This window comes from Panthera leo, chromosome E2, assembly GCF_018350215.1.
Source record: "Panthera leo isolate Ple1 chromosome E2, P.leo_Ple1_pat1.1, whole genome shotgun sequence".
NCBI classification, from domain to species: Eukaryota; Metazoa; Chordata; class Mammalia; order Carnivora; family Felidae; genus Panthera; species Panthera leo.
In genome coordinates, this window is record NC_056693.1 from 39,361,916 (window position 1) to 39,434,004 (window position 72,089).

The following is a 72,089-nucleotide window of genomic DNA, read 5'->3' on the forward strand; positions in this document are numbered from 1 at the left end:
ACAACTCTATCAATTCTTGATTAAGATTACCATGGATGCATGTACAATTTGGTCCCACCACTGAGATATCAACAGATCAATTAAATTAAAGATACATGTGGACAGAAAAAAAATTGCATCTATGTGTTTATGAGTGTGAGCTGGGCCTGAAATCTATTTAAGACAGATCCATCCAGGACTTGGACTTCTGAAAATACCAGTATAATCAGAAGCTATTTTTCTACAAATCTTTGTAAAGAAGCAAACAAGCAAGTAAAATTCAGGTAAATACCAAGAAGAACATGTGCTCTATCATGAAATAAAAGCAAGCCCAGACTGGGAAACTAACTCTAACTGGGGAATTCAGAGGATTCACACAAATTTCTGGAATCTCTGCAAAATCATTAGGTTAAAGTGACCAACATTAAGGAGATATTTCTATGATGCTCAATTTTCACATAAAGATGGAAATATTTCCTCTCTGGCTACGTGATAGAAATGGTCAACCTATTCCAGAGGTAACTGAATTTGGTGGTTTTGAAATCCCTAGGCAGGTCTATGGTTTGCTTAGGAAATTAGGAGCCCCATCCTTAACGGCAGTTGAGGTGACATAAAGGCCTGGAGGAAGGTACCTCTTCAGAGAAGACAAGAGAAAACAGCAAGAATCACCGTTGGTGGATTCTACATCTAGCCCTTCTACTCACCTAACAAGTACAAGTAATTTCATGTTCTTATCCCTCAGTTTCATTGCTTAAGAAATGGGAATAAAGCTCACTTCACATGTAGAATTATAAAGATTAAATATATTCTGAGCCAAAATATTGTTTTAGGAATTTAAACAATAAATAATATTATTTTCTCTATTTATTAATTTATTTAACAAATAGTTTTTGGATTCTTACTATGTTCAGGGCAAATTTAATGGTAATAATCAGATACAAAAGTCCCTACCCATGAGGATATTACATTCAAATAGAAAACATTTAGACAATAATCAACAATTAATTAAACCAATGAAATGTAATGGGGAAACATAAAGGCAAGTGAAATAAAAATTTACAAATGAAAATGGGGTATTTTTGATAAAGCTGATCATGATTGTACCTTGAACACAAAAATGGATAAAATGTAAGATTGAGTCATGTAGTTGTCCAGAGGAAGAATATAACAGGTAGATAAAGCACTAAAGCAATAGTCTTGAGATAGAAGCCACTTTGGGGTCTCCAAGAATAGCTAGCACCTTAGGCTGGAGTGTGACAGGGTATAAATGAGAAGAAAGGGGGTGAGAAGATATCTGAGCATTTGACTGAAGTAATTCAGATGAGAGATAACTGGCCTTCAACTCAGAGAGCGGAAGATATGAAAAGAAACTTATTCACATTTTGAACACATTTTCTGAAGTTCAAAGACAAAAGTTGCTTATGGATTTGATTAATATACGAGAAAAATACAGGAATAAAAGTTACTCAATAGGTATTTGGGTTTAGTCAGGTTATGAGTTATTTAATAGGCGACTTTTTACCTGATCTCACAAAGCAATATACGGGGTTAATTTTTATAGTGTCTAAGGACTTCTGGGGAATTAAAATGTTTGCTAGGCATTAGATGATGTTATGTAAACACTAAATGCATAGTTTCCCACAGTGCTTCATAATTAAAACAAATAATAATACAATTAATACAAGTTAATTATAAAATAATTAGTATAAGAAAAAATCAATAACCATAAACCTACCACCCCAATACAACCAGTATTAAGAGATGGATAGATGTATAGATAGATAGATAGATAGATAGATAGATAGATAGATACTCTGCAATTGCAAATATACCTTAACATTTTCAGGCATTTGCTTTGAGTAGCATTTAAATGCATATAGACACAGATATATATGTTTAAGATCAGAATAATGAAATTTATCGCATGATTCATCTATACATCCCTCTAGTCATCCATATTGCTTAACAAACTTATTTAAATTAATTAACAATATGGCAATTTTTATTGACAGTGAATTCACAGATAGGACTTCTGAAACATCCAGATGAACTGACAGTTTATAACTCTAATTGTCTTCTTTGCTTATCATCTCCATATATACAAACCACTAAAGTGATCTGCAGGACAGAAAGACCTTAATGAGGACATAGAGTAACCGATAAAGAGAAACCATCCTGAATCTAGCAAAAGATTAGGAAAAAAATTCTATCATAGCCATTTCTTTTTCTTGCTCCCATTGATTTGACTTGAGAAATTCATTGTAACATGAAAATTTTAAAAACCCTGCAGATCTTGAGGGAGGAATTTCATTAAATGCTAATGTTCAAGTAATAGCACATACAAATAGAATACATGCATCTGTGAAATATTAAATATCAATGCAATGTATAGTTATTCCAAAGTCATTCATTTTATATAAGATGTTAGGTCTTGATCCTCCTTCCAATTTAACTTTGCTACTCTATTCCTGATAGAATTTTTTTTTTCAAGTAGTGACTATGCATGTAGGTATAACAGCAGTGTAGATTTTAGCTTCATACTGCATGCATTACCCACATCAGGGTCACAATTAGTTAAAAAGAAAACACTATAAAATTTGATATTTTAGTGTTTTGGTTAAGTATCCTTTTTGGTTGTGTTATATGTGTATGTGTAATTAACCATTACAAAGAAAGAGAGGGAAAGCTGGATTTTTTTAAGTTTTAATTAAGGCAAAATTAACATCACTGAGCATGGAGAGTCAAAGTTGATCAAACCCAATCCTCTGTTGTATATTAAAGAACTAGAAAGTCACTGGACAGTTTTGAATACTGGGTTTAAAGCCTAGCTTCATTTTGTGACATTTGACAACTTAGTTAAATGCAGAAAATTGAAGTTCCTTTACCAGTAACATGAAGCAACTAATTAGCTCAAGGACATTAAGATAAAAATATTAATTGTTTAAATACCTTGAATTAACTTAGCAAGCATTATGTAAAATAAAGCATCAATGAATTCAAACAGAGGCAAGGCTTCCTGAAGGAGGGAACATAAGCTACAACCTTAAGGATGATTAGGAGGTGGCTTGGTTGATAAAAAGGATTGGGGAAGAAGACGGCATTCTAGGCATGCACAGAGGAATAAATGTACCGGAGTATGATGCTTTAGGATGTACTATTTTTTTAGGAGGACAACACAGAGAGTTCAGGTTACTAAAGAGATTATAGTCATAAGTAGGAGCCTTGCTTAGAAAGGTGACTGACTCAGAGTGGACCTTATATCAGACATATTGGATTAATAAGCCAACACCATACAGCCATGTAATAAAAAAGACAAAACTGCATGATTAGATGACCTTATTTATCTTAAAGTGTACTGATTGCTAGTAATACTCTTGGTCCTGATATCAGAACCTTAATATTAGAAATTAATGGAAAAGGATCTTGATACTGGCTTTTTTTTTTTTCTGTTAATATACTAAGGTTTCTTGAAAAGGTTTCTTAATGCCTATAGATCTAAGTGATATGCAAGTGTACCTTTACATCACTTCTTCTGAGCGGATGTTATCCCCTCCTCTCTGTGAATCTAAATTATTCTTTCTTAGACTAGGTAAAACAATTATTTACTCTATGAACATTTTACTCAGTTTTCTTCATCAAGATTTTACTTTCTTTACTTCTTAATTTTACTTTACTTTCTCATTTTCTCTGTTTTAACACTAACAGAGGCTAGAGTCTAAAGGGAGGAATAGATTCCCTCAACATTATTTCCATCTAAAGATCCCTTGTTTACACAGGCATATTTCAGGTGCTGTATTAATGCATTCAAGCCAATTTATTGATTTTCTTTCTCATTAAGAAAATTCCAAAATAAAAGGAAAGAGAATAGTAAAATAATTAAATATATGAAAATCTGAATAATGATTCTAGGGATTCTTATTATCTAAACTGCTTCTTCTAATACATGATGATGAAATTTTACTGTAATGAAATGAAACACATCATCCATAAACCAATATTGTTCAATTTAAAGACTCTACAAAGGGTCTAGAAAGAGCTATATTCCCCCATTTTTAATGAATTCAAATCAGTCAAAACTTATTCCATAAATAATTTTGCCTGTGTTTGTAAATTTGTAAAGACAAAAATTTAGCAAATTGCCAAGTGTTGAGTCTTCAGTCACTCATTTATTCATTAATTTATTCCATGCTTCAGAGGCAGCAGAGGATAAAGAAGGAGAACTGGACTTTGACCAAACTGAGGGATTTTGCATCACATATTTAGAACTCACACTTTTGTTTCTGTATAGTGGGAAATTTGAGATATTATAACAAGAAATTGGTCTGGTCATTTGTGGTTTTTCAGTCAGCTTGCTCTTGCTCAAGGAGGGAAAGTGGATTAAGGGACTGGGAGGTGGTGTCAAACAGGGAAACTGATAAAATGGATACAGATTAAGAGAACATTAGATTTGTGTGATGGTAAAACAATGAAGTCTTAAAATAAGGTAATGACAGAATGGTTAGAAATGAGAGGTAGGATACAAAACACTTATCTAGTAGAACTGTGTAATTTGGAGCTATGGCACGAGACAGGAAGGACAAGCATTGTGATGTCTTTCAAATAACAGGTGGTAGTATTTACAGACCAAGGGAACCATACCATTTATTTATTCTATAAGGCTGTGAGGGAGGATTTAGTTGTAGGGTAAAATATCTTGATTATTAATGAATAATGATTTGAACATCGTGAATTCTTAGGCTATGGAAGAAAGATGATCACTGAAGAATGGAACAAAGGTTAGAATATATGGGGTGGGAAGGTGGTCAGGAGACAATGTCATCACACCCTTGCTGACATTTTCTTCTTTAAACTGCAAAATAACTTCATTGCAGTGATGGCTTTGTAAATTCAATCACACTTGAATGTGGGTTGAATTTCAAGGATGGTGTCACCCAGTTTGGTGGTATCAATCCTTTAGGAAATGCAAGCAGAGAATCTTGATGCAAATTTGTAAGAACTAAAAACTTCTAAGACAGGAAGGAGAAACCAGAGGAGAATGATAATTTGAATAGACTAAGATTCTGCCCATTTCTAATGTGAACTTCATTTTCATACCATACACTTATGTAGGTAGTCTCAAGTTCTCAAGAAACCATCCATACACAAACCGTGTGTGTGTGTGTGTGCGCACACACTCACCATCTTTGAAGGAGTAGCTAATATGGTCCCATATTCCCACTGTAACCAAAAGCAGAAATAGCACACCAGCCCAAAAAGTTAGAGAGTACTGTATTCTACCTCATTCCAGCCTACTATGTAGATCAGCAAAGCAGCAACATGATAGGGTAGAACCACTACTAATCCTAGAAACAGTAAGCACTTTCATTACTTGATTGAGTTGTGATTGTTTCCACAGTCCAAATTCTTCACCTCCCTGATAGACAATGATGGAATGGAAATCGGCCATAGTGGTTTCTTTTAATTTCATCTTATTTAAGCACCTTGACAGGTGAAACCAGCTATGGACTCAGGTAAGGCCAAGGCAAGCAGCTTTACACAGAGGCAGTAGTAACACAAAAAATATATCAAGAGGCTGAGGAAAAATTTCATGGTAAAAACCAAGATCAGTTCCTGAGTATGTGATCCATCATAGTCTAACATTGAGACAATGGACTGGATTTAAGTTTTGTTTACTAGCGTTATACAAAGCTATATGCAACTATCATCAGGGTTGGCATCATGGAGATGGACATGTCAGATATTAGGGATTTAATTAGCAAGTGTTTGGAGATCCAAATAAGAGGGTCACTTGGTAACTGATTATTTGATGTCTAATTTTGTAAATGGTCTCCTTTGTCTTCAATACTCTACTTAGTCTCTTATAATTCAGAGAAAAAAAATCAAGTAGTTTGAAAAGTATACTACATTTTTAGTTTAAAATGGCAGGGAGGGGGTTATATCCTATTCAACTTACCATTTGGGAGTTAAGTTGATTTCCTTAAATTGTCTGAACGCTGATTTCTTTATTTGTAAACTAAGGGTAATAAAACCCAGCCTGTCTCTTTCTTGGCATTGTTTTGGAGACATGGAGGGAAAATACTATACAAGTATGACATCGATGCTATTGTTGGATTATTTATCCTGTTTGTCTTCTAAATTTGAATGCCTGAGCTGTTTTTTAAGGTGCAGTGAGGACACTTTTGGCAAGTCCAAAATTCTATAGGCATTTCAGTGTTAGTCCCTAAATACAGTGGGGCTTTTATTTTTCTTTTACAAGTGTTAAAACCAGTATTAATCATAAAATCATTTGAAGACTTTAAGGTTTTCAGAGTCACTGAATAAAAATAAGACTATACATACATTTAATGTATGCTTGGGTCATTATCCAACCCAACATTAAATGGGGTTATTAAAAAGGTACATTTATGCATATGTCTGAGTGAACGTATGCATGTATGAATGTGTGAATATGGATGTATGCTAGTTTTTAGTATACAGAGGTTGTCCCTTTTAAAGTCAGTAATAATAATGAGATTGACTTATCATATAAACATGTGCCTATTCAAATTAATACTGCTCTTTTAACACATATATAGAGGGGGTTAGGATGAAATATTTGTTAAGAATATTTAAAACTGTGGAATAAATAAGTGGAATTACTCACATGGCATAAAACTTTTGACAGAGGTCAATCGCTATTGTGATTAACTGGTAACTGGATTGGCTCAGAGTATGAAAATAAACATTTCTAGTTGGATTACATATGCCATAAGCATAAGGCCATTTTGAACTAAATGTATTCCAATACCTACATCAGTTAAATATTGCATGAGTATCATTCAAGGTGCTAGTTCAGCAGGAAGCCTGGGGAGAGGAAATGACTTCCTTAGGTAAAATGATGAGCTCATTTAATCAGCTTCCAAATTCTTGACAGGGATTAATCTTCCATTAGGAAGGTAGGAAAGTCCTCCAAAGAAAACACATGGAGTGTTGTCTGCCATTTTAGCAGTGAGGGTTTCTTTTTTATTGCAGCCATCAAATGGCTTCTATGTTAGCACTTTATACATTCATAGTTATTTGCAGCTTAATCAAAATTAAATTCTATTCTTATGAGTAATAATAAATATCATTTATTGAGCACAAATTATATGTTAGGCACTATGCTAAGCACCTTGGATGCCTAACCACATGCTAACATAAACTGAGTATCAGGTACTATTTATATACTAATCTTAACACTGTCTTGGTAAAGTTTATAATGCTAACATGTGGCAGTCCTGGAAGTTGAAACCTTTCAGTTCACTCCAGAGGTAATTAGATAATGACTAATGAGGTAGTCATTTTTCTTACTCCCCTTATTCTTTGTAATAATAGAGCCTAATGAAGAAAACTCCAGAATTTAACTAAAAAAAACATTGGATTTGTAACCTGATATTACCATTTTTCCATGAACTTGATCCCTAATATTATCAACTCAAGTCAGCTTGTAGGATGATACTACAGGAGTGAGAAATTCTTGTATCTGTATCATGCATGTTTTTACATATCGTACAACCAGTGCTAACACATCCTCATGTTTATATTATGCAAATCACTTAATTTCTGTAATAACATTTTCTCATTTGTAAAATCGGCATTAAAAACTTGTCTTGTAGGTGTGATGATATAGCAGATAATAAATATAAAAGTACTTAACATAATGCCAGGCACATAGTGCTTACTAATAAAACATTAGATTACTCACCATTTTCTACAAACAATAAACAAAGGCTAATCTAAAATTTATCCATGCATAGACTGGGAGTGAATAAACCATGGTTTCTCAACCTCAGATTAATATAATATGATCTCTAGCAAGTAATAAAGAAATAATCATAGAGTCTGAAGAGATAATCCTAGGGCATGTGGTCAGAGTCAAGGTGTTGCCATGGCACAGACCTTTGGCCTAGATGTAATGGTAATTCAGTTTAGAAGGAAAGGAAAACTATGAACAGACTTATGTAACGAGTGTTAACATGTCACCCAGTATTCAAGTCAGAGCTCTTGGCTAAAGACTTCTTTTCCTGGGACCCATTGAGACTACAAAGTAGAGCAGGGCTCATGTGGGTACAATAAATGGAAGAAAGATTCCTAATAAATTTCAATAATAATTTTCTTGAATAGTACTTGAGAAAGGTATCACATAAGTAACATCTACAAAGAAGTATTTTTAACACATGTTTCATTTGCACTTAGTCAATAAAAGAGTTCCATCATGATCACTTAAATTCCTCTAATCCCTATACCATAAGACTAAACACACACACACACACACACACACACACACACCACACATGCACATGCACACACACACCTGTTTTTGTAACTATATAGAAATTTAGGTGAAATCTATGAAATTCAAGTTATTAAAGTGAGACTTGTGCATCATAGAATAAATTTTCCTAATGAAACATTCTCTTTTAGATCTATTACCCCTCTTCAGTATTTTGCCAGAGTTTTATATCAGAGGGCATGGTTCCAAACCCTATATAAGGGAGAGCCTTGGAAAAACAAATGCCCTCTCAAAAACTGGGGAGATGGATATTAATTTGTGATTAAGTGGGCTTATCCAATGTCATATCTCACAGCAATCCAGTAGGCATAATTCACTAACAGCCCCTAGGAGGAAGTTGGAGGCATAAGAAGCCGTGGGTTAGGGGGTCATAACACAGGGACCAAGTCATTTACTTTTGGACTAAGTAAGTGAGCTAAAGATTCTTGCTATATTTAAAAGACCTTGATGATAACCTGGTATGTGTTGGCAAAGAGGGTGCCATATTACACCTGCTCAGGCCTGAGACAGCAACAATAGGCACTGCCAGGGTAGATGAGACCAGTGAAAATGCTGGCTCTTCACTGGATGGAGAATAAATCCTCCAGGTTCAGTTAAATGCTCTTTGATGTCAACCCAAGACTAGTTTAGATCCCTGTGTTATGCTATACAACACCTAAAGCCCAACTTCTGTGTTCCAACATATTTACTCAATAATTCAGTTACCAGTCTTTCCATTAATTATTTCATTTCTTTGATCAGAATTTATTAAATATCTACTTTATGTCAGAAGCCATCTAAGCATGTTGCTCTGTTTACACTCAATGGTGAAAGAAATATGTATACTTTTTACCTCTTACCATGAAGCTTGTGGATCTAAAGGAACATTTCATCCATGAGTCTGCAAAGGCCAGAGACTACACAGTTTTCATACATAAGTCACCAGTGTCAACCCCGTTGTCTGATATGTGGCAAAAGATTTTTATTTGATGATAGAATTTAACTAGATGATCCTGTAGGCTTGCCCAAGCTCTACTATTCTAAAATGATGAGGATAATGGTAATGATAATAATGACAATGATAATTTTTTTAATTTCATTTATTTTGAGAGAGGGAGGGAGAGAGAGAGAGAGAGAGAGAGAGAGAGAGAGAGTAGGGGATGGACAGAGACAGAGAATCCCAAGCAGGAGCCATGCTGTCAGTGCAGAGCCAGATGCGGGGTTTAATGCCACAAACCATGAGATCATGACCTGAGCCGAAACCAAGAGTTGGACACTTAACTGACTGAGCCACCCAGGTGCCCCATCAATGACAATGATAATTTGATGACAATAATGAATATATTTTATTGTTCCCTAAATAATAGGTTCTCTGCTAATTACTTCACATAAATTAGCTCATGCAATATAAACATATGAGTCAGATATTATTCATCTTCATATCTTACATATGAGAAAAGTGAGTCCGAAGTGAATGTGGACAAAATCTTGAAAAGAGATCACTGCAAATCCAAGATGTCTGACTCTACACCTATGAAACGATACTTGCTCCTTTCTGCAGAAACATCTACCAGTGATAGATAAATATTACTGTGGGTAACAGTAGCACTGGAGCAAAAACACATTCTTATAAATACAAATTTTAAAGACAGAAAAAAATGCCTGCTAAATACAATTTGGGATTTCTCTTCCATCCATCACATTCAATGAAGATAAAAATACAGGCAACTTTTTACAGTCTCCCTTGCCATTTAACTTACCTCTCCATTACTTTGGCAAAAGCATCTCCATGGCAACTAGTCTCTTCCAATTGTGTTTACACTAATGTTTCCATTTTAACTACTGACTTTGAGAGTACTCACTAACTCTGGCTTAACTGTAAGTTAGAAGGACACGCTTGTAAATGGTTAAAAAGTACTAACAAAAAGACATCAAGTAGAGCTAGAATAATTCACAGAGAAACAGCAGTAGTAGCAACAGTAGCAATAATAACAGAGGCTGCCACTCTTTATTAAATTTCTATGGCATATCAAGATATCTGGGGGGAGACCCCTATTTATGTTACTTCATTTCCTCAAATAGTCCTGTGAGATAGATATTACAGATGAGGAAACTGAGGCACGTGAGGTTAAATAACTTCCCCAAGGTTCATTACTAGCTGATACAGCATATGTACCCAAGTTTGTCAGAGTCTATAGACCAGTCAATGAAAAAAAAAAAAATCTTAATGGTCTTTGCAGTTCAATTTTAAAGACACCAACAACTGCCTTGATGCTAGTTAATCTCTGGCAAATAATTTCCATGTCAACTGATTTGTAATGACTTTTCCAGAAGCAGAGCTTGACTGAGATTTTTGTGAAAGTATTTATTAAGGGTAAAAAGATACTAATGGGATACTCGAAATTCATTCTCTTCTTTCTTTTCTCCCTCTCTCTCTCTCCCTTTCTCTCCCCCCATCCCCCGTCCCACACACACACAAAACTTTAAACCCAAAACTAAATTCTAGGAGACAAAAGTCTGCATCACTCAATTAAGATCAAGGGTCCACCTCTCGTTCCATGAAATCTGGCCAAAAGGACAGGATGATATAGTAAACACACTGTTGTCAGTACTTCATACAAGGGTTAATTTTCAATAAAGATGAACAAACATTTGAAAAAACATTCTTCACATTTAGCTTCAAGTAAGTATATGTAATACATAACAGATTATAATTATTGCCATAGTAGATATATAAACTCTGTTAACAGCTTTAACGTAGTTTGCATTATTTAACCACCTGACTAGCCCTATGAGATGGCTGTTATTTTTCTCATTTTACAAACAAGTAAAGAACTGAAAGAGCTAAATAATGTGCCTGAAGTCACAGAGGTGCAGCAGTAAAGTAGCATTTCAAGTGCTTTTTGCCACGCCATGCATCCTCACATCCCGGCTGCCTTAACAGATCCAGTATTTCCAGGGGAACTTCTGTGGGAGTGTGAGAGTGTGTGTTCCTCTTATGATTCTCCCCATCCTTCCTCCTACATTAAAACAGGGTCAAGAAGGCCAGCTCTGGCCACAGCAGGCTCCTTTTAAGGAGCAGCAGCAGGGTTCCCCGGAAACCATTCATCTTCCCTCCCATACTGGGAGACCATCCAGAGCCTGCCATTCTCACTGCCAGACTGTTTAGATAAATATCTCACAGATAATCTTTTTTTTTTCTTTCTCCCTGCTCTCTTCTTTTCTACTTGCACCTCCCCTCCGCATCCTCTTCCTTCTGCAATTTCCGAGGAATTAATCTTAGATAAGGGTAAGATTTTTTAGATAGGAAGAATTTCCAAGGATTCATTTAATGTCTAAGCAGCTCTCAGAAATTCAATTTTACTACCTCATATGGAGCACCTAGGATGGGCCAAACTCCAGAGTAAGATTTGAAGATTAAAAGGAAATGGGTGCTTTCGTGTTGAGCAACATTAAGGACCTATTAAAAAATAAACCTTTGTAAAGAACAAAATGTTTTTTTTTTAAATACTGAGGGCTTACCATGTTCCTGTTATTGTAGTTTCTTTGTAAACATTCTTATCTAACCCATGTAAGAATTCTGTTAGATACGGACTATCATTGCTGTTTTACTAATGAAATATCAAAGTTATGGTAATATGGCTAAACAGGAATCCCATGTGGGATCTAAACATGTACTTTTCTGACTCTTTTCATTACCCTCTCTTATCTATTCTACAGTTCGGTAAAATATAATAAAATATTGAACTGAAGCGTATAGTAAAACTCAGTAAAATGCCACATATAAAATGTATAAAATGTCGTATAAAATGTCCCACCTGAATGCAGAATTATGAATTCTGCTTTGTATTGTGCTCTTCGCAACAGGATTGCCAGGAGTTAGGATCCTAGGCAAGACTTCAATAAAAGTCACAGGTCACATGCTTTCATCTATTTATGGAAAGCTACAGTTCAATACTCTGAGGAGCTAGAAAACAGGTATCTAGAGTCACGGAAAAAATTAAGGGGGAGGAAGAGAAAGAAGATGCCAAGAACAATTTAGATGAACAGGGAAGGTCACTGCTAGTATTCTTAGAGAATGGGAAATGAGAAAGTGGAATGAGAAAGCAGGCTGGCAGTCCAGCACATCAGAAGGTGCTACAGTAGACGGTTTAAGAGCCTAAACTCTGAGCAGGAACTATCTCAGTGCAACTCCTCAGTCTGCATCTTGCTCCCTGTCTGGCTCTCACTAACATATTTACCACTTACAGCTTCAGTTTCCTCATCTTTACTTTTATTGTGAGTGATCAAACGCAAAGTACAGTGACTAGTATTAGATACGCATCCAAAACATAGTACCTGAATTTCATGGAATAAATCTGCAAATTTATCGCATTGCTTGTCTTTATTTCACTTAGATTTGAGTCCTACCTGCCTCCATCTTTGAAGGTGCCAGACTTTGATGTCCTGTAGGTGCCAGCATCCCTAGAGAATGAAACAGAGACTTTAATTTCTAGAAGGAGGAAGTAAGGGTACAAATACAAGATATTCGTACATGACTTTCCCATTTTCATCCCAATAAATGTGCCCAGAAGTAAATTAGTGCAGTCACTAGGGAAATGGGATCCTTTCCCTTGACCTTCACCTTTTCATAGAACTGCTTTCCTGACACTGGTGATCAAGAAGGGATAGGAGGGACCCCATTTTTAGCAAGTCCTTTGGAAGAATGGAAGTTGTTACAGAGTAAGCCCGTGGGATAAAGCCAATCTGAGTTTACCACAGCAGCCACAGATGGATGTTGATGGAATTGGCAATTAGATTGTCCCAGCATCTAATATGAAAAAGGGGCATATTTCTGGCTCTCCTAAAGACGTCATGGTATGCTACCCATGGCACAGTCTCTCCTCTGTCCCCCTGGCAGTAAATTGCAGTGGAATTAATAGCTAAGCTTGCTGGAGTTGGTTTCCTGATAGGGCTATTTTAAATGATGGCAGTAAGCTGTATGTTACAACTTCCACATGATGACCCCTTCCTTCCCATACATGCTCCAGAGGTGGTTGATGAAGAAGGCCCAGTGTGATGATGAAGCTCTGAAGGTCTCCTTAAAGGTATAGCATTGCCTAAGGGCAGAGTTCTCAGCAAGGTCTGGGCCCCCTGGGTAGTGGTGGGAAATGTAGAATGAAAGAATAAATAATTAAGTAAGATTTTAAAAGATTTATAGAGAGAAAATCTAAAGTTTGAATTACTTATTAGAGGTAAAGTAGGTATTTTCACTATTTCAACAAGTGTTATCAGGGTTGGAACACTGGCTCAGACTATGAATACATTGGTTATAATGTTTTATGTCTGTTCTTTTGGCTGAAGTTATGTCAACTGATTGTGGATGTCCTGGTTATCTCCTGCCGAGTCAGCTCTGACAGGCAGTGATAAATATCTTTGATTAATAAAACATTAGGAATCAAATTAAATATTACTGAATGCATGTAGTGTCTTTGGTCGACAAGATCTTTCAATATATGCAGCCTTTTCATGAGTGGAAAATAGTAACAACTTACAGTAAAAGTTAAGGTTTACTGGGCACCTACTGGGTGACAGGCACTGTTTTAAGGGCTCACAAGTATTATCTTTTTAATTCTTTCAACAAGCCTGTAAAACAGGTTCAGCTTCTATTTCCATTTTACAGATGAGAAAAGTTTAGTACTTTGGCCAGTGATTTTTACAGTCCTCTTATCCATTATAATATATTTTTAAAATATAATAATGATGATGATGATGATAATAATAATAATAATAATAATAATATTTCCAGTACTGTAGTAGGCTGAATAATGGCCCCCCAAAGATACCAGGTCCTAATCTCTGGAAGCTGTAAATATTCTGAGATTAGAAGATTATCCTTGATTATCTTGAAGTTTCCTAAATCCAATCACAAGTCACTTCATGTGAGAGGCAGGGAGGGATTATACAGACAGATGAAGACAAGAAAACGTGAAAATGGAGGAGAAGACTGGAGGGATAGAGCCACAAGCAAAGAAATGCCATCAGCCACCATCAGCTAGAAGAGGCAAAGAACAGATTCTCCCTTAGAGCCTCCAGAGGAAGTATGGCCCTGCCTATATCTGACATCTTGATTTCACCCCAGGGAAAGTAAACTTCCAGCCTTCAGAACTGTGAGAAAATAAATTTCTGTTGTTTTAAGCCACTAATTTTGTGACAATTTGTTATGGCAGCCACAGGAAACTAATACAAGTTGTGAAAGATAATTAATAGAGAACTTATCAAACTTCTATTTTACTTAAAGTTTAGTGAAGATATTTGGGCTAGAGCCATTCAGTGGTAACTCACAGAAATAGAGGTCAGATTTGTTGACTCCTAGCCCAACATTTTCAGCTCAGATGGAGTATCTCCTAACTTCCAACTAGCATATCCTCTTGATTAATTGTATCAAACCCTTCTCTCCTGGGAGCTCTTCCTGGTTCAGAGAAGTTTTAGTTTGTAGAACGGGGTTTCTTTGTTGCTACGTCTCAATCAAGATCTTCACACAGAATATCTTGTTTAGATACCTATGCGACTTTTGAAAGAGATGTAATTCTTCTATGTTGAAAAATGTGCATAATTACTGCCAACATTTTTATATTAAAAGGTAATATATACACAAAGGGCTATCCCCAAGTAAAACACATTTGATTTTTTCATTTTACTGACTTCCTTATGAAATTACTACTATTCTTGGGAGAGATAAAACACTAAGTTTTTCTGCGGGACCCTGTTTCCTGACTTAAATGATTCTTTCTATTTAAGTGCATCAGAGATCCATGGAAAGGCAACATGTTGCACAAGAAAGAAAAGAGGGTTTCAAGTAGAAAAATTCTTCTTTGAATCACAGGATATGCTGCCTACAGGATTACATGAGATAAAACCTATATTCTTTGATCTTTGGTTTCTTCATCTCTAAACCAGAGATAATTGCGTTTGCCTGATCTTTTCCAAGAAGGCTTTGCGGGCGTGGGGATAGGGGGCTGAAAGGATAATGGGTCCACCTGTACTTTGTTAAACTGGCGAAATCTAAATATGAAGGATTGTAACTGAGATTATTAAGTCCACAGTTTTAAGGATATATCTTATTTGTGTTAAACCTCTATGTGTCAAAACAGGAAACATGAAATTATTAAGCCATTTAAGAGGCATTTATCAGGGCACCTGAGTGGCTCAGTCAGTTAAGCGTCTGACTTTGGCTGCTCTTGAGTTCAAGCCCCGCACTGGTTCTCTGTTGACAGCACAGAGCCTGGAATCTGCTTCAGTTTCCGGGCCTCCCTCTTTCTCTGCCCCTCCCCAACTCATGCACGCTCTCTCTCTCTCTCTCTCTCTCTCTCTCTCAAAAATAAACATTTAAAAAAATTTTTAAAAATGCATTTAGGGGAACCTGGGTGGCTCACTCGGTTGAGCATCCGACTTCGGCTCAGGTCATGATCTCACGGTCTGTGAGTTCAAGTCCCGGGTCGGGCTCTGTGCTGACAGCTCAGAGCCTGGAGCCTGCTTTGGATTCTGTCTCTCTCACTCTCTGCCCCTCCCCCGCTCATGCTCTGTCTCTTTCTCTGCCAAAAATAAATAAACATTAAAAAAATTCATTTATAGATACTACGTTAGGATTGTAAAGATAATCTTCCAGATCTTAGGGATAAATCTACATTGTATACCATTAAAATAGAATAACTATCTTTGTCACCATCCCCTCCCCTTTTAAAAAGTAATACATTGATCTCTCACTCATTCTTTGTGACCGCATTTAATTGTTGTCTCTTTGGTGACAGCTTCCACAATCCATCAAGGTAGATTATGTTTTGGGGGCTTTGTTTATCTGTTCCATATCCAACAGTGTTTATCCCATTTTCTGTACTAGCACTTCCAACTAGTCTCTTTTTCAAGGCAACTTCTCTTGCTAGTTCCCTGAACCTTTGCCCTGCACAGTTTATTTAAACCAGCCTGTAGCATCCATCTACTAATCAAGCAACCAGAATGTCAATGGGTGACAAGCCATTTTCAGTAATGGCATCCAGAGATGTCCATAAAAGCCAAACTCTAACATCATCTTCCTGCTCATTTGCTCTGCTGAAGAACATTCAGAGCTGACTCCTGACTCAATTAATTTCCTTAAATATCTCTTTACCTCATCTTACTTGGTACTACTTTCCCAATTTGGTCTGGTTCCTCTCCGTAACTATAATTTGAATTCTACCTCTAACCAAGCTGACTTCTAGCTCAAAAGTAAATACTCCTGGCAAGCATACTTGGACCCAGGATCTCACAATAGGACACTTAGAGAGTTCTTTGTAGAAAACTCATGGTTTGGCCCGAATATTAAACTAGAGAGTGTGCATATGATCTCATCTCCCTATAACCTTTATCCCTTTGAGCAAGACCTCTGATATATGTAGTACATGATCACTGAACACATGATGAGATTAAATCTTAGGAATAGAAAAGTACTATACTCTGACGATCTCATTAATATCTATTTATTTACTATAAAGACCTGCATTAATCTCACTTCAATAAAACTGTAATGAGCACCACCTGTATGCTAGAAAATAGAGCTATAGTTCTCATTCTGGAGATGCTTACAGTAAAGTCTTAGAGACAGAGGAGTGCATAGACTGCTACAATACAGCCCACTGTGAAGGTGTTTAGATGGGGAAAATGCCAGATACTAAGGACGTAGAGGAAGACAATGTATACAAGGCAAGGAAGAGTACAAGGATAGATTCTAAAAGGAAATAGCTTATGAAAGAAGACTGGGACTTTGCCAGGTGAAGAGAAGGGGAAAGAGCAATCCTCAGTAATGCTCTCTTTTCTCTTTATTTCCAACATTTTTCAGGCATATTGAACATCCTGCAGTGTTTTAAACTATTTGTGCATAATCTCCTCACTTCTCTCCACCTTCTTTTAGCCCTATGTGTCTTCATTTGTAAAATCCACTCTGTAGTTAGTCAGATAGCGTAAGTAATAACAGCAACCATATCTCAATGTTTCCAGTTATAAAATCAAATAAATTTTACACTAGGCCTATAATGAAAGCTAAGGGTTATATTGGAAACTGTGTAAAGTGTGATCTTTGGGCTTGTTTCCCCCACCATTAGTTTTATTCAAAAGATACAATTGGGTGTTTTTGTGTGAAAATTGGTAAGATGATACCATTCAGTGACTACAAAAGCTCCGTTCTTTGGAATTTAAACCCACATTCCAACTAATGTGTGACATTACATTACATGGTATGTTCTTATGAATGAAGGTAGTGTGTTTTAACAGTCTTATTTAAGGCTTCAAAATACAAGTCATGTTAGCACCGAATAACAGAATTATTTAAAAGAACTAAAGGTTGTCATCAATAGACATTGAAATGGGTCAAAGGTCGAAGGTGACTACTGGGTTCATCTGTATGCAAATGCTTTCCTAGAAGTATGATTCTTCACCTTTGATTTTTAGTAAGACCAGGTGGAGGAGCTTCTAGTCTATGCAGTATTATCCACTAGCATCTTAATTATAACACATCTAGAGGAATATTGCAGACTTCAAATTAGAGGTTATATAAACAATAGCAAAAGGAAACACAAATTTTTGCAGGGTCTTTCAGCCTATTCGGTGTTAGTAATTTGCTTAAAGAAAAAAAATGCATTTTCTGCCAAGTGCTTCACCTTGCTCATCCTATTTATGACCTTGGGAACGAAGTATCATCATTGCAGTATAAAGATGAAGACTTTGATTTAGTTAGGTAATGCAATGTACCAGATCAACTGCTTAGAACTCATATAAGCCAGGTTAAAACCCATACTGTCTGGCCTCAGATATCAAACTTTATTTCCCCCATTTCCCCCAGGCATCTGTCTATAAATGGTAGAAAGAAATTAAAGCAGAAAGAGGAAAATAGCCAAATGAACCGATCTACATATGACGGGTCTTGAGGAACTCCAAGGGCCAAAAAGTCAGACTAAGCTTACAATTTCCTCTTAGAGTTGAAGAAATGCAGAGCAGAAACTCTCTTGCCCCCTGAGAACATGCCCTGCTTTGGAAAATGGCTATCACCAAACACAAAAGAAAAGTGATTGCATCACCAACAATTCAATCAAGTGAAACTAAGGTTGTGAAACAAAACACTCTGAATCTGGAGGTGGTGGTAAGGGGCACAGAAATGTTGGGCCTTGAACTTTGTTGAGTCTATTCTCATCACATCGGTCTTGATTTCTATGGGACAGTCATTCTCCGTCTCTTCCTGAGCAGGACTTTTGTCCTCACTTTCTGACAGGTTACTCCCAAAACCAAAGCTAAAGATGGCGGCGTAGGAGGACGCGGGGCTCACAGCGCGTCCTGCCGATCACTTAGATTCCACCTACACCTGCCTAAAGAACCCAGAAAACCGCCAGAGGATTAGCAGAAGGGAGTCTCCGGAGTCAAGCGCAGACTAGAGGCCCACGGAAGAGGGTAGGAAGGGCGGCGAGGCGGTGCGCGCTCCACGGACTGGCGGGAGGGAGCAGGGCGGAGGGGCGGCTCGCCGGCCAAGCAGAGCCCCCGAGTCTGGCTGGCAAAAGCGGAGGGGCCGGACAGACTGTGTTCCGACAGCAAGCGCGACTTAGCGTCTGGGAGGTCAAAAGTTAACAGCTCTGCTCGGAAAGCGGGAAGGCTGGAGGACAAAGGGAGGGAGAGCTGCTGAGCCCCCGGACGGCAGAGCTCAGCTTGGCGGGGAACAAAGGCGCCAGCGCCATCTTCCCCCACCCATCCCCCAGCCAAAATCCCAAAGGGAACCAGTTCCTGCCAGGGAACTTGCTCGCTCCGCGCAAACACCCAACTCTGTGCTTCTGCGGAGCCAAACCTCCGGCAGCGGATCTGACTCCCTCCCGCTGCCACAGGGCTCCTCCTGAAGTGGATCACCTAAGGAGAAGCGAGCTAAGCCTGCCCCTCCAGCCCCCGTGCACCTTGCCTACCCACCCCAGCTAATACGCCAGATCCCCAGCAACACAAGCCTGGCAGTGTGCAAGTAGCCCAGACGGGACACACCACCCCACAGTGAATCCCGCCCCTAGGAGAGGGGAAGAGAAGGCACACACCAGTCTGACTGTGGCCCCAGCAGTGGGCTGGGGGCAGACATCGGGTCGGACTGCGGCCCCGCCCACTAACTCCAGTTATACACCACAGCACAGGGGAAGTGCACTGCAGGTCCTCACCACGCCAGGGACTCTCCAAAATGACCAAACGGAAGAATTCCCCTCAGAAGAATCTCCAGGAAATAACAACAGCTAATGAACTGATCAAAAAGGATTTAAATAATATAACAGAAAGTGAATTTAGAATAATAGTCATAAAATTAATCGCTGGGCTTGAAAACAGTATACAGGACAGCAGAGAATCTCTTGCCACAAAGATCGAGGGACTAAGGAACAGTCACGAGGAGTTGAAAAACGCTTTAAACGAATTGCAAAACAAAATGGAATCCACGATGGCTCGGCTTGAAGAGGCAGAGGAGAGAATAGGTGAACTAGAAGATAAAGTTATGGAGAAAGAGGAAGCTGAAAGAAAGAGAGATAAAAAAATCCAGGAGTATGAGGGGAAAATTAGAGAACTAAGTGATACACTAAAAAAAAATAATATACGCATAATTGGTATCCCAGAGGAGGAAGAGAGAGGGAAGGGTGCTGAAGGGGTACTTGAACAAATTATAGCTGAGAACTTCCCTGAACTGGGGAAGGAAAAAGGCATTGAAATCCAAGAGGCACAGAGAACTCCCTTCAGACGTAACTTGAATCGATCTTCTGCACGACATATCATAGTGAAACTGGCAAAATACAAGGATAAAGAGAAAATTCTGAAAGCAGCAAGGGATAAACGTGCCCTCACATATAAAGGGAGACCTATAAGACTCGTGACTGATCTCTCCTTTGAAACTTGGCAGGCCAGAAAGGCTTGGCACGATATCTACAGTGTGCTAAACAGAAAAAATATGCAGCCGAGAATCCTTTATCCAGCAAGTCTGTCATTTAGAATAGAAGGAGAGATAAAGGTCTTCCCAAACAAACAAAAACTGAAGGAATTTGTCACCACGAAACCAGCCCTACAAGAGATCCTAAGGGGGATCCTGTGAGACAAAGTACCAGAGACATCACTACAAGCATAAAACATACAGACATCACAATGACTCTAAACCCATATCTTTCTATAATAACACTGAATGTAAATGGATTAAATGCGCCAACTAAAAGACATAGGGTATCAGAATGGATAAAAAAACAAGACCCATCTATTTGCTGTCTACAAGAGACTCATTTTAGATCTGAGGACACCTTTAGATTGAGAGTGAGGGGATGGAGAACTATCTATCATGCTCCTGGAAGCCAAAAGAAAGCTGGAGTAGCCATACTTATATCAGACAAACTAGACTTTAAATTAAAGGCTGTAACAAGAGATGAAGAAGGGCATTATATAATAATCACAGGGTCTATCCACCAGGAAGAGCTAACCATTATAAATGTCTATGCGCCAAATACCCGAGCCCCCAGATATATAAAACAATTACTCATAAACATAAGCAACCTTATTGATAAGAATGTGGTCATTGCAGGGGACTTTAACACCCCACTTACAGAAATGGATAGATCATCTAGACACACAGTCAATAAAGAAACAAGGGCCCTGAATGATACATTGGATCAGATGGACTTGACAGATATATTTAGAACTCTGCATCCCAAAGCAACAGAATATACTTTCTTCTCGAGTGCACATGGAACACTCTCCAAGATAGATCATATACTGGGTCACAAAACAGCCCTTCATAAGTTTACAAGAATTGAAATTATACCATGCATACTTTCAGACCACAATGCTATGAAGCTTGAAATCAACCACAGGAAAAAGTCTGGAAAACCTCCAAAAGCATGGAGGTTAAAGAACACCCTACTAACGAATGAGTGGGTCAACCAGGCAATTAGAGAAGAAATTAAAACATATATGGAAACAAACGAAAATGAAAATACAACAATCCAAACGCTTTGGGACGCAGCGAAGGCAGTCCTGAGAGGAAAATACATTGCAATCCAGGCCTATCTCAAGAAACAAGAAAAATCCCAAATACAAAATCTAACAGCACACCTAAAGGAAATAGAAGCAGAACAGCAAAGGCAGCCTAAACCCAGCAGAAGAAGAGAAATCATAAAGATCAGAGCAGAAATAAACAATATAGAATCTAAAAAAACTGTAGAGCAGATCAACGAAACCAAGAGTTGGTTTTTTGAAAAAATAAACAAAATTGACAAACCTCTAGCCAGGCTTCTCAAAAAGAAAAGGGAGATGACCCAAATAGATAAAATCATGAATGAAAATGGAATGATTACAACCAATCCCTCAGAGATACAAACAATTATCAGGGAATACTATGAAAAATTATATGCCAGCAAATTGGACAACCTGGAAGAAATGGACAAATTTCTAAACACCCACACTCTTCCAAAACTCAATCAGGAGGAAATAGAAAGCTTGAACAGACCCATAACCAGCGAAGAAATTGAATCGGTTATCAAAAATCTCCCAACAAATAAGAGTCCAGGACCAGATGGCTTCCCAGGGGAGTTCTACCAGACATTTAAAGCAGAGATAATACCTATCCTTCTCAAGCTATTCCAAGAAATAGAAAGGGAAGGAAAACTTCCAGACTCATTCTATGAAGCCAGTATTACTTTGATTCCTAAACCAGACAGAGACCCAGTAAAAAAAGAGAACTACAGGCCAATATCCCTGATGAATATGGATGCAAAAATTCTTAATAAGATACTAGCAAATCGAATTCAACAGCATATAAAAAGAATTATTCACCATGATCAAGTGGGATTCATTCCTGGGATGCAGGGCTGGTTCAACATTCGCAAATCGATCAACGTGATACATCACATTAACAAAAAAAAAAGAGAAGAACCATATGATCCTGTCAATCGATGCAGAAAAGGCCTTTGACAAAATCCAGCACCCTTTCTTAATAAAAACCCTTGAGAAAGTCGGGATAGAAGGAACATACTTAAAGATCATAAAGGCCATTTATGAAAAGCCCACAGCTAACATCATCCTCAACGGGGAAAAACTGAGAGCTTTTTCCCTGAGATCAGGAACACGACAGGGATGCCCACTGTCACCGCTGCTGTTTAATATAGTGCTGGAAGTTCTAGCATCAGCAATCAGACAACAAAAGGAAATCAAAGGCATCAAAATTGGCAAAGATGAAGTCAAGCTTCCGCTTTTTGCAGATGACATGATATTATACATGGAAAATCCGATAGACTCCACCAAAAGTCTGCTAGAACTGATACATGAATTCAGCAAAGTTGCAGGATACAAAATCAATGTGCAGAAATCAGTTGCATTCTTATACACTAACAATGAAGCAACAGAAAGACAAATGAAGAAACTGATCCCATTCACAATTGCACCAAGAAGCATAAAATACCTAGGAATAAATCTAACCAAAGATGTAAAAGATCTGTACGCTGAAAACTATAGAAAGCTTATGCAGGTAATTGAAGAAGATATAAAGAAATGGAAAGACATTCCCTGCTCATGGATTGGAAGAATAAATATTGTCAAAATGTCAATACTACCCAAAGCTACCTACACATTCAGTGCAATCCCAATCAAAATTGCACCAGCATTCTTCTCGAAACTAGAACAAGCAATCCTAAAATTCATATGGAACCACAAAAGGCCCCGAATAGCCAAAGTAATTTTGAAGAAGAAGACCAAAGCAGGAGGCATCACAATCCCAGACTTTAGCCTCTACTACAAAGCTGTCATCATCAAGACAGCATGGTATTGGCATAAAAACAGACACACAGACCAATGGAATAGAATAGAAACCCCGGAACTAGACCCACAAACGTATGGCCAACTCATCTTTGACAAAGCAGGAAAGAACATCCAATGGAAAAAAGACAGTCTCTTTAACAAATGGTGCTGGGAGAACTGGACAGCAACATGCAGAAGGTTGAAACTAGACCACTTTCTCACACCATTCACAAAAATAAACTCAAAATGGATAAAGGACCTGAATGTGAGACAGGAAACCATCAAAACCTTAGAGAAGAAAGCAGGAAAAGACCTCTCTGACCTCAGCCGTAGCAATCTCTTACTCGGCACATCCCCAAAGGCAAGGGAATTAAAAGCAAAAGTGAATTACTGGGACCTTATGAAGATAAAAAGCTTCTGCACAGCAAAGGAAACAACCAACAAAACTAAAAGGCAACCAACGGAATGGGAAAAGATATTTGCAAATGACACATCGGACAAAGGGCTAGTATCCAAAATCTATAAAGAGCTCATCAAACTTCACACCCGAAAAACAAATAACCCAGTGAAGAAATGGGCAGAAAACATGAATAGACACTTCTCTAAAGAAGACATCCGGATGGCCAACAGGCACATGAAAAAATGTTCAACGTCGCTCCTTATCAGGGAAATACAAATCAAAACCACACTCAGATACCACCTCACGCCAGTCAGAGTGGCCAAAATGAAGAAATCAGGAGACTATAGATGCTGGAGAGGATGTGGAGAAACAGGAACCCTCTTGCACTGTTGGTGGGAATGCAAATTGGTGCAGCCGCTCTGGAAAGCAGTGTGGAGGTTCCTCAGAAAATTAAAAATAGACCTACCCTATGACCCAGCAATAGCACTGCTAGGAATTTATCCAAGGGATACAGGAGTACTGATGCATAGGGGCACCTGTACCCCAATGTTTATAGCGGCACTCTCAACAATAGCCAAATTATGGAAAGAGCCTAAATGTCCATCAACTGATGAATGGATAAAGAAATTGTGGTTTATATACACAATGGAATACTACGTGGCAATGAGAAAAAATGAAATATGGCCTTTTGTAGCAACATGGATGGAACTGGAGAGTGTGATGCTAAGTGAAATAAGCCATACAGAGAAAGACAGATACCATATGGTTTCACTCTTATGTGGATCCTGAGAAACATAACAGAAACCCATGGGGGAGGGGAAGGAAAAAAAAAAAAAAAAAAGAGGTTAGAGTGGGAGAGAGCCAAAGCATTAGAGACTGTTAAAAACTGAGAACAAACTGAGGGTTGATGGGGGGTGGGAGGGAGGGCAGGGTGGGTGATGGGTATTGAGGAGGGCACCTTTTGGGATGAGCACTGGGTGTTGTATGGAAACCAATTTGACAGTAAATTTCATATATTAAAAAATTAAAAAAAAAAAAAAAAAAAAAAAACAAAGCTAAAGAATATCAGCCTCGGGGTGCCTGGGTGGCTCAGTCGGTTGAGCGGCCGACTTCGGCTCAGGTCACGATCTCGCAGTCCGTGAGTTCGAGCCCCACGTTGGGCTCTGTGCTGACAGCTCAGAGCCTGGAGCCTGTTTCAGATTCTGTGTCTCCCTCTCTCTCTGACCCTCCCCCGTTCATGCTCTGTCTCTCAAAAATAAATAAACGTTAAAAAAAAAATTTAAAAAAAAAGAATATCAGCCTCTCTTTTTGTCCAGACCCCAAGGCAAGGCTAATCAGTCAACTGTGATTTCCATTCTTTTGGGACCATTTTGATGATTTAAAGTGCTCAGACTAGGAAACAAAAATGAAACAACAGTCACAATTACTAACTTTATGGTTTTCGAAGCCTTGTGCTAAACTCAATTTAACTAATTGGGCATTGTTAGTATTATTTCCATTTCCTACATTAGGAAACTAAACATCTAAACTAAAGGTATAAAGTTGGTCATTGGCTTCGGTTCAGAATCTATTTTCTTTCATTGCAAATGCCATACTATATACTGGGAGAAGTCATTCTCTGTGAGTCTATTTTTCTACATAATCGAAACCAAACCCCTACCTTGTACTATTGTTACAAGAAATAGATTAACATGAAAAAGTAAATAAAACACACTAAGATTCAATGATAGCATTCTTCTCAAAATTTTTCTACCAGACTCCTTGGTAACAATACATTTTATCATATACTAGAGTATTCAGTATATGTTAAATACTTAAGAAACATTTGATATGTGAAGAAATAATTGATCAAATGAATAAATTAAAAACAAAAACAAAGAATAAATGGATGAATGGATTCAAATTTCTTGATAGTCTTCTTTCTCACTTGAGTTCTTCCAGATGTGTAATCCTTTCAGTCTTCTAGAGACCAGACAAGAGAAGATTTGGAAGGAAAGGTCTACCAGACATTCTCCTCCTCCCTGGGTGAAAAACTGTAATAGGAGTTCTTAATCTTTCAATCATTTGCCCTTTCTCATGTTTGTAATTGATGCTGGCTCCCTGGATCCATCCGGTAACAGAGAAAAAAGCAAACAGTGATAGAGAAGCTTATTTCTACCACTATAAACATAAATTCATTGTTAAGGTAACATATAACAATATCTTTCCATGAATTAATCACCAGGTATATATTGAGTCACTACTCATATGCCAGGAAGCTCTTTCAAATAAAAAGATGAAAAAACACAGTTGGAATTGGAAAAATGAAATTTCTAACATTTTTTTCATTGTAAATTTTTTGAGAAATTAAAAATCTAAATGTGTAGCAACAGATGGACACATTAAATTGTAGTACATTTATATCATTAATTACCATGCATCTGTAAAGAGATTGAGATATTTCTATATGCTGATGTGGACAGCCTTGCAAAGCATAGGGCTAAATGGGAAGAGAAAGAATGTGTTATCAATATGAACATAAGGATTTCTCTATAGAGAATACACACTTATAATATGATTTTATGTCCATTTGCCATAACACGGTCCCAAATATTATGCAAAACACAACCCCATTAATGTAAAACAAAGGTAAATGCCATAGTATCTATATATATGTGCATGAAAAGGAAAGTGATGGGATACATACTAAGCTGTTGAAGGTGGCTTCCCCTGGAGGGAAGTAGATTTTAAGGAATTAGCTGAGGTTTCATATCATGTGCTACATATTTATGACGTTTATGATTAAACAAACAAATAAAAGTGTTAGAGCTTACTCTAGGATTTCACATTTTATGGGGATGATATGGTCTATGGGCATAAAATCATTTTATAGGTATATATTCTGTATAAAAAATCCTATGTTCATATTCATAACACAGTCTTATTTGTGAATTTTGTTTGTAAAATAAAAACAGTTATGATAACAAGTAAATTAATTCGGCGCATCACTTGAATATCAAAGCAGGGTCTTTAACTTGCTAATGGGAATGTCAAAAATGATCAAGTCCCCATTCTTTCATTTTACATGCATGAAAAATTAGGCACAGATAAGGAATGCTACCTGACAAAATCACACAGCAAATTGCTAGCAGAGCCTAGGGAAATATATGGATTAGAATTCACATTTAGATTGATTATTTGGGGCTTCTTTTGATTCTAAAATCAAAGAGAGTAAATAGAATTTGATGTACAATATATTAACAGACTTGGTTATCTTAGTGGCTCCAGGGTATGTTTATTTTACAATACAAAGTAGGCAGAGGTGATATTTAACAATTAAATAACACTGAAGTATGATTATATTTTGCTTTCAGCATTAGGCTGTTGAATACCACTCCTCCCATTTTCCTTTGATCTCAGTCTTGCAATTTGAAAGCCAGAGGAGTGATAAATGGCCGCGAAATGCAGACAAAGATCCCTTTTGTTTGTCCCACAGAATAGGAAGATGGTCAAATTGATCAGTCATCAAGGTATAATGATCTGAAATAAATACCAGCCTCTTTGATGTGGCTTAGGATGCCAGCATCAGGGAAAGAGATCATTCTCCTGACTATCACATAATTGAACGATTATGTTGGTTTGTGAATGGGCTTCCTTAATTGGTAACTGGTAATTTGGCATCCTGACATGAGTATACGGGAAACATGATCCTTCACCCTGCACAAGGGAGAGAAGATTGAACTGAGAGGAATGAATGGGAAGAGAGCCTTTCAAATTAGAAATAATTGGAGCAGGGAGCAGGTGACTGAAAAAGGCACAGAAATTACTCCACCTTCTCTCAAAGAAATGACACTGAGTCATATGTGTGAGCCCATAGCAGGTGTGTATTTGTTTTTAGAAACCATCAAGCAAAGACTACAGCCTTGGGGATGTTCCATTTATAAGAAGGATGCAATCTAAAAGGTTTAACCATCTTGATATTGGGGAAGTCTTAATAGGAAAACACAAGGCCACATGAATTAATAGGTGAAGCGCATCTGAAAAGGTCAGGAAATATGAGACATGTTAAAAATTAATATATTGGAAGAATATAGATGTTAAAGCTAGCAAATATTGTTTGCGAAACCTGCCATTGTTATGTACTTACTGTGCTACCCTGGACATATCAATTAACTTTCTATAATTCATTTTCTTCCTCCTCAAAAAGATAACAATGGGATCACAATTGTCCTTTTTGTGATGATTGAAAGAGTTTTTGAAAGTGGTACTTTCTAGGAAAAAGTCTAAGTGGCCAATGGGTCTTCCCCTTCCATATTGTCCTTTAGGTCATAAGAAGGTAAAGTTTATGGCGTCAACATTTTACCAAACCATAGAGGTCAATTGGTAATCCCCATTTACTCATTAACACCTTTCTGAGGAATCTCTCCTTTTTTCACACGTGATAAGCTTTGTTTGAGATTTATAATATTTCTTTTAATTTGGATATGCAAAACCTCCAAGGCTATGATCATTTCAGTCTATTGCAGTTTTTACATACAGTCTCAGACCCTTCTCTCTAGTCCCAGTATCTTCTCACTAGTATTTGAACATTTCCAATTTTGGGTATTTTATTTGCAATTCACATACAAACTAATATTAAAAATTTCCAACCATCACCCAAATTTTCTTCCAGGATATTCTTGATTTACTTACACATGTGTTCTTTGATTAATGAACTCAAAATTATTTCTCAAGCACTTCCTAAGAGCCAAGAACTGGGCAAGGCACAAAACCAGATACATCTCCTACCTTCATTAATCTTAACTATCGAGATGAAAATATAAATAAATACAGAAATGACCATGACAGGAAGAATGTGTTAAGATATATGAAATAAAGTTATTAGATACCAAGAACACATTTGATAGGGAGAACTCCAGGGATGATCAGGGGTGACTTCCTTGAGTAAAGGATGTGTGCTGTGTAATGTCTATGTGCATATGGGTGTGATGATGATGGCAATGATGGTGATGGTGATGATGATGATGATGATGATGGTGATGAAGATGATGTTACCCCAGGCAGATGGCTAAGCTTGTGCAAAGGTTCTATAACTGAGGGTAATATGGTATATTCAAGTGAAAGATGGATCAGCATGCTTAGAAAGCAAACTGCTAAAGGGATTATGGTAGGAGATGAAGTTGGAGACATGAAACATATTAACCTCTCTAAGACTCATTTTCTTCCTCAACCTCAGGTGACTTTGGCAGGGACCCTTAGACCATTTCTTTTCCCTTATCCCCTAAATTCTGTCAGCAGAATGTATAATGTGTCTATGATAACTATCATTTTCACTATTACTTTTAGTTAAAATTGCAAGTTCTACACAAGAGCATGGGCCATTTCAATCTTGCCTATATCTTCTGGCAGAAGAACAAAATAAATTTGCATTAGATGAAAGTATCAATTATCTGCAACTAATGTCTTCCTCCTCTTCCTTTATAGGTACCCATTGCCAGTGGTTCTCAAACCATGGGGTTCTTCATATTATGCCTTTAAAGTGACTCAATATTCAGATATGCAAGCCTTTTACTCTCAAACCATGGGGTTCTTCATATTATGTCTTTAAAGTGCCTCAATATTCAGATATGCAAGCCTTTTACTCTCAAATTATATGTATAAACTCAGGCTTAGGCCTAAGAATATGAGTGTTTAATAAGGAGATTCTCTGTTTACAAACTAATATTTGAGAACTAGTACACTATGTACATTAATAGTCTTTCACTTTTTGAATGAGAGTTTAACCTTTGATTAACTTCCTCTGCTCCTGTGGAGATTGGATAAAGGTAGATTGTAAAGTGTGCTGTTAAGCAGCATTGCTTATGGTACAAACAACTCCTGATTAATAGATTATGTCTGGATTGAGGCTTCTGTGGATGGATGGATGATAAAAATTTGATGTGGAACCATAGCCTTGAAATGTAATAAGAAGAAGACTCATAATTGGCATGTCTCATGTATGGATCCTGGCAGCTATCCTCTGGAGTGGTAGAGAGATACTGCTAATGTTGGGATAAGGATACTAAACTAGGCTGGATCACACACATGCAAGACATGAGTTTTCTTTTATTACCTAAGCTGTCACCTGGTGGAGATAAGGGGAACCGGCAAAAAATAGTTCTTATCACCTGGTGGAGGTAAGAGGCGCTGGCCAGCAAGTGCTTGGGCTCCTGCAAGGACCTACTGACCATCTAGTACCTCCAGCCCTGTACCTCCAGGGCTACATCCTTCTGAGTAGCTGGAACTAGATGTGGCCTGTAATAGCTCTGCAAATCTTAATATTTATGTGAAGGTAAGAAGACTAGCCCCTGGTGGGTACTGTCTCTGGCATAAATATGCATGCTTTCTCAAACCGTGTAATCCCCTACCTTTCTATTTTGTTCATAGAGTCTCTTCCTCTTAGGAACAGCTCCACACCCTTCTCCACCAGAGAACTACAGCTCATCTTTCGAGGTTCAACAAACACTTCTTTAATTTTTTGTTCATTCTCAAGGAGGAAGAATGTGTTGTCTTCTCTGTGCTCATGTGGTACCATGTCCACATTCTTCTTTCAGCACTTCACTATCTGAGTTGCTGTCATCTTTCAAGTGCCTGCGTCTCCTCTTGGGGGCACAGTGTGTCTATGCATTTTGCATTTCCACTGTTTTACACAATTCTTCGAGCAGGAAAAAAAATACGATCAGCTGTTTGTTAAACTCCACTAAATCGCACGGTTAGAGCTTGGTATCTTGGGATCGAGTATAAATTATACTACTTCTTCAAGATTTAGGCAATAGCTAAATTTTACCTTAAGGGATTCTATTCCTAAAATTCTTTATGTGCCTCCCTCCTGGGATTTAGTTTCTGTCCTTTAACGACTCATATTACTACAATTGTTGTGCGGTTGTATTATGATGGCTATACTTAAAGAAATTATTGTATGCCTAGGTTTGTCCCCTCAGAATACCACACACTTGAGAGAAGCAGCCTTATCTTACTCTTTACATGGTGTAAAATAGCAAATTGAAGTGTGAATGCAAAAGAAACATGCAATGGAAAGTTTGTTAAAATACTTTCAACTGTACCTTTATAATTTAATGATTTAGGATTACAGCTAGATAGGAATCTGCTTATGTAGGTTGTTAACATGGGTCTGATTTTGCTAACTTAAAAGAAACATATTTTGCTTTGTTCTATAATCATTATTTCCATTTAAGCAGGAGTTTGTGGCTCACGAACCACTTTCGTATGCATTATGTCATCTGATCCAGATACCAGTATCTTATAAATATGGAGAAGGCATGGAATAAAGAAAGAGTGATGATTTACAGCCACACAAAGCTGTGTTCAACTCTGACTCCAGCACTTGGACAAAGTTTAAATTCTCTCATGCAGTCTGGTATATAAAATGAAGATATTGAAGCCTGCTATTATTTATAATATTGTAAAGTTCTGTCAGTGATTATCTTCTTTTGAAAAGTAAGCAAAGAGGAAAATATTTCAGCTTAGCTACAGTTGCAATTACTTGGATGAAAGGGAAAAGTGCTAATCAATTACTGCTGAGTACAGGAATATGAGTCCCTAGTGTTAAACAATGTCATTATTCTGAGCAACATCAAGAGGTTTTAACAAATAGGAATTAGATTTCTATGCACATTTTTGGAGATCCTAAGTAGACACATTAATGGCATCATTTTCTGAGGTAACAATTTTGGAATAGAGGGTAGGATGAAGGGTAGAATCATCCTTCAATTGAGAAGGATCAGAACTGGCACTATAAGACCCAGCAAAAGGAACTGGGAAGAAGCATTAATTATAATGATACTTTAAGATATAACTAGACTCCCCAGATTTCCCTTTTAACATCAGCTGGAAATGAGAGCTTAGTACTCACCATTCAGGCCTCACTCCATTTACAAAACTAAATGTGCTTAGCAAATTAGAGTATCATGTCTACAGTCTAGGAATGAGAGATTAGCCCCAATGGTAGATGCTATTTCTATTTTCTATGTCCAATTCACCATGAACAAAATCTTCCATTCTAATTTCAGAGTCCACTGTGAGAAAAAAATAATGAGGAAGAACACCTAGTTTGATTCTCATGTGGACAGGCAATGAGAAATTTTAATACCTGTGCCCTCTACCACTCTGCCCCTAAAGCATCTGTAATTTAAGAAGATAGGCAGATAAGTATGGAGGCAGGTAGACATGTTAGATACATAGGTAGGTGGATGGAAACAGGACAGATAGACAGATAGTTATAAAGAGGAGGCCATAGATATTTAATTTCCTTATATCATGGCCTCAGTTGTTCATGGAATAGTAACCTCCACTCCACTCACACACACATACACACTGGACAGCTTTAGTTTGCTTGTTTTATCTCTATTACTACTCTGCCCCACCGGCCATATGCTTCCTACTTCAGTGGATGTATCATTGCTGTATGTCCATTTATTTACTTATAAATTTGAATATAGTTCCATATTTATTAACTTTTTAACAATTTAATAAATATGGGACAAGTAAGAGGAAGATAATTTCATCAGACTTTAGTTCACCATCTTGAAACAATTATGCTATTTCCATAATCAATACATTTGTGATTAATGATATAAGAGGTAATCTCTGCTTATCACCTTTTATAGATTTCTCTGTAGAAATTGAAGATTTGTTTTCATTATTCACTTTACTATTTGTAGGTTAATTTATTCCCTTTGAGGTTCCCACAAAAACATGAAAGGTGAACTCCCCTGGTAGCTTTTCAGCTGAGAAGCACACAATACCCATCATAAATATTGAACTTATCAATTATCACTTACTGTTCTCATTTTAATTTATATAACTAGTTTTTTATTCAGATCTGAGTGAATCTAAAGATTAAGATTTGATTAAATGTACTAAACAAACATGTAAGATATTCCTCCAGCTCTTTAGTGTTTAGAAAAAGAAAAAAAAAAGTATGTCTCACAAAATGATACAGAAGCCATGTTAATGAGTATATTTGTACTATCTATTACTTGCATTAATTATAGCTATTCTCTTTTCCTTTTTAACTTCAAAGTACTTTGTATCAGTGACAATTAATTGGAAAGACCATCACGATTCTTCCTGACACAGATCTGGAAAGATTTGATTTTAGTTTTACCTCTTCATTCAAATTCAAGGCAGTAATTTACATGTCTCATGATATCTAGTGGCTTTGGAAAAGTATGTTCAGTTTTTATACCATCTTGTATGTACACAGAGCATACAACTAGTTTCAAATGAAACTAGTTTCAAATGAAAAAGAAAAAAGAAAAAAGAAAAAAGAATGGAGAAAAAAGAACCCACACTTCGTGACATACTTCTGAAATAGTGACAGGCAAACAACTACCAACATTACCTCATTTATAAAAGATGCCAGGTTTTCTGTGATATTTCTCCAACTAGAGTATTTGAAAAAGTGTTGCATCAAATTCTATGTAATGAATGGAGGTGGGCATATATAACTGTCTCTTTACCAATGTGAGCATTTAGCCCAGTTTCAATTTTGCTACAGAAAGTTTTTCATAAAGTTCTCCCTTACTTTTTGTTCTACATGGACAAGATTTTAGGTTTATTATTGCTTTTGTTTTTATTACTGTTGTTATTTTCTTTCCTCTTGGATAAATATCTTTGAATATAAATACTGAACAAGAGCAAAACATTTTTAAAATTTCTATAGACGCTGGGGTGCCTGCGTGGCTCAGTCGGCTGGACATCCGGCCTCAGCTCAGGTCATGATCTCACAGTTCATGATTTTGAGCTCTGCGTTGGGCTCTGTGCTGACAGCTCAAAGCCTGGAGCCCACTTTGGATTCTGTTTCCCTCTCTCTGCCCCTCCCCTGCTCACACTCTGTCTCTCTCTCTCAAAAATAAGTAAACATTAAAATTTTTTTTTTTTTAATTTCTATATATGCCGACAAGCTTTGGTCTCAAAATACTGCGCCAATTTTTATTTCCACTAAAATTTTATGAAACTATCCTGAATCCCACACTGCTTCCACCACTGGATATTAATAATATTTATTTTTTATTTATTTTTAAAATAATGTTTCCTATAAAAGTTTTTGATTGTACCTATAGTCAATAACGATGGATTCTAAATTTAAAAAAAGATGTTAGGAAGGCAGACCTCATGTTAAGTATGTTTACTGAACTAAAATAAATTTTAAAATAAAAAAGGACACACAACCAATACAACAGTTGATATATTATGCATTTCTTTAATTACTATTGAAATTCAACCTCTCAAATGCCTTAGTTTTTAGCATGTTCTTGACACTGTGAACTGTCTATGTGATGTTTTCTATTTTTGTTGGTAAGTTGATTATTTTTCTTTTGATTTTTTTTGTCCTTTAAAACTATATTAAGTAGTCAACCAATGTTATAGATATGTGTAGTGCTCCCAGGGGAGGTGAATCTCTTATATATTAGTATTTGCTAGCCAGAATCAATTCCTCTCTACTTCTTATACAATAAAATCTCTTCTTTGTAATCTTCCATTTGTCTTTGTGATCTATTTTTTTTTTTACTATCTTATTTTAGGTTTTAGATGTGTCTTTTGTTAACACCCTTACTGAATCTTGTGATATTTATAAACTTGCTGTTAAATTCTACCTGGAATAAACCTAGGATAACATTGGTTTGCAAGAAATCTTTGCTGAATGAATCAACTCAAACTGGTCATCCTCTACTCAAGAGTCAGCCAACATTCTTTCACAGGTAGTACTCAGCTCCTACCTAGGATGCACACCTCTGATATATTTCTCTATCTTTGATGTCTCGAGGAGTATTAGCAGAGTGTCTGGAAGAAATCAGTTGTTCTACTATAGATTATTCTGAGCTGTTTCAGTGAAGGAATTGTCAGGCCACAAATGTGCTTCTCAGAGGATAAGTGGAAAGTAGTCTTCATCAGATGATGATAACAAATGATGGTGGTTTTCTATTCTCACATCCGTAAAGAAAAGTCTATATCAAGTGTTCAGCATAGGACATGGTAAATTGTATTGTCACAAATTTATTAAAGGAAAAAAATTTTATTCATTGAGAATCATTGTTATAGTTTTTGCTAGGATAGATTACTTTTCCATATATATCTAATCCTCCTGCCCCTAACTGCATTTGATAAAGTCCCCCTTTCATCTCAAATGATATGGCCTTGACTGTGTGACTAGTTTGACCAAAAGGGTACTGGCAAAAGTGATGCAAGCAGAGGCCTCATATGTGTTTGTACAGTTTGACTTGGCTTTTGCACATCAATGACCCACCATGAGAAAAGTATGGCATAGGCATCTGCTGGCCCTGGATTCTGAGCCCCAGAACAAAAGCTCATGGAGCAGATCTGAACCCAATCCAGATCCTAAAACCACACTTAACTCCATCTGCATGCTGAAGCAAATCCACCCAGCTGAGATGCAGACAAGCTCAGCCAAATCACAGTTGACCTATAATTCCCTGACTGTAAGAACGAATGTTGATTGTCATAAGCCACTGAGTTTTGGGATCATTTGTTATGTCAATTGGACAGTAGCTAAAAGGTATATTACTGGTGCTCAGCGGTATCCATAATAATAATAATAATAACAGATTGCCCAGGGCTTACTATAACTTGTCTCGTGTGATCTTCCCATAATTATAGAACATTTTATCATCCCTAGACACAGAGAGTTTAAATAACATGTTCAAATACAAAAATAATAGGTGATGTACTTAGGATTGGAACCCAGGCTGTCTGAACTCAGTATCTGTGTTATTTATGACTATACCAGACAGCCCCTCTAAGTGACCAAAACATGACTTCCTAAGAAGATAACATGAGATGTTTTAAGTGCTTTGCAGGCATATCTGATATTCTTTGTGAATACTGGGATTCTGACCTAATCTGACATTAATACAGGTGAAGCAATAACTTCCAATCTCAGTTACTTGGAAGAATCTCTCAGAAGTGGTAGTAGGAGAAGAGGAGTAAGGATATTCAGGGTCCAACCTGGACATTCTGAAGCAAAAGCTCTATGGGTAAAGACTATGAATATTTATTTGCAATACACTCCTAGAGGCAATCTGGAAGGAGCTAGGCTTGCTTCTTTCCAAGGGGCCCTTAGGCTAGGAATGATAACCTTTATTAAGAAAAAAGTCTATTTATATTTTCTTTCCAAAATCCCAGGTTATTTGAATGTCTGTTTTTACCCGGAAAGACTGTCATGCCCAGTATAGTGAACCAGCATGGATTCATCAAGAGAAACTCCACATTCCCCATCTTGCTGAGCAGTATGACGTCATGAAAAAATTATGACACAAGGAATCAAAATGTTGGTTTCCAAACCCAGCTCTGCTTTACTAGGTGTGTGACTTTGAACCTGCCAGTTAAATTCACTTTCCTTATTTAAAATAAACAAAACCCACCATAATAGTCCTTATTGAGTAGGGTTTTTGAGATATTCACTGAGATAACATGTCTAGAACATCTTGTCCAATGACACAACTTAATGAGTGCTAACTAGGGACTATGTTACCTTCTTATATGAATCAAGTTGTGCAGAAGGTTTGTGACAGCAAGAAAACAAAGAACTCTGTTTTAAATGCTCAGTTTTTAAGAGTTCTATGAACAGTGGATGCTAGGTGAGTGCTTTCCCCCCAAATCACAATTTGAGGCAGAGTATACATAAACACAAGACTGTGTTTTAGGATAGCATTGCCTTCATGCCTTTGTTAGGTTAAAAAGAGAAACCACATGCCTGACTGGTTCTGATCCCAAAGCCTTGACAGGATTCCAGATTTCCAAAACATGGCATTGTCTCCAGGTGGTAAATCTCATCTGGAATTTCTCCTTATTTTCTAACTTCACTTAGAAATATGTTAATGGAAGACAATTATGTCCATTCATTTATATGTTGTGTATGCCTGCCTATGCCTAATTTAAAAGAATACTTTTTGATATTTAAAATAGGTTTTTTTGGTTGTTTGTTTTTGTTTTAGTAAGTTTGAAAGATAAATATATATATGGTATTAAACAAGAAAAAAAAAATACAGCTGTTTGTACAAAACCATATTTTTTCACATCTCAATCTATCCTGCCTGTTTCCAGATAGGCAAACCAATTTTTCAGCTCTATACACATACTGGGATATTGAAGCTTATCAGTGTTAAGTAATAAGCTCAAGGAATTATAGGAAACAAAGAAGAATGGCACAGGGCTCATTCCATTAAAACTTGCTGAATCATTTTTTTACACCATACACAAAAATAAACTCAAATGGTAAAGGCATATATTTGAATCCTGAAATTATAAAAAAGAACATAGACAGTAATTTCCTTGACATTAGACATAGATACATTTTTCCAAATATGTCTCCTCTGGAAAAGGGGAGAACACCAAAATGAAACCTATTGCGACTATACCAGATAAAATGCTTTTGCACAGGGAAGAAAGCCAAGAATAAAAGAAAAGGAACCTTTTGAATGGGAAAAGATATTTGCAAATGATTTATGCAATAAAAGATTAATATCCATAACTTCATAGCCAAGAAACATATTAAATAATCTGATTAATAAACAGAACTGAACAGAACTTTTTCGAAAGAAGATATACAGATGGCCAACAGACATCTGGATATTGGAAAGATGCTCAATATCACTTATCATCAGTGAAATGTAAATCAAAACCACCATGTGATATCACTTTATACCTGCCAGAATGGCTAGAACCGAAAAAAGGAAAAACAAAAACAAAAAATAACAAGTGTTGGAGAGGATGTGGGAAAAATAGGAACTCTCATGCACTATTGGTGGACATGCAAATTGGTGCAGCCACTGTAGAAAGCAGTATGGAGGTTCCTCAAAAAATTAAAAATAGGATTACCACATGATCCAGTAACTTAATTACTGGGCATTTACCTCCTAAAAAAACCCACTAATTTGAAACTGCATATGTACCTCTGTGTTTATTGCAGCATTATTTATTTTAGCCAAGATATGAAAGCAACCCAAATTCCCATTCATAAATGAATGGATAAAGAATATGTGATATATAATATGTATATAAAATGGATCATATATATATATATATGTATATAAAATGGATCATTATTCAGCCATGAAAAACAATGGAATGTTGCCATTTGTAAGAACATGGATGGACCAAGAAGATATAATACTAAGTGAAATAAATCAATTGGAGAAAGACAAATACCATATGATTTCACTCATATGTGAAATCTAAGAAACAAAACAAACAGGGGTGCCTGGGTTGCTCAGTTGGTTTAAGCATCTGACTCTTGGTTTCAGCTTAGGTCTTGGTTTGTGAGTTCAAGCCCTGAATTGGGCTCCATGCTGACATTACAGAGCCTGCTTGGGATTCTCTCTCTTTCCCTCTCTCTTTGCCCTTCCCCCATTCTCTCTCTTTCTCTGTTTCTCTTTTTCTCTTTCTCTCTCTCTCTCAAAATAAATAAAATTTAAAAAAAAGAAATAAAACTTCGGGGAAAAAGGGAGATAAGGAAAATAACAACAACAACAACAAACCAAAAACCAAACCAGATCAAAAGCACCCCATATTATTAAATACAAACTCTGGTGGTTGCAAGAGAGGTGGATGGTAGAATGGAAAAAATAAAGGGGATTAAGAGTACACCTATCCTGGGTTGCCAGGGTAGCTCAGTTGGTTAAGCATCCAACTTCGGCACAGGTCACTATCTAATGGTTTGTGAGTTCAAGCCCCGGATCGGGCTCTGTGCTGACAGCTGACAGCACAGAGCCCGCTTGGGATTCTCATTCTCTCCCTGTCTCTTTGCCCTTCCCCCACTCTGTCTCTCTTTCTCTTTCTCTCACTCTCTCTCTCTCTCTCTCTAAACATAAATTAAACTTAGAAACAAAAGTACACCTATCCTGATGAGTCTGGAACAATATAGAGAATTGTTGAATTATACTGTACATCTGAAACTAATACAATCCTCTGTTAATTGTACTTCAGTTAAAGAAAAAGTTGCTGATATTTGGGGGGACGGTGTCCTTTTGGAAATTAGCATGACTATCAAGGTGCCAAACTTCAGCATCTGGTTTATCTTCTAAGTTATCACCACCACACGCCTCAGTTCCTAGGACACTATTCAGTTGTATTATTTGCAAGTAGACCAGCATTTAAACAACAAAGACTAACTAAAAACAAAACAAAACAAAGCAAAGCAAAACCCAAATCCTCTGATTTCAGTGTGTCCACAATTTTGCAAACAGCTATATTGTTAGTCTACCCATCATCCTTTTGTTATGAAGTACAGAATCTCATGACACCATACACAGGAACCCACTAATGCCTGTGAATGGACACAGGGGTGAGAATTGGCCAGTTCTTATTTCTCCTTTTTTCTTTTCTTCATCTTTTTCTTTTGTTTTCTTTTCTACCCCCCTCTTTTTTTGTCTTTCTTTTGAGTGACTGCTGGTCTCTCCAGGCCCCTGGACACTGGAGAGAGCCAGGACAAGTTATGAGCTCTAAGCCTTCAGACACACAGTCTTATCCCTCCTCTCCCATGGACAGGCAAAGGGCATGGCTGAGAACATCATGGAGATGTACATATAGACACAAAGGAAAACAGGACCCCAGCATGCCACCCACCTCAACAGAATGCTATATTGCTACTTCTCAGGAAATACCTCAGCAAAGCATCCTGGAATAAACCCTCTGAAGCAGGAATAGAGAAATCATGCTCTGTAATCAGTAAAAAGAAATGAGTGAGAAGCCAAGGCTGATTACTAGGAAGTGAAATTTGTAATGAACACACTACCAGAGGAAGATACTATATCAGAGAACGAGGTGGTGAACTCAAAAAAGTAGGCTCAGGAGCATGTCAAAGTGCAATGATCAGTAAGTGGCAGAGTTTGGAACCATATCCTTAACTACTATGATCATATGTGCTGTACAGTTTTATGATATTTAGCTACTTGGCTGTATGGGTAGGATGTCTACATGGAGGTAGGAATACATTTTTATTTCATAATCTTAATGTATATAACATTATTAATCCTAATGGAAGACATGCAAACATGGGAGGAGGTACATGAGAAATACTTTGTCTTCTCCATAATTTGGAAAGAAAAATAAAATGCTGAAGTAAAGTTTGTACACATTTTTATGTTTGGTGTCTAAATGTCCTTACTTTAGCAAATAGGATATCCTAAGTAGATGATGCAAGCAAGGAAGAGCTCTTTCCCTGAAAGAATTTGAACAGCATAGCTATACTATATCAAATTTAGTAAAAGGGAAAGGTGGCTTTCATCAGGGACTTGGCTTTGGCTTTGGCCATAATGTGCTGGGAAGCATCTAACTCTTAGAGTCCTGTGTGTGTGTGTGTGTGTGTGTGTGTGTGTGTGTGTGAGAGAGAGAGACAGACAGAGAGACAGAGAGAGTGCACGTGCGCACACGTGTGTGTGTGTATGTGTTCCCATTTTGGACCTGCTGATTTCCTTTTCTATTTCCAACAATTACTCACTGCCACCACTGCTAGGACCTGGTTTCCTTACCAGAAACAACAACAAAAGGCTCATTTGGTGATTTCTGAGATCATAAGCTTGATATACACTAGGCCCTATTCTTGGCAAAAAGACCCAGAGCTATATGAAAATAAGACTCAAATCTCCTATAGAATTGTTTTTTCTTTGAGATGTCACTACTTCAGCTCTGGCTTCAAAATATTTCTGTTCCTTCATGTAATCACGTTGAATAATCATTTTGAAAAGTGTTTTCTTTGCACGCCTACTGTTCTGTGTCCCTCATTTTTGTCTGCACCTAATTTGAAGGCAAACTGAAGTCAGGAATATAGAGAATCATCCTCCAGCCATCCATTAATTGATGTCTGGGAGTAAGGTAATGCTATCTAATGAGACTGAATCAAGTGATCAGCACAAAATACTGATTTTCAAATACATTTTATCTAACCATTTGAGCTGCCTTGAAAATTGGCATAATTACATACTCTGAGCCTCTAAGATATGGTAATTCTTGATTCAGATATTTCATTTCACAGGAGAGGGAATAAGAAGGCAAGGTTTGATGTGAGTGACTTCAGTACCCATTGACGTGAACAGAGTACCCTTTTCAAACACATATGAAAGAAATGTAAATTATTAAATTACCTGAAGTGATTCTGAACAAGTAGACCCACCCTAACATCTCCTACTACAAATAAAGCCTTTATCTCTTTTTTTCTTTTACAGAAAAAGAACCACATAATCAAAAGAATTATGAATATTCAGAACAAAAATGAGATTGGAAAATTTATGGTGCTCATATAACGAGAGGAAAGAAATTACACTTTTAATTCATTGGGTCACATCATATTCATTTCAGATTCCCTGGTTGGGCACTTTGTCCTCAAGACAGGATTCATTATGAAGTAAAAGCAATTTTAAAAATACATTTTACTGAATTATGGCAAGAAAAACACCATAAAATGACTTCAGTTAAAAACTAAAGTAATGTGTGTGCAGGCATGTGCATGTATGTGTACCCATGTTCACACATTTTGCAAATATGGTTAGATGTAAGAATAAGCATAGATGAGAGGCAGACTCAATGTTTCCAGAAAGCAAACCGAGTTGTATGTGACTCTATAATTTCAGTGAGGACAAATCATATCTCAAAAATGAACATTAACATCTGCCTACTATGTTCCAGCAATTGGATAGTGCTATAAAGCTGACTATGCCAGTTTCTGCCCAGAGGAACTTAACAAGTAGAAGATACAGACATGTAAAGAGATTGATTCAATATACTGTAAAAAATACCATGATCTATTTGCCTCATATAGACTGCTATATGCTGGGAGTGTATGTAAGTGTAGGGTCACCACTTTCCAATCTGCTTTCATTTCATCATTTTCTGATATTTTTCCATTTGTCCCCTCATAGTAATTAGTTTTCTATGATGTGAAAAGCTGGGCACATTGCCTCCCCAACATTTCTTTCGGAAAAAAACAAATCTGGTTATGGAATTTTCTGAAACTATGCAGACATTGCTGATAAGTCACAAGAAAACAAATTACAATTTCTGAGAAAAATAACTTTTCTTGTTGCCTTTCAATATTAGAAAATGGTTTTGTGTAAGGTATTTGATACAGAGATATATAAATCAAGCCATTGATTTTTATCCTTACAAACAACAATATTTATGTGATAACATGAAGAGGAAGAAAGCTGATTGCTCATGGAAAAAATATCATAAAGTCACAAAAAATTACTATGAGAGAGAGTTATTCTTCCTATTTTAGCCACTTCCCAGAAGAGAGTATTATGCATAATTATATATATATATATATATACACACACACACACTCATATATACATACATATACATATATATAATGTACTTAAAATACTTGTAACATCATTTTAGAAATCTAAAGAAAAAATGTATTAAATTTTCAAAATAAGGCAATTTTTTCTCAATATTACATAAACAGATGTAAGTTGCAAGACATGTATAGTACTTCAGAGTGTTCAAATCAGGCAAACTAGAGTTCAAAAAAAATTTGTTTAAAAAGGATAAAAATGGCATTGTTGAAAGGATTTGTAAGCATTTCTACAGATTCTAAACCTAGCTACAACCCAGCTTGTTTGCTCATCATGAGCTAATGCTCACTCATAGAATTTTAACTCTAATAGCAATAAGAATATGAGTGGCTTCTGTTCCACTTACATTAAACACATACATATGGGGACGTGGGAATGGGCCTAAAATCTAACTCTTTACATACCTCACCATTTTTCCCCTCTTCTCCATTATGTTGCTATCTTTTTATTCTATAGTTTTGGAACACACCTTTGACGTTAAATTTTATGTGTCTACTATGATGTTAATTTTAGGTGGGCTAAAGGATGCCAAACTAGCTGGTAAAACATATTTCTGGGTATGTCTGTGAGGGTATCTCCGGAAAAGACTGGCACTGAACCAGCAGACAGTGTAAAAAGGATCACCCTCACCAAAGCAGGTGGGCACCATCTATCCGCTGAAGGCCTCGGTAGAACAAAAAAGGAAAGGAAAGGAAAATTCGTTGTGTGAGCTGAGACATCCATCTTCTCCTGCCCTCAGATATCAGTGCTCCTGGTTCCTGGGCTTTAGGGCTCAGACCAGAATCATCTACATCCTGGGTCCCTGAATTTTAAAATTTTTGGACTCAAAGTGAATTATACCACTAACTTTCCAGGTTCCCCTGCTTGCCGATAGCAGACTGTGGGACTTCTCAGCTTCTGTAATCATGTGAGCCAATTCCTGAAATAAACCTCTCTCTCTCTCTCTGTCTCTCTGTCTCTCTCAATCTCACACACACACACACACACACACACACACACACACACACACACACATTACCACCTGAGGCATATTTTAATTCATCCCCTCACTTCCTGCTCCAATATCTACTGATTTACTGTATTTATATCCTCTGGCTGGGCTGTTCATATCATTGCAGAATTCCTCACCACTTCTTGAATGCATTTAACTCGAGTCAACAGAGAGCAGTTCCTAAGTGTCCCAGAAGTTACCAAGCAAGAGTTTTGTATCTGTTTTGTTAATAACTTTTAGAAGGAAAAGGGCTTATTTTAAGGTCTGTCACAAAACATAGATTGTAACAATAAGAGGATAAAGAGAGAGCCCCTATCCTTTCTCTGACTTTCACCAATTTATAAGCCATTTAAGATTCTAGCCATCAGTCCTGACCTTCCTGTTTCTGATTCACATGTCAGAGAAGAGAAAAAAGAGTTCACAAACAGTTCATTACCTTATTCCCCTTCTCTTATTTTTTGTAGCAAATATGAACAGTGCAAATTCATGTCAAAAGCCATCTCTACTATAATTTAGACTATAAATCCTCAAGGCATAAAAGTACAGTCATTAGTTTATGCTAAACCAGACAAAAACTGAAGGACAAGAGAATTGCCCTATGAGGAAGGGGTAAACATGAGAAGGAGAGGTAAATAGACTTCAATTATTTGGCAAGGATCAAAAACTATCCAGGGCCATTTAAGACACATCTTCTATTCTAGTAAAGGTTACAGCATAGACAAGATTGAACAAGAATCTGTTTAATATAGCACATCCAAAATAAAATAAGGATAATTTCTTTTACATTCACCTTAGCTTACACTTATGTGATAATATTCTGAGACATTTTATAATTTGAAATGAATATTCAAGAAGGTTATGGGATCCACTGCTGGTGTGTCATTGTGTTATATAGGCTGCCACCATTTTGTGTGCCATTATACTAAATGTTTTGCTTATCAATTCTCTATATATTTATTGAGTATCTATTATATGCTAGTGTGTCACAACTGTTCATCATTTCAAAATCTATCCAGTCACTCAATCTCTTTCAAACATATTCAATAAGCTCCTCTCTCTCATGTGGCATGTTTTTCTTTCTTTCTTTTTTTTTTTTACTATGTAATAGGATACACAAAGATTTGTGTAAAAAAACACACAACTTCTGCATTTGATAAGTTCAGAGATTTATGGAGAAGACAGAAATACAAATTGTTTCAATTCAGAGTAATGTGTTAAAATGGGGTGACAGGCACAAATATAGACACAAATATTCACTGTTAGAAGGATTGCAGAAAATGTCACAAGAACAATGGCACTTAATTTAGATGGATAAGTAGAAATATGTTAAGAGGAGATAAAAATTCAAAATGCACATGGTTTCGTATGCTTCAGGATATACATGAGTTCCATGAAAACAGTGTTAAGATTCTCGGAAAGGGAAAACTGTGTGCCCATGGGACATGTGGGGATGCCTGGAGCCATCTCTAATTGTTATGACTCGTGGGGCAATGCTTTGGGAATCTAGTGAGTAGAGGTCAGATATGCTGCCAGATACTCTACAATGCATAGGATAGTTTCCTCATCAGACATGAAAAACTATTCAGCTCAAAATGTCAGTAGTGATTTAAAGGAAGTGGGTAAAGAACCAATAGAAAAGGACATCCAAAGTGAAGTCAAAGACTTCAATATGGAAGTCTGATGTTTCATTATGGGTAATGAGAGGAAGTATAGTTTTCATGGGAGAATTAAATGTTTACAATTTTATTTTCTAAGAAAATTATTCAGGTCAAAATATGGGAGATAAATTTGTTGACACTGAAACTGAGTGCTGTGATACAAATAATTAGACTACTGTAATAATTCTTATATTAATTCTGGTAAGCAATTAAAAGAGTATGAAATAAGACAACAGAGGTAGAGCAAGTTACAGAATGGCAAATCAGAAGGAAGTACATACAACAGCAATTAGTGAACAAAAAAAACACAAGTTTGAGAGAACTCACTAGTTCACTTCGTTCAACCTATATGAAAAGATTTACATTTGAAGCAAGATGTAAAGAAATAAGTGTGCCTACAGGAGCAACACAACTCGGCTTGAATTCCCATCTGCTATTTTCCTCCTTTGTTCTTTTAAAATAGTTTGTATTTTGAAAACTCTAGATCCTTGGTAATTTGTTGAACCATATCATCTGATAGTCCTAGAATCTAAGGATGTTTGTTCACATTGTTTATTGCAAACAGGCTTTGTTAGCTTAATGTTATTAAGGAAATTCTCTCACAAATCAATGCCCAATATTCAGAATGTAATATATTCAAATAAACACCCATATTCTACAAAGACAAAAAATATGTGCATAGGCTTTTCTTGTTAATTTTTAATTTTTTGTGTTTTTAAAAATTTCTTTTAGTATGAAAATCTTGAAACCTTCCCTGACTCTTTCATGTGCTTAAGCAAAGTAAGTGTCTGTGATTCCTTTGGAAGATGCTTTACAGATGGACAGGGCCTCTGTTTTTTTGCATTAAATAGAACCAAATGCCGTGTTACATTTGTACAGCAATGAACATTTATGCAAATCCAAAGAGTAGGCAGGTGCAAGAGCAAATTTCTTAATGCCATTTGCTCTGAAAATTATATAAAGCTTCTAAATCTATGTTTTTTATAGTAGCTAAAGGAGTTTTGTTTGGTATTTTTAAACAATAACACCTGCTCTGGGCAGAGAAGTAAGTTCCCATACAGCAGGAAGTGGGCTGCTTTTGGTGGGGAGAGGAGGGCCAGAACTTGTTTCCAATAAGTAAGTAATGAGACAATAAAATAAAATGTATTTTGAAAAGCTGGGGTGGGTGATGGAGGTAGAAGTAGGGGGGTGGGAGGGGAGAGATTTTGCCTTTTGCACTGACAGATGCAGACAAATGGCAGAAATTCAGCCCAGCCAAGGAGATGGCAGAAGTCCACAGGACTCCATCTGGGGCCTGTTTCTTTGGCCTCTGAAACCTGGCAGGTCTAAATTTCCCTTTTTCTTTCCACAGTAGCTTAAAATAAGAACACCTTTGTAACAAATTCTCTGACTATCATAAGCTAGTGACTGCCATTTCTCTTCTGCTTGATTAATGTACTTCCATTATTTTCAACCCAATGCCACAAAATCAATAGTGATTAATTAAAGTCAATGATTTGTTCATTCAAATCCCTTTACCAAAGCTGAATTCTCCTATATTTTGATAACTTCCTTATTTATCAAAAGATGCTGAATATACGTTTTTTCTTCTTTTAACATAGTTTTAATGCATGATTTGTTCATACATTTGTCTGCTCTTGAGGATGCTAGTAATTCAGGATATGTTCATCTTTCCTTTCAAGAGGTCTTATCATGTGTTGGCAAGAAACAGTGGTGCTGAAAATGAAGAAACTCCTATTTCATCCTAGCTGTGCCATTAACTTCCTTCACTCACTCAGTCACTTAATAAAGTTTCATTGATTTTCCTGAGTATAATGACATTATGGCTATGACAGCATCGCCCCATTCATCTCAAGGTTTGTCAGCTGTTGTGATTTTCTGGACTGATGTCCCATTCTCATTAATGCCTCCCTGTACATCCCCCAGGAAACTATAATACATAATCTTTAGAGGGAGATAAGTTAACTACTCTTTAGCAAAGGATAAGCACAGTATAAAGAGGATATTTAACAAAGGAAAAGCAAGAAATAAGAAACTTGTTCTGTGCCTAGCAACATGCCAGGTGTTAGAAATTCTGAAATGGGTAACATTAAGCCTCAAACCTTAAGAAGCTCAACTTATCCTCAGATATGAGCATAGATATATATCACAATAGGAGGACCTGTGTTGCTTAGTTGGTTAAGCGTCTAACTCTTGATTTTGGCACAGGTCATGATCTCAAGGTTTGTGAGTTTGAGCCCCATGTTAGGCTTCTAATTGACAGCACTGAGCTGGCTTAGGATTCTCTCTCCCTCTATCTCTGCCCCTCCCCTGCTTGCTCTCACTCTTTCTCTTTAAAAATAAATTTAAAAAAACTTAAAAAAAATTTAAAAATAAATATATCACAATAACAAAATGTACAATTTTTATATCAAATGATGGAATAGGCATTCTTGTGGGACAGTTCTATAGTTACAGCATAATTTACTAACTCTGTGGCCTTAAGCAAGACACTTATATCCCTAGGCATTACTGCGTCTTCCATTTGCCTATTCAGATCCACCCATACCCTTACCCTTGGCCTTGATATATTTGCTTTTCCATATCCTTCCATACAAGGTATTTGAAGCAACTGTTTCCCTCAACTAACAGCCCCAACCTTTTTGAATGTGGTCTTCCCTGGAGGCTTTTATCCTAAATTCTTTCATTTCTCTTGTTCCATTGAAATCAAGGGTGGCATCAACTCTGCTCCACAGTGCAGGAAAGAATGTATGTAATATTTTGTATTTATTTTATCTACACCTTATAAAATATTCCCTTTAATTATACAATTATAAAAAAATTATAAAATTATAGCTTTCATATGTCATCAATTTTCTACTCAAATCCTAATTAATGCACAGTTTAAACTGAAAGTGATATAGAGTTGTCCATGGAAGAATGGTGCCCCAACAGGTGGCATTTCATAGTCATAAATATATAGGAAATTAAAGTACCTGAGGGGAACAGATAATAATGTGATGTCTTTATCAGATTCCTAGGATAAGAGGCTCAGAGATGGAGACTTACCTATTAGGAGTGTCCTGAAAATCAACATCTGTAGTGGAATGAAGGTAGTAGGGTTGTTCACAAGGAGGAATTTAATTGTGATTGAAATGCAATAAAAGAATCAGACATTATATGGGGAGCTCTGGTGATGGGTTGATCCTTCCGAATTGTTCTGTCTTAAGGTAAAGCAGCTAGACTGTGACAATGACCAGTCAGATGATGCAGGCATGGGTAGGAGGGGGCATCAGCTTGGATCAGGCGGCTCTGTTTAGTTAAGGAAAATTCCCCAAGAAAGACCAATTGAGAGTCTTTAGCTGTCTACATTCCCAGCTGCACTGAGGAAAGAGTACCTGGGTACAAAATAGATCTGAATACCTGGCACAATACAGTATCTATTACCATAGGAAAAATGGGAGATGTTAAAAAGTGTCTTGCTAGCAGAGTTATTTATCCTTTGGGGACTCATTTGAACATAAAGACCAAGAGCTGGCTACATCTCTGAGATTTTTAGGACTTTAACTTTTTTGCATGCATCTAGTTGCTACTCCCATGTATGTCAAAATGAAAATAATAATTACAAAATCAAATATATCCATATACCGATCTGCTTGAATGAGCAAATTGTTTTTAAAGAAAACAGAAAGTAAGTAGCTTTTACTAAATGCCTACTCCAGGCCAGTCCCTGTGGTATTTTCCAACCTGCTTAAGTATTTTGTGCCTGTATTATGGAATGCCTTTTGTCTCTTCTGTATTATAATTATACATGCACACATTTTTTCAATCTGGTATACTGTCAAGATAAAACCATTAATTTTTTAGAAATGGGTTAATATTCTTATTCTACTACTTAGTTGTTATGGGGCCCCTGACTGATTCATTAAATTCACTCAACCTCAGTTTCCTTGTATGCAAAATAAACTCTCCTAAATTCTATAATGTATATAAATGCCACGCAGAGTGCATGAAAGATAAAAGGTACTCAATATTGTATTTTACCTCCCCCCTCTCTTGACACATGCTTTCATCTTTCAATTACTCTTATACTTCTTTCTTCTCTTTCTTCTTCTTTCCTACTGTGCTCCTTAAGAACAGAATATAAGCACAGCACATCTTATTTTTACAATGGCTAAAATAATGTCTTATGTTTAACAGTGTTTCTCTAATTGCAGACTTTGGGTCACCAGTTCAGAGTCACCAATGTCCTTAGTTCTTACAACTTGATTCAGAATATCAGAGATTAAACCTATGTGTTTTTTCAGCGTTCCAAAGTTAGTCTTATCTACGTGTACTCTAAAAACTATAAAACACTGATGAAAGAAATTGAAGAAGATGTAAAGAAATGGAAAGACATTCCATGATCATGGATTGGAAGAACAAATACTGCTAAATGTCTATACTTCCCAAAGCAATCTACACATTTAATGCAATCCTTATCAAACTACCAACCACATTTTTCACAGACCTAAAACAAATAACCCTGAAATCTGTATGTAACCACAAAAGACCCAAAATAGCCCAAACAGCATTGAAAGAGAAAAGTAAAGCAAAGGCATTACAATTCTATACTTAGTTGTATTACAAAGCTGTGGTGATTAAAACAGTATGGTACTGGCACCCCCCCCCCCCCCCGACATACACAAAGACATATAGATCAATAGAACAGAATAGAAAACCCAGAAATGGACCCACAACTATGTGGTCAATCAATCTTCAAAAAAGCAGGAAAGAACATCTAATGGAAAAAATATAGTCTCTTGAACAAATGGTGTTCATAAATCTAGACGATAATATGCAAAATAATGAAATTGGACCACTTTCTTATACCATATACAAAAATAAACTCAAAATGAATTAAAGATTTAAATTTGAGACATGAAACTATAAAAATCCTAGAGGATAACACAAGCAGTAACCTCTTTGACATTGGCCATAGCAACTTTTTTCCAGATATGTCTCCTGAAACAAAGGAAACAAAAGGAAGAATAAACTATTTAGACTTCATCAACATAAAAAGCTTCAGCACTACAAGGAAAACATTCAGCAAAACTAAAAAGTGAACTACAGAATGAGAAAAGATACCTTCAAATGACATGTCTAATAAAGTGTTAGTATCCAAAATCTATAAAAAGCTTACCAAACTCAACACACACACACAAAAAACAAATAATCCAGTTAAGAAATTAAAAGAAGGGGAACCTGGGTGCATCAGTCTGTTTCGTGTCTGACCCTTGATTTCAGCTCAGGTTATCACCCCAGGGTTATGAGATTGAACCCTGCATTGGGCCCGATGCTGAGCATGGAATCTGCTTAAGATTATCTCTCTCTCCCTCTGCCATTCTTACCTCTCTAAAATTAAAAAGAAAGAAAGAAAGAAAGAAAGAAAGAAAGAAAGAAAGAAAGAAAGAAAGAAAGAAAGAAAGGGTCAGAAGACATGAATGTCTATTCATCAAACAGACTGCTAATGTACACATGAAAAGATGCTCAATATCACTCATCATCAGGGAAATACAAATCAAAATTACAATGACATATCACTTCACACCTGTAAGAATGACTAAAATTAACAACACAAGAAATAACAGGTGTTGGTGAGGATGTGGAGAAAGGGCAACCTTCTTACACTTTTGGTAGGAATGCAAACTGATGCAGCCACTCTCAAAAACAGTATGGAGGTTCCTCAAAAAGCTAAAAATAGAACTACCCTATGATCCAGCAACTGCACTACTAGGTATTTACCCAAAGGATAAAAAATACTGATTCAAAGGGACACATACAGCCTAATGGATAAAGGAGTTGGGTGTACACACACACACACACACACACACACACACACAATGGACTATTAACCATAAATAGAATGAAATCTTGCCATTTTCAATGACATGGATGAAGCTAGAGTGTATTATGCTAAGCAAAATAAGCCAGTCAGTGAAAAACAAATACCATATGATTTCACTCAAATGTGGAATTTAAGAAATGTAACAGATGAACATAGGGTGGAATAAATAGAAGGGCAAATCATAAAACAGACTCTTCACCACAGAGAACAAACTAAGGGTTACTGGAAGGGAAGTGGTTGGGGAATGAATTAAATGGCTGATGGATATTAAGGAGGGCACCTGTGATGAGCACTGGGTTCTGTATGTAAGAGATGAATCATTAAATTCTACTCTTGAAACTAAGATTACACTACATGCTAACTAACTGGAATTTAAAGAAAATTTAAAAATAAAAAAAATCTAATGTTCAAGTCTCCATAAAAGAAAATACCCCAAATAATCCAATTTAAAAATGGTCAGAACATATGAGTGGACATTTTTCGAAAGAAGACATCCATTTGGCTAACAGACACATGAAAAGGTGCTCAACATCACTGATCATCAGGGAAAACTAAAATCAAAAGTACAATGAGATATCACCTCACACCTGTCAGAATGGCTAAAATCAACAACTCAAGAAACAGATGCTGGAAAGGATGTGGAGAAAGGGACTCCTCTTGCACTCGTGTTGGGAATCCAAACTGGCACAGCCACTCTGGAAAACAGTATGGAGGTTCCTCAGAAAGTTAAAAATAGATCTACCCTGTGATCCAGCAATTCCACTACTAGGTATTTGCCCAAGAATACAAAAATACTAATTCAAAGGGAGAGAGGCACCCCTATATTTATAAAAACAGTATCTATGATAACCAAATTATGGAAACAGCCCAAGTGTCCATCAGCTGATGAATTGATAAATAAGATATGGTATATAATTAAAATTAAATATACACACACACACACACACAACACACACAATGGAATATTACTCAGCTATAATAAAGAATACTTAGAGAGTGTTATGCTAAGGGAAGTCAGTCAGAGAAAAACAAATACCATAAGATTTAATTCATAAGTGTAATTTAAGAAACAAAACAAATGAGAAAATAGAAAGAGAGAGAGGTAAGCCAAGAAACAGACTCTTACATATAGAGAACAAATTGCTGGTTACTAGAGGGGGCAGGGGATGGGGGAAAAGGTGATGGGGATTAAAGAATGCACTTGTGATGAGCACTGGGTGTTGTATCACTAAATTGTACACTTGAAACTGATATCACACTATATGTTCATTAACTGGAATTTAAATAAAAAATTTTAAAAAGACAAATTTGATCTTAGGTGGAAATTTGGGAAACACCCTTCCAGTTTATTCATGATAGGTATTTGCATAAATATGTGTGCTATGGTATCACTGTTCTTTTCTGAGGGAATGTTAGTACTCAGTGATAAAAAGAGAGAAAGATAAACATGATTCTTTTAATAGGCTGGTCCTTTTGTATCAATTCTATGAAAATGAAATGATGAGCAGGGGTCCTCATGTTAGATTGGATTGGCTATGTCCTATGATATTATAAACCAGAAGGATGCTGGATCAAATTAGGACCCCCCCCCTCCACATTAATACTTTATCCAGACAATTTGAAGAATTCATTGAACTCTTCTCAAAATTTGCTTATTTTAAAATGGAGAAATAAAACTTCCTTGGGTCTTTGGCCCTATCTTACATCATTTAGGTTCTTCTGTTATAAAGAGACACAACATAAGTAAGACTCAAAGACTAGAAACTGGAGAATTACAGACAGACACCCATGTTATTAAAGACCTTTGTTAGTAGAGATTTCTGTCATCACACTTAACCATTTCTCTTCCTTGAGGGTCAAGCGGCTACTACATCATGCTTCTAAAATCTTGACCAGTTTCATTTGTCTTGATTTTTTTCCGGCTTTGAGTAAAGGAGTTCCAAGGAGTATGAGAGCCTTCTTTGTATACTCCTGCTGATTTCATTCTAAATTTTGATGTTATATGCATTGGCTTACCTTTAATCAAGAACTTTTTTTTTTCTTTTTTTACCTTGTATTATTTATTTATTTATTTATTTATTTATTTATTTATTTATTTATTTATTTTTATTCTTGACATGGAATGAGTCTGGTTCTTCCATATCATATTATATATGATTTCTGGGACTATGATTCTGCCCATTTGGGAAATTAGTGGTTATTATTTCAGCTAAATATGATCTACCTTTCATAAAAATAATTAACTAGCTTTATTTCCAGTATTCTGAAGGATCTTTAAAACTAGGAAATCCTAGTAACTGGCATTGGGACCAGTCTCTGCTGGACAATGGAAATAAACCATGATTCTTCTTCGGCAAAATGTATAAAACTCAAGAGAATTAATAAAAACGAATGGAAATTCTTTTGTCAGAATCAGGAATCTTCACCATTACAAACTGAGTTAGTAACTAATACTCATTTCCAGTTTCTAATATATTGCTGATCATGTACATCAGCAGAATACACCTACACATCAGTGTTTTTCCACACTTATTAAACATTCCCTACCCAAACTTATGCCCAGTTGGCCTTAGTTTTTACTTAATAAGTAGTGTTTTGTTTATGGCCTCCAAACTGTATATTTTATATGATTGGTGTTTATTTGAATCTTTTCTAGTATGTAACTTATCTTTCTTTCTTTGATTATCTAATCCCTAAGATTCCCCCCATTCCTCGGCCTCAACTCTATACAATGCAACCCACATCATGGTAAATCACTTAGTATTCAGCTAGGAACACACTAGCACTTCAAATAAGAAGGATTGTAATACTCATGGCCAAATGATACCCTATTCACCTTTCAATGTATGAACCACATAGCTAGATAAGGAGCCTTATATATTATCTATATTCTAATGCTGAGTCCTATTTGAATGTAAAGTACAAAACCAAAACATGTCTTTGACTTCTGTTGTCTAATTGCATCCTCAAACCTTACAATGGACTATGTCAAAATCTACCCAGATATACCAGCAAATTGATCATTAAGACAAGAGACAAGATTGACTTTGGCATTCTGGACAACTCTTGAGTTGTCCCGATAATTTAAGCAACAAAGTTAATATGATAGGAAGTCATTACAGCATACTTGAAAAACACCATTCTGGAAAATTATGTTTCCTACAAGGTTAGATTGACTCAAAGGAGATGAAGAAGTTGCAGATAGTTTATAAAAGAGACTTCAACTGCATTGAAGAAACAAAACAAAACAAACAAAAAAAAACCCCAAACCTCTAGAAACAAACCATGATAGCATCTTCTTAACACCTTTTTCTGTTGTTCTTATTTTATTTTTTAAAACATTTTTATAAATAAGTTATATTATAAACAAACTGTATGAGAAATCTTCCAGGAACTAGATATTAAAAGAAAACTGCCTGAAAGGAGAAGCACAACACAAATTTTATTTAAAAAACCCCAGAAATATAAGCAAATAACCATATATATGTAATATATGATACATGTATGTGTATATATATAATATATATATATATATAATATATATATAACCGTATAGCATATAATATAGCATACCTATAATGTATGTATATAATTGCAACACCAAAGCTGTAGTATGGGTTCTAGTTGGTAATGAGATATGGGGAATAAGCTTATGAATTTCCTAGGCTTGCACCAATGGGTTAACAAGGCATGAAGAATTAGAAAACCATAGGATGTTCATACCCAAGTTTGGGTAAACAAGATATGGTAAATAGGTATAGACAGGGTAGGGCAAAGGTAGAGGGCAGGGCAAAGTCCCCAATATAGAACAAAGGGATATGAGGTAAATAAGATTAGGTATTCAGGGCAGAAACATCCCCTAATTTAGTACCAGAGCAGAAAGCTGCTTTCACAGGAAGGAAGGACCAAAGTAGGTAAATAGGTAAATAGGGCTATAGACCTCTGTGGGGCAAAGTTGCCCAGAGTGGAGCTAATTAGCAAAAGAAAGGTGCCTTGTTGACCCTGGGGTAGCATGCTCTGTCTTTCTTGTCCCTTAGACCAGTTTAGGTAAACAGAGGTGGTTCCTCATGTCTGGTGTAAACAACCTTCTGCCCAGGGCCAGGCTTTTGTTTTGTATTAACCCAAACCCCTAACCCCTCCCCTCCGTGTCTTCAAAACCCCCTTTCCCTGAGGCCCATGAGTTAATGTTCACAGTTTCATTGTCTCTTTGTGCACATCCATCCCTATGTTTGTAAGTTTTCTGATTGTAATAAAAATGGAGCAAGGACCCTTAATTGGGGGCTTTTGTCTTCTCCCAGACATTAGCATATCTTGCATTTAATACTGTGTCCTTGTTTCTTTCTGGACAGGAAAGAACTCTAGACCCAGACTGCACAACAATCGGACTCACAAAACAAAAATGAAGAAGTAAGTTTAAACAATTGTATAAAAGTATAACAGGCGGGGCGCCTGGGTGGCTCAGTCGGTTGAGCGTCCGACTTCAGCTCAGGTCACGATCTCACGGTCTGTGAGTTCGAGCCCCGCATCGGGCTCTGGGCTAACAGCTCAGAGCCTGGAGCCTGCTTCGGATTCTTTGTCTCCCTCTCTCTCTGCCCCTCCCCCGTTCATGCTCTGTCAGGCAATAGACACAACAGGAACAACATTGTCATCTCAACGAGAGACCTGACAGTTTCTGGAGTGACTGCACAGCTTCTTTTACCTCCTCATCTGCACAGGCCATATATGGCTTCCATGAATAAGACTAAAAGTGTCTGTGGGTCATTTTGATACAGAGGAGTCATCCCTTCAGTTCTCCACCAATCTTTTATGCCATTTGAGAGATATAGGTCCAACACTTGCCTGACTACCCTGCTTCACAAAATCAGGTGTGTTCCCAAATAGTAAGTGAGGCCAAACAGCTGTTTACATTTATCTTAACTCTAGTGTTTCCAAGGAAATATTACTGGGTGATGAGGAACACCAAGGTCATTCCCAGCCAAGCCTACAGAGACTAGGCCTGATATTAACCTGTTAGTCACCATTATTAGACAACAATGCGATATGGTAAATGCTAACATACAGGCATGTAAAATTCTATCCAAGAAAGGAAGAAACAGGGGCGCCTGGGTGGCTTGGTCAGTTAAGCGTCCGACTTCGGCTCAAGTCATGATCTCACGGTCCATGAGTTCGAGCCCCGCGTCGGGGTCTGTGCTGACAGCTCAGAGCCTGGAGCCTCTTTCAGATTCTGTGTCTCCCTCTCTCTCTGCCCCTCCCCTGTTCATGCTCTGTCTCTCTCCGTCTCAAAAATAAATAAAAAACGTTAAAAAAATAAAAAAAAAAAAGAAAGTTAGAAAGAGAGTTTAATCCTATGTGAGGCACTTAGGAAAGGCTTCATACTAAAAATAACATTTGAAAGCTGTTATTGTTATTGTCATCGTCGTTGTTGTGGCTGTTTGAGAGAATGAAGAGAATTTTCAGTGGTTGAACAAAAAAGCTAAGGGCAATCTGGACACAGGAAAGAGTAGGTAGAAAATTAGAGAGACTTACAGATATTTGGGAGAAAGGATTTGGGATTTCAAGATGTTAGAAATATTTTGAATACAGAATGCAAGAGAAATGAAACTAGAAGATAGGCTGGGCCCAACTGATCTGACTTTGTAGAACTGAAAACATCAACACAAATTTCTGTAATTACTTTAAATGTTTACAACTGCCTTGATTTAGGTATATATTATAAAAATATCAACATTGGTACCTATTTACCATAATGTTATTTTTCCTTGTAGACAACAAAATCACCGTAATTAACAAAAGAGAAGAATATTGAGTATGTTTTACTACCTCCACTTGAAGGACTGTACATTCATTGACAAAGAATACATCTGATGGGTATATGTAATGAAGTCTAATACTGCATAGTGTATCAGGCCTCTCTGAAATAAGGAGGAGTTGACAGAACTAGACCAAGCAGACTAAAAAGCACCACAATTTCCAAATTGGGCAATATGAGGCCTGATGCACTGTCATCATTAAGGAATTCTTTTGTGTTTTAATATTTACTTATATAACTTATCTGGGGGCAAATTCGATATTTTGCATAAACAGGACAATACCTGTTAAGTCCCCAAAATATTTTTAAGGTATTTTCTTACTCTTAACCTAACATTAACATCAAGCCAAATTCCTGTGATTTCTCTGACAATATTGAAATAAGACTACGTCAAAAGGACAAAAAGCCTCTGAGTTAAATCCCAAGGAATTGAAGTGATTTTGTTCTGAAATCTTCTGCATTATTATGTTACTCCTTCTAGGTCTTTAGAAATTTTATACTGAACTGGTTTCTTGTGAAAATGATTCAGTTCTAAGACATAATACTAAGATCAGTGCATTAGTGAAATATAATTTAGAGGGATTTAGAGTGATACCTGTTACATTCTTCTCACCCAAGCTTCTATGACTAAAATAAGGTCTTTATTACAAAAATAATGTAGCAGTTTTGGGGCTATTCACCTCATTCTTTAAATTCCAGAGCCAAGGGTACCCGGGTGGCTCAACTGGTTAAGCATCTGACTCTTGGTTTTGACTCAGGTCATGATCTCACAGTTCTTGACATCGAGCCCCAAGTCAGGGTCTGCTCTGACAGTATAGAGTCTGCTTGGGATATTCTTTCCCGCTCTTTCTCTGCCCCTGCTCCCATCTCTCTCTCCAAAACTAACTAAATAAATTCTAGCGCCAGACTAGTTTAGATATATTAATAAAACAAATTCACCCCTTAAATACATTAAAATAAACTTATATGAAGAAATATCTGTCCTTTCACTGTTTTATTTTAGAAATTAGAGAAATGGGTACTTTTTCTGAAATGACTTGTATGCTCATTATTGGCAATTTGTGACTTCAAAAACTTTGAATTAGCAGATAATATTATCTATTCCCTACACCTTGGATGCAATCAGATCAATAGTTATGTGTTTTCTTCTAGAAATTTTATATTTTAAAATTAATGTCTTGAATAGTAGCACTTAGTGAAAGAAATGTCTTGATGTTGGTGACAAAAAATTAAGACATTTTTCATAAAAGTACTTTTTGTGCCTACAGGATACTACAGTGGTAGGATGTATCATGCTTTATATTGTGATTTATATATTTTTTGGATTTGTAGGCAACTTTCAGTATTGAGCAAGATATAAGTGAGCATATTTGAGAATAAATATATTTTTGTTTGCTTTATTTTCCTGCTTTATTTTTTTCTTGATATTTATTTTTTAAGTTACCTGAAACCAACGACACACACACACACACACACACACACACACACACACACACAAAGAAATGCCATTTGTCATTGTGGGTGAACCCTTTGGGTGAGGTCTTTTAATTTAAAAAAAACTTTTATCAATCCACTTTATCATTTGACATACTTAAAGCTGAATACACAAGATTTCTTTATGAATAAAATTATAGAAGTTTCACATTCAATGCAGCTCAGATCATTTGCTTTAAAGTTCCACATGATGAAGAAAAGTAATTCCAGAAAAAAAATGAATGAAAATATCATTTTTCAAATAAAACACATTTTTAAATCACCAGTTAAAGTCATTTAGGGTAGTCAAGGTCCCAGCAGGAGGAGGAGGGAAACAGACCATTCAAGCTGGCTAATTTAAGTCACTATTTATCAAGATATGGTAGGAGTATAAGGAAAGAATCAAGGGATAGTGAAATACTCTATATCTAACAATAGCAGAAAGATATAACAAATACTGGGACTGAGGAAACAAGAGGAAATGGTGATTATTGGAAAACTAGAGAAGTGAGCTGGATGGACAAAGGGACCTGGTATTAGCCTGTGTTAAGGGACATTGTGGCCCACAGTAAACTGGCATAGAAGGATTCATGGAGAATGAACACTGAGTCTCCTCTCATCCCCTGATCTCATTTGGTGTCCCTCATTGGCCAAACTGATATGGCTGGCAAAGAGTATAGGACAGACCCATATAAACCAGTTTCTGGGGCAGAACAGGGTAAAGGAGAGTCAAGAATGCATCTGAGTTACCAAATGGAAGCACCCTTCGTCTCAAAAGAATTCTATTACGAAGGTAGGAGATTACTGGCTTGCGAGCAAATAATTATTCAATGTATCCTTTCCTTTGCAAATATGAGTAGAACTGTATATTATAAATTAAAATGGAAAAAAAAGTATTTTAAAGATGCATTGTTGAAGTTCAGTTCTGGGACTAATTTAGATGTTAACCATTATAGCTTTTACAAACTGCTTATTTGTTCATTGATTTACTGCTTGTTATGTACCAGACACAATGCCATGTGCCAGGTATGCACTCTATCATTTGATCCCCCCATAAGTATTGGAGAGTTTGAGTCTTGCCCACAGACACACAAGCTAGCAGAGGCAGAGCCAAAAATTTAGCAGATGTGTCTAACACCAGCACAATTGAATATGTCACTCTATGTGCATTCGATACTATACCTCCATCAGGAAAGATAATGTCACTGTTTTTTATCACTGCCTTTCCTCTTCCATTAACTTACCCTCCCCCCCGAAAAGGCAATGATCATATTCTGTTTTGGTTCCTGTTATTGTTGAAGGCCTACGTCAGCATTTCAATCAACTCTTCTTTCCAGTCATTTGTTTCTGTTATTTCTCCTTGGAAAGGATCCTGAGATGCAGTAACGATACAGGATTTTCAGAAGGGAGTATTCTTAGGGTTAACATCTGAGGAAGGAGAGTTGTTTATCTGATGGAGAGGTGGATGTCTGTCCAGGTATGGGGGCTGAGCCTTGTATCCTTCCAGTAATCATCTGCATCATGGTGTGTGCCTCAGGAGACACCTGACTCTGGATGTTGTTGCTTTCTTCAGCTGAGACAGTCACAAGGAGGATAGACAACTGAGGGTCAAGGGTCATCTTGGCAGCACTCCATCAGGTGAAAGAATGAGAATTTCATTCCTAAAGGGAGACTGTGCAGTGCATGGCAGCATCCACCATAGTAATTATGAATCTATTCTTTAATTTATAAGAAAAATAATATAAATTATGCACACACATGCTTATGCACATGTATTCTATCATATGCATAAATGCATTGTTATAAATAACAAATAAGGAAATTACAGCATAGTGGATTAGACAGCTACTGCAGTAACATCTTATAAAATATTTAATCTACATACTTACAAACACAAAAGTATATATGTGAATTTCTAGTTAAAGCTGCATTATTCGTAGATAGAAAAGACTCACTGAAAAGTTTATCAATTGCTGAATGGTAGAAATCAATGTGTTTAGATACTAAATTTGTTTCAGATTCTTAAGTTAGGGCAATTGATTGCTGTGCATTACAGGCACAATTTCTGAATTCCTGCATCCAAATGATTAATGATATTGTGGTTTCTACATGTTTATCATCACATAAGAAAAACATAAATAAAGCCTCTGTGAGTCATCCTGATATTCTGCCCATAGTTGGACAAATTGTTTATTTTTCAATTTAAGGTTGCAAAGTGTCATGCATGAGTGTGACTCCTCCTTAGCTGTGGATCTCAAAAAATTTTTTCTGTAGCCAAGGAAAATGATACAGAGAAGTCAAGTGTTCCTTTAAGAAGAGTTCTGGGGGGTAAAACCAAACCAGAGTAAAGCTACAAGAGTAGATGTGACAGAGAAAAGGAAAGGAAATTTGTACTCTGTATATTTTATTTATTTTAATCTTCACAGTATACATTAATCAAGAGGTATTTTCAAATGAAAAATCTTAGGTAAAGACTTTATAGAGGAACTTGCTCATGGTCACATGCAATATTTTTAAAGCGAGGATTTAAATCTTGTTCTACTGACCTAAAGTGCAACTTTTAATCCACTATTCTGGTTCACCTGCTAGAAAACTCTTTAAAAGGTATGCTTGCATTTGGGATATCGAACTGGAGGCACATATATGATGAGTGTACTAGCATAATACCAGCCTGCCTTCTTTTCCCACTTTCCCATCTGCAATTCTTGATGCAGAATTGTTCCTATTCCTCTTTGGACGAGAATGGGTATAGATGTATGAAAAACATAACTCTTAAAAATGTTAAAATCTAGAGCAAATGAAGCATTAAAGTGTTCAGATAAAAGTCTAATGAAGTTCCTTGTGATTCACTTGGAGATTTGGTTTAAGATTTTTCAATTTCTGGACAAGCCTGCACCTGTCCACAGATTCTGCTTCTCCTCCTTTAATAATTCAGCTGCTGACAGTTGGAGCTTTGCTTCTGCTTCATTAATCTGCTCCTGGGAAGTAGTATTTTCTCAAAATTTTGGTGACATTTTCATTTCTCATCTTAAAGGATCCCTCTCCACCTCTTCTAGAGGTCGCACATTTCTACCAACTCAGACAGATGGACTCTCTCATTCTTATTCAACCTGGCAGTGTTGAAAATCAAGTGCTCACTTTTTCCCTTTGATTTACCACTGCTCATTTACATCTTTGCCCATTAGATAGAAGTGTCAGTCTTGTCTCTTCTTTTGTCTCTAAATCATAATTCACTGAGTTTCCATCCTTGGAGATATTTTGAATTTTTCTAAGGATGTAAGGGGTTCTTTTTTTATCATCAATGAAATGTTAATCAAATGAAAGTAAAATTACTATAATACATTAATTCCTCAAACAAACTGCAATGCAAAAGGACCATGACATATCTTAAATGTATAACTTTTTTTTCAGTTTCAAAAGATAGTCTATTTAAATACTGATTTTTTTCCCCTGCTATTTTTCCTGGTTTAATTCTGTGCCCCTTGCTTGGATGCCAATGCATTCAATAAGTAACCTTTTATGTTTGTTTTCCAAACTCCCAAACATACTAATGTTATCCATATTGAGACATATTTATAAAGTCAAATATTAAAACACATGCTGATGTGTTTTGTTTTGTTTTGCTTTTCATAAGTCAGAACACTTGAAACAATCAAGTTCCACAAAAGAAAGGATGGATTTGGAGCACAAAAGATTTAAACCAAGGCTCTCGTGCTTACCGACTATGTGACATTCAGTCGGTAGCTTAATCGTTCTAAGGCTCATTTTTTTTCTCAGCTCTAAAATAGTACAATTGTCAATGCCTATCTCATAGCACCGATATAAGTACCAAATGAATCACTGCATGTAAATTCTTAACACAGAATATGAAACAAAGTGGCTTCTTGAAAATGTTCTCTATTATCATTGATACGAAGAGTCTGGGAGCAGAAGACATATTGCTCTCCAGTGGGAACTTGGTGATTCACTTTGAGTTCCAGACTTTCCATCTTTGAATTGGAAAAAAGTATACTTAATGTTATTGGCTGAATTGTGTCCCCCCTCAAAGTAATATTCTGAAGTCTTGAACCCCCACTACCTCAGAATTTAACATTTAGAGATGTAATCTTTAAAGAGGTAATTAAGTTAAAATGAGGTCTGTAAGGTAAGTCCTAAGCCATTATGACTGGCATTACTAGAAGAATAAACTGGGACACAGATACACACAAATCAAGGGGCACCCATATAAGGACACAGTGAGAAGGTGGCTATATGCAAGCCAAAGACAGAGGTCTCAGATGAAACCAAACCTGTCAGCCAAACCATAATCTTGGACTTTGAACCTCCAAAATTGATCTATTGTTTAACCATCAGTGTGTGGTGGTTTTTTGTTTTTTGTTTTTTGTTTTTGTTTTTGTTTGTTTGTTTGTTTTATGACAGGTCTAGGAAATCAGTAAATTTACCTTTAGTTATAAAGTATAGCATACTGCCCATATATAGGAGGCATTTAATATTTATTTCATTTCCCCAAATTATGACGCTTCCAACTTTCCTTATTTTATAATTGTGTAAATGTCTTTTTCTCTTAAGAATATAATTTCTTGATGTCAGTAATCATACTACCCCTACTTAGCACTTCCTACTATAGCAAAAGTCAGTGATTTGCAACTAGGACTTTGATGATAATTGATTAACTAAATAAACGGACATATGAATAATAGGCTGAATTTTCTATAGGAAAACTAAGAATTCTGTTTGGACCTCATGTAGTTAAATTTAATGACAACTTTATCTCCAACATCCTGCAATTGCCAGATGGTTGTAGCCATTTTAACATAATACTAATTGGCAGCCTAGAAGCAACACATTACAGGAATATTTTTCCATGTAATTCTCCTTATTTGGGCAGTGTAGAAATGTTTACCTCTTATTTACCTTAAAGCCACATGAATATGGCCTATTTAATATTTTATTTATGTCTTTTTCTTTGTTATTTGTGGTAAGATTATTAATTGAGCATAAATAGGTTAGCTAAATATTCTTTCCAGCCACAAAATAAATGCAAACATGCATAGATTAGTAATGCCTTACTTGAAAAGTGTTCTACCAATATTTTCCAGAGAAATTTAATGGATTTGTGCAACCTGAGTTGACTTGAGACAACCAAAGAATATTAGCACAGCTGATGCCAATGAAAAGTTTGTATGTAGAGACAATGAAAGTTTAGGAATGCCAGTACACAGACTACCATCAAGAACACTATAGTACATTGGACTGAGTTCTCATCATTGGGAAATAACAATCTTTTTCAAATTGATTCAGCAAGCCTATCTGACCATTGTAAGAGAGGTATCTGATTTCATAAGATCATAGTTTGTCTTGCCCATTTGCAGGTAAGTCATTTGTCAATAACTTCATTTTGAATCAGGCTACATGAAAAACTTTATAATGTAGGCACCAACAAAGTATTTCCCAATGTATGTCCTGTAGAATACCAATTCTTCTGCTTGTTAATTAGTAAAATAAAAAAAAAAATAATAAGTAGTGGGATACTTTCTAGTCAATTCTATTTTGGAGACTAGGACTCAGAGTTAAACTGAATTCTGACATTCATAAATTTGCAGAAATTTTAATGTTAAGATGATCCACACTTATCATTCAAAATGTACTTAACCATGAAACTAAATGTAGAGAGTGACTTACAGGTTCATTGTACTATAAAATGCACCAAAGAAACTGCTGAACATGACAGTAAATATTGTCAGCTTGGACATTAGATTTTTTTTTTTTTTTTTTAAAGAAGGATATACGTCAGAGGAGGGTTGAAGTTTAGGAAGAAGAAACCTTCAGAATCCCTATTAATAAGCCTCAGGAGTTACCATTTAGGAAATCTCTTGGCTTTGGCAAAAGACTGGGTGTTTTGTGTATGTTTTCTTGGTTTGGTTTTCTTTGGGTTTCGTTTTGTGGCTTGGATTTGACCTTACTTATAATTCCTTCTTCTTGAAGGACATGTGAGGCCAAATACAGGTTGCTTGGTTAAGTCACCTAAAATACGAATTAACACATAATCCTGGGCCAACAAACAGAGGGAGATAAAGGACTATGGAATAGAATTTCCTATTGACAAAATAAGGTCTCAGTACTTGAACTATTACTCAGTATGACATAACAGTGATAAGTACTGGAGGTAGCTATTCTACACTTGTTCTTAAAATGAATTCATTATCCCAATTGCCTAGCACAGTGTTGAAAAAAAAAATTTTTAGGCCAAAGGTTTATTGAGACCTTTGAGTCTGAGGTCTCAATGAGGTCTGAGATAATTTTAGAGTAATTTTATCCAAAAAAGAAATACTGTACTTTTCAGTTGTCACTCTCTACTTTCCTGCCTGACCCAGGTCTAGGCAACCTACTTTCTCTGTATATAGATTTCCCTATTCTGAAAATGTCTTATAAATAAAACAGTTTGTGGTCTTTCATGATTGTCTCTTTTCATTTAGCATAATGTTTTCAAAATTTGTCCATTGTGTAACATATGTAAGTACTCCATTTCAGTTTATGATTGAATAATATTCTATTGTAGGAACATGTCACATATTATTTATCCACTCATTAAGTTGGTGTACATTTGGGTTGTATCTACCTTTTGACTATTATTAATAATGCTGCTATGAACATGTGTGTATGATTTTTGTTTGTACATTCACTTTCACTTCCACTATGTATACCTTGTATACATGGAATTTCTGGGTCAAATAACTCTGTGCTTGACTTTTCGAGGAACTAACAGTTTTCCAAAGCAATGGTACCATTATATAACTTCCAGCTGTGTATGAGGGTTTTGATTTCTTCACATCCTTACCACCACTTACTTTTGTTTTGTTTTGCTTTGTTTTGTTTGTTTTAAAATAAAAGCCATATTACTAAGTGTGAAGTGATATCTCATGGTGATTTTAACTTTCATTTCCATAGTGATTAGTGATGTTCAGGATCTTTCCACATGCTTATAGGCTGTTTGTATATTTTCCCTGTAGAAATGTTTATTGGAGTTCTTTGCTTTTTTTTTTTTTTTTTTTTTTTTTTTATTTGGGTTGTTTATTTTCTTGCTGTTGAGTTCCAGCAATTCTTTTTATATTATGGATGTTAATACCTTATCATATGTGATTTTCAAATATTTTCTCTAATTACACATGCTTTCACATTATTGATGGTATCCTTCAAAGCACAAGAATTTTTCATTGTGATGAAGTCCAATTTATCTCTCCCTGCCCCACCCCATGATCACTCGAGCTTTTGATGTCATATAAAAGAGACCACTACCTACCTAATCCAAGGTTACAGAGATTTATCCTTACTTTTTTTACTAAGAGTTTTATAGATTTAGCTCTTGCATTTAAGTCAGTAACCCATTTTTAGTTAATTTTTCCGCTCAGTGTGAAGAATGAGTCAACTTCATTCTTTTTCATGAGAATTGAATTATTTGAATTATTTGAATTATTGAATTATTTGTTGAAAACCTATTCTTTCCCCATTGAACGGTCTTGGCATTTTGTTGAAAGTCAATTGACCATAGATATATTTTACTTCTGGGCTCTCAATTTTATCTCATTCGTGTATATGTCTACCCTTATGCTAGTATTATATTGTCTTTATTACTATTGTGTTGTTTTTAGTTTTTAAATCAGGAAGAAAAAGTTCTCCATTTTTAAAAAATATTATTTATTTATTTATTTATTTATTTATTTATTTGCCTATTCTGGGTTCCTTGAGTTTCCATGTGAATTCAGGAGCAGGTAGTATATTTACAAATAAGCTAGCTGGTATTGTGATAGGGATTGCGATGAGTAAGTAGATCATTTTGATGATCATTTCCTTTACAATAGTAAGCATTCTATGTTAATACCTTTTCATATATGATGGCATCCTTGTCTCTTCCATTATCAGCTTTTTAGAATCTTAAAAGATTAATATTTTTCATAGTATGAGTTTTGCACTGATTTTGTTAAATTTATTCAATTCTTTTAGGTGTTGCAAATTGATCGTTTTTTTAATTTCATTTTTGGATTGTTTTTTACAATTATATAAAAATACAATTGATTTTTGCATTTTCATCTTGTATCCTGCAATCTTCCTGAAATTGTTTAATAATTTTAATAGATTTTTTAAATCGATTCCTTAGGATTTTCTATGTAAAGATCGTATTATCTTTGAATGGAGTATTATTCTTTCTAATATAAATAATTTTTATTTCATTTTCTTCCTAACTGCTGTTGCTCCAAATCTAGTATAATATTGGATAGAAGTGGAGAAAACAGATATGCTTGTAATGTTCGTTGTGGGTATTGCATAGATATTTTTTATCAAGTTGTCTCTTTTATACTTAGATTGTTCAGTGTTTTTATCCAGAAAGAGTGTTGGATTTTCATAAATGTTTTTTCTGCATCTATGGGTATGATTGTGTTTTAGTTGTTTTGTTTTGTTTTTATTGTATCAATATGCTATATCACATCATTGATTTCTAGGTGTTAAACCAACATTGCATTCCTGGGAAAAATTCCACTTGGTCTTGTTGTATAAAGCTGTTTATATGTAGCTGGATTTTATTACTAGTACTTTGTGGAGAATTTTTGGGTCTTTTTAGGGTAATTTTAAAAGTATTAATTTAATCTTTATTTGTTCTACTTCTATTCAGATTCTCTCTTCCTTCTTGAGTCAGTTTTGGTAGTTTGTGTCTTTCTAGAAATTAGTCTATTTCATCTAAATGCCTATTTTATTGGCATACTACTGTTTGTAGTACTCCTTTATAATCATCTTATTACTCTAAGTTAGGTAGTATTACCTACCTAATTACCTACTTAGTATTACCTACTCTTTTCATTCTGATTTTAATAATTTGAGACTTGTATCTTTTTTTAATCAATCTACCTAAAATTTTGTCAGTTTTGTTGATTTTTTTTCAAAGAAAAAAACAACTTTGGTGTGACTGACCTTTCTCTATTTTTGTTTTGTTTTGTTTTCTCTTTCATTAATTTACACTGTAATCTTTATTATTCCCTTCCCTTTGTGGCTTTGTGTTTATTTTGTTATATTTTTCTACTCTTTAGGGTAGAAGGTTTGGTTTTTGACATTTAGAACTTTATTCTTGTTTTTTTAATTTTAATATAGGCATTTACAACTATAAAATTCCCTCTACGAATTGCTTTAGCTGCATACTATATTGTTGTGTTTTCATTTTATTTCTCTCAAAATATTTTCCATCTTCTCTTGCAATTTCTTCTGTGACTCATTGTTTAAGAGTATACTGTTTAATTTCTACATATTTGTAAGTTTCTCAAATTTCTATCTGCTATTGACTTCTTTTTTATAGCAGCATATTTTTTTATTTAATTTATTTTTTTAAATTTACATCCAAGTTAGTTAGTATATAGTGCAACAATCATTCCAGGACTAGATTCTTTAATGCCCCTTACCCATTTAGCCCATCTTCCCTCCCTGCTATTGCCTTCTAATTTTATTCTATTGTAGTTATAGAGCATTTTTTTATGAATTGATGCTTTTATTATTACTGATACAGTTGGATATATATATATATATATACTTTCTTATATATATAAGAAAGTATATATATATATACTTTCTTCCTTTCTGTACATGTAACATGTATGTTGTTGTCTACCCTTCATTGGTGCTCTTTTAGTAAGTGATTTTTTAAATTTTTTTTATTGTTTATTATTTATGAGAGAGACAGAGAGATAGCAAGCAGGGAAGGGGCAGAGAGAGAGGAAAAAACAGAATTGGATGCAGGCTCCAGGTTCTAAGCACTCAGGACAGACCCCGACGCAGAGCTCGAACTCACTCACAGACCATGAGATCATGACCTGAGCTGTAGTCGGCCGCCCAACCGACTGAGCCATCCAGGCACCCCTAAGTGATTTTTTTAAATCTTTCAGTGTGAGGACAACTCTTGCAACAATTTCACTGCTGTGGCTGGAGGCAAATGAGCATATATTTTTCCTGAAGCTAAAAGGAATAATTACTGCATCCACAGATTTTTCTGGTACTCAAGGAAATATTTGGTGAACAGGTCCCCAAGAAAATACTAGTTTTTATGCTACTATGTGTTGGTAGGGACCCAAAGGCATTATAATTTGATTAAATAAATAATATATCCTAATTATGTACTCCAAGAATGCAAATGAAGGCATTGTTACACCAACTTGAATGATTTTACGTATGTGATTTCAATTCATTCAGAAAAGTGCTGTGGAAGATAAATCTGGTTTGGGTGAAAGGATCTTGAGTTCAAATTAAAGGGATGTAGAATTTACAGTATTTTTGGTATATCCAAGAATATATGCTTATTAGTCAAAGGCATGCTACAGTAAGGCATTAAAGTAACTAAAAGGAGGACATCTGTGGCTGAAGAGCAAGGATGTACTTAGAGTCTCAAACAGGCATCTTTTGTTTCAACTGATTGATTACCTATGGTTTCAACCAGGAATGAGATAAGATCTATAGCTGCGAAATTATTTCTAATCCTCACTGGAGATCAGACTAAATGTACAGTTCTCAGAATTATCCTAGTTAAGTCTGTCTAAAAAACTAGGCAGTTTAATTTTGAAGAGTCATAGAATAGTGACATCAGATGAGATAAGGCAGTATAGGAAAGGGACTGATGCTTCCAACAAGTTTATACTTATCTGGTCAAGATAAAAAACAATTGATGGGGAGTTTTGTGCTGTGGCTGAGTACAAAATATTCATACTACTACATTTAGGGTCTCCTGTGAAAGTCATTATGTATCAAGAATGGACTTCAAGTTCTGTTTGTTGGAAGAACAAAATAACTCTAGATTTTTTTTTCTTGTTCTGAAGGCAGACATTCTTGATCAAAAGGCTTTAGTGTTTCTTCCACTAGAAACTTGTAAAAATATAAATTAATGTCTTGGTATTGTGGCTTCTGTAACAGTCTCTTGTGTTTTTTTTTTAATTTTTTGCACTTTTTTAATTTTATTTTTTATTTTTTAAAATTTACATCCAAATTAGTTAGTATATATTGAAACCATGATTTCAGGAGTAGATTCCTTAGTGCCCCTTACCCATTTAGCCCATCCCCCCTCCCACAACCCCTCCAGTAACCCTCAGTTTGTTCTCCATATTTATGAGTCTCTTCTGTTTTGTCCCCCTCCCTGTTTTTATATTATTTTTATTTCTCTTCCCTTATGTTCATCTGTTTTGTCTCTTAAAGTCCTCATATGAGTGAAGTAATATGATTTTTTTCTTTCTCTGACTAATTTCACTTAGCATAATACCCTCCAGTTCCATCGATGTAGTTGCAAATGGCAAGATTTCATTCTTTTTGATTGCTGAGTAATACTCCAGTGTGTGTGTGTGTGTGTGTGTGTGTATATACCACATTTTCTTTATCCATTCCACCATTGATGGACATTTGGGCTCTTTCCATACTTTGGCTATTGTTGATAATGCTGCTATACATATGGAGGTGCATATGTCCCTTCGACACATGCACACCTGTATCCCATGGATAAATGCCTAGTAGTGCAATTGCTGGGTCATAGGTAGTTTTATTTTTAGTTTCTTGAGGGATTTCCATACTGTTTTCAAGAGTGGCTGCACCAGCTTGCATTCCCACCACCAATGCAAAAGAGATCCTCTTTCTCTGCATCTTTGCCAACACCTATTGTTGCCTGAGTTGTTAATGTTAGCCTTTATGACAGGAGTGATGTAGGATTTCATTGTGGTTTTGATTTGTATTTTCCTGATGATAAGTGATGTTGAGCATTTTTTCATGTGTTGGTCAGCCATCTGGATGTCTTCCTTGGAGAAGTGTCTATTCATGTCTTTTGCCCATTTCTTCACTGGATTATTTGTTTTTTGGGTGTTGAGTTTGATAAGTTCATTTTTTAAATTTTTTTAATGTTTATTTATTTTTGATAGAGACAGAGAGAGACAGAGCATGAACAGGGGAGGAGCAGAGAGAGAGGGAGACACAGAATCTGAAACAGGCTCCAGGCTCTGAGCTGTCAGCACAGAGCCCGACGTGGGGCTTGAACTCACAAACCGTGAGATCATGACCTGAGCCAAAGCAGGACGCTCAACCGACTGAGCCACCCAGGTGCCCCAATAAGTTCTTTATAGATTTTGTATACCAACCCTTTATCTGATATGTCATTTGAAAATATCTTCTCCCATTCTGTCAGTTGCCTTTTAGTTTTGCTGATTGTTTCCTTCGCTGTGCAGAAGCTTTTTATTTTGATGAAGTCCCAGTAGTTCATTTTTGCTTTTGTTTCCCTCACTTCTGGAGACGTGTTGAGTAAGAAGTTGCTGCAGGCAAGATCAAAGAGGTTTTTGCCTGCTTTCTCCTCCAGGATTTTGATGGCTTCCTGCCTTACATTTAGGTGTTCCATCAATTTTGAGTTTATTTTTGTGTATGGTGTCAGAAAGTGGTCCAGGTTCAATCTTCATGTTGCTGTCCAGTTTTCCCAGCACCACTTGCTGAAGGGACTGTCTTTATTTCATTGGATATTCTTTCCTGCTTTGTCAAAGATAAGTTGGCCATACGTTTGTGGGTCCATTTTCGGGTTCTCTATTCTGTTCCATTGACCTGAGTGTCTGTTCTTGTGCCACAGTCTCTTGTGTTTTAGAAGAGTATGATTCAATTCACCAAGGCTACAGCCCTTTCACATTGTAAACTAGTGAAGTTAAGTTTGTGAATTGGAAAAGCCAAAAAATTACCCCTGGGACTTAAAAAAATGTGAGAATGAGACCAAGAAGCCATGATTCCCTATCTATCTTCCTAAACACTCAAATAGCCTCTCTCATCTTGGAAAGGAAGAAAGGTTTCCACTATGCCACCTGAAGATTGTGAATGTGACCTAGATAATTCTTGAATAATTTAGGTTTAAATACTGCCTTTATTGTCTACTGGAAGGGGAAAAAAAACCTTCATTCCTTAGAATGAAAATGTGGTAAAACTAGTGTACCAAAAAGTGCTAAATGGAGATTAAAAAAAAAAAAAGATTGTACTTCCAGGTAAACTGTATAAATAAATTTGGTCATTCTCTAAAAATACTTTTAGCATATGTAAATCATGGGAAATTGTTAGTGTATGTGTGAGGGTGGGTGGGTGGTGGTGGTGGTGGTGGTGGTGGTGGTGGTGGTTTAAATAACAACCAAACATTATTCTCAGCCAGAGGAATAAACAATTTCTCCACAAGAATAAGAAAAACTTGACATGCAAGAAAGATCTAATTTGGAATTATAATGCTATAAATAATCTTCTCACTGAGAATGTGATATTTTATCCCTTCCTGTAGTTCTCCTTTGCTACTTATCTCAAGACAATAAATTATGTAATAAATTTTAATATTCTTAGCTTCCTGTTTTAATTAGAACAAGAACAGAGGATAAGCAAGATGATTGCCTGGCTTGGTGCCTAGCTCTTTTATAGATTTCCAATAAATTTTTTGAAAATGATTCACAATTGGTATCAGAGGAATGAAAGTTGAAGAAACTTGAGCTGTCTAGCACATAAAAGTAAAGTCTCCATGTTGGCATTCTCAATATCCACAGTTGAATGGGAAAGAGATGTTGGATGTGATTTGCCCTGCTTCTAAGGAAAGTTAGTTTAAAACAAGGAGGTTTTGTTCACTATAAAGAAAAACAGTAAGAACTGTCCCACGGTAGTTTACCTTGTTGGGCTTCACTCAATAGTGCAGTTCACCGACTAAAAACAATCAAATGTCATTCTTCTTTAGAGATAGTCTTACTTGGGTGACCTAAAAGGTTTACTCCAGTATCAAACCTATAAAAATTTAAATATATCTTGCTTTCAATTAATTTGTTTATTCACCCATTAATTCATTCACATTTGAGTATCTACTTTCCCCCTTAATTGTGTTAGTTATTAATGATCAGAATTTTGTGTTTTTTTAAAACTTTTTTAAAGTTTATGTATTATTTTTTGAGAGACAGAGCATGAGCAAGGGAGGGGCACAGACAGAGGGAGACAAAGAACCAGAAGCAGGCTTCAGGCTCTGAGCTGTCAGCACAGAGCCTGACGCAGGGCTACAACTCACAAACTGTGAAATCGTGACTGGAGCCAAAGTTGGAAACCCAATCAATCAAGTCACCCAGCACCCCACAAATGATCAGAATTTTGGAATTACACAATGCCCTTGTCCTCTCGTCGCTTCAAGAATAGTAGAGAAAACAGGACATAAACAGTGACAATATCATGTGAAAAGAACTGTAATTGAGAAAGGGGAAGTCATGGAAGCAGAGGGCAGGGGCTTTTCAGCCCCAATACTCTTCACAAGAGTATGGAGTATTCAGGTACCACTAAGGACATTTCACACTGCTCAAGATACTTATGGCAAATGTCCTGGGACCAAAGTATGGACCATCAAAGAATCAAGAAGTTAGGGTCGTGTTTAGATAGATGGGAGAGATGGAATAGAAAGCCTATTTTCACCG